The sequence below is a fragment of the Cloeon dipterum genome, chromosome 2, assembly GCF_949628265.1.
Source record: "Cloeon dipterum chromosome 2, ieCloDipt1.1, whole genome shotgun sequence".
In the NCBI taxonomy this organism is placed as follows: Eukaryota; Metazoa; Arthropoda; class Insecta; order Ephemeroptera; family Baetidae; genus Cloeon; species Cloeon dipterum.
The window spans coordinates 5,470,147-5,541,798 of NC_088787.1; the positions used below are offsets into that span (position 1 = coordinate 5,470,147).

The 71,652-nt window shown below is 37.5% G+C and overlaps 6 protein-coding genes across 6 annotated transcripts; 2 read left to right on the top strand and 4 right to left on the bottom strand.

Moving 5' to 3' along the window:
- The first annotated feature begins 3,370 nt into the window (after positions 1-3,370).
- Positions 3,371-7,147, top strand: LOC135937408 (putative ankyrin repeat protein RF_0381). The gene is made up of 2 exons (XM_065480559.1): positions 3,371-4,298; positions 6,201-7,147. The coding sequence occupies exons 1-2, from the start codon at positions 3,371-3,373 to the stop codon at positions 7,145-7,147; spliced, it is 1,875 nt and encodes a 624-aa protein (XP_065336631.1).
- Positions 7,148-13,245: 6,098 nt separating this feature from the next.
- Positions 13,246-16,584, bottom strand: LOC135937409 (putative ankyrin repeat protein RF_0381). Its single transcript, XM_065480560.1, has 3 exons — positions 15,618-16,584; positions 14,358-14,423; positions 13,246-14,291 (listed from the first exon to the last, which is right to left on the bottom strand). Exons 1-3 carry the CDS (start codon positions 16,582-16,584, stop codon positions 13,246-13,248), a joined length of 2,079 nt encoding a protein of 692 aa, XP_065336632.1.
- Positions 16,585-20,016: 3,432 nt separating this feature from the next.
- LOC135937410 (putative ankyrin repeat protein RF_0381) lies at positions 20,017-23,158 on the bottom strand. Its single transcript, XM_065480561.1, has 2 exons — positions 22,231-23,158; positions 20,017-20,963 (listed from the first exon to the last, which is right to left on the bottom strand). Exons 1-2 carry the CDS (start codon positions 23,156-23,158, stop codon positions 20,017-20,019), a joined length of 1,875 nt encoding a protein of 624 aa, XP_065336633.1.
- A 3,485-nt stretch (positions 23,159-26,643) lies between these two features.
- On the bottom strand, positions 26,644-27,413 carry LOC135937411 (putative ankyrin repeat protein RF_0381). The gene is made up of 2 exons (XM_065480562.1): positions 27,021-27,413; positions 26,644-26,697 (listed from the first exon to the last, which is right to left on the bottom strand). Exons 1-2 carry the CDS (start codon positions 27,411-27,413, stop codon positions 26,644-26,646), a joined length of 447 nt encoding a protein of 148 aa, XP_065336634.1.
- Positions 27,414-28,972: 1,559 nt separating this feature from the next.
- Positions 28,973-30,016, bottom strand: LOC135937412 (putative ankyrin repeat protein RF_0381). Its single transcript, XM_065480563.1, has one exon. The coding sequence runs from the start codon at positions 30,014-30,016 to the stop codon at positions 28,973-28,975; it is 1,044 nt and encodes a 347-aa protein (XP_065336635.1).
- Positions 30,017-32,561: 2,545 nt separating this feature from the next.
- On the top strand, positions 32,562-41,478 carry LOC135937413 (putative ankyrin repeat protein RF_0381). The gene is made up of 5 exons (XM_065480564.1): positions 32,562-33,448; positions 36,909-36,936; positions 36,999-37,941; positions 39,933-40,573; positions 41,371-41,478. Exons 1-5 carry the CDS (start codon positions 32,562-32,564, stop codon positions 41,476-41,478), a joined length of 2,607 nt encoding a protein of 868 aa, XP_065336636.1.
- Positions 41,479-71,652: the final 30,174 nt, after the last annotated feature.

Here is a 71,652-nt window from a genome sequence, read left to right on the forward strand (position 1 = left end):
AATTGAATGGTGCGTGTTATTTTTTAATTATGCAAATAGATATAATTGTATAACTTTTAAATATTAGGAGCAAAGATTAATGTTAAAATACGCAGGAGTTGGATTAAAATTAAATTTGCCATTTACTTTTAAATTTTAAAAAATGCGAAACTTTTAAGGTGCTTTGACCTCTAAAAATTTTGATAATGGAGACATTTGTATAGAATTTTTCCATCCTAAATTTTCTTTTGGAGAGAGATTTGCACAAAATTCTTTCCTATGAGTAATTTAATGAATTTTCCAGCTTTACTAAAGACGATAATTTGTCTCAAAAGACGCAAAAAGTGGTATTCTTATTCAATTTTTGTTATTTCAATTTGATACTTTCAGAAATTTCCAAAATGAAGAAATTCATGGGGGTAGAGCAGGATGAAAAAAGATTGACGAAGAAACTATCGGAAGGTGCAACACCACTGATGCTCGCAGCCAAAGAGTCGGATGTAAAAAGATGCAGGGAATTGTTAGAGAATGGCGCAAATCCAAATGAAGAAACGCCGCACCATCTGACGCTGATGCACTTCGCCGCCGTGAACAAGGAGCACGGCATGGACATCGTTGCCTATTTCAGATCCTCTTTCAGAACCCGAGACATAGGGAAAGGAAGACGAGGATGGCGAGGGACCCATCCACTACGCCGTGAGGAGGGACAACTACGACCTCGCCAATCAATTCCTCAGGTTAAAAAAATTAATTTCAACGCTCTTCAATTGCGATTTCAGACTCAATCCTGCTACTGTGCATTCTTCACTTAATTTGCTTTCTTTTGACGTGCTGAAAACCAAAATCAGTCCAGCCATTCGCCGTAGAAACGTTGGAAAACATTTTATATTTCAAGAAATAGTTTTTCAGTATTCTACAGCAATTGGCTTAACCAATTTTTGTTTTCAGAACGTCCAAAGAAAGAATATTAATTTAAGAATGCACAGTGAGAGGAATTGAGTCTGAAATCGCATCGGAATTACCTTAAAATTAAAATTATTACGAAAATATACGGTGGCACCGTCTGTTGACGGCTTCAAACACTAAGAGCTTATTCAATCTGACGAATTTATTTACTATATTGATTTCTCAACACCTGCAGGTTGATGAAATCTGATGCTAAAAACTTGCTGCACTTTTTCGTAACAAAAAACGACCTGAAGGTCTTAAAACTAGTGCACGAAAAGGACCCCACTCTGATCGAAACATCCGACTCGCACGGAAGAAGCGCTCTGCACTGCGCGGCCGAATTCAGCAATAGTCAAATGTGCAGTTGGCTCATTAAGGAAAACATCGAACTCGTCAGAAAACCTTTGGTGTTGACCAACAGGCATGTCACGCCGCTCCACTTAGCAATGAGGAACAAAGACAATGGCGCTGACCTTGTTTTTTTCTTTTCTACTTACCACTTGGCATTCGGTCTGGATGATACGAACAAGCGAGGAAAGACGCCGCTGCACTATGCGATTCGTCACCGACATTTCCAAGCAGCTCAGCAGCTGCTGCAATTGGGCGCCAGCACAAAGGTCAGGTACAAATCGAGGATGTGCAACTTGATGCATTGCTGCGCCAAGAGCGACAGCCTGGACGTCGCAAAAGTGTTGCACGCAGTTGACAAAAGTCTGATCCACGGAGTGTGCGTTGGAGGGCTCACTCCTCTCCACATCGCGGCGAGGAAGGGCTCTTTGGCCTTTTTGCAAGTGGCTCCTCGAGGCAGGCGCTGAAGTCGCAGCTTTGGACAACAAACACCGCACGGCGCTTGATTATGTCCATGGAAACAGCGAGGAACTGATGGCCCTTTTGTCTTTGTCCATGAAAGATTCTGATTCTTCAGTGTAAGATTTTGTATAGAATTTAAATCCACTCGCAATTGAAATAGTATAACTTTGAGATTTTCAAATAAAAAACTTGCTTAATAGTTTCATCTTGAATAAGGTAATTTTAGTCGATATTAACAATCCAAACACAAAGAGAAACCGAACTTTAAATACCCCGCCTTTGACGAAGTTTCTGAGCACACCAATCGATTCCTGAGGGTAGAATTAGGTAAAGTGGATATTTTTTCCTACCAAAAAGTCCAGTGCAACTTGCTAACTTTATTCCCGCCAATTAATATGGACCTGCGCATGCGTCAGAGCTGGTTTAGGCACTTGCAGAGAGACCGCCTGTACAAATGACTCTTTTGTCAGATCCAGCCAGCTCTGACGCATGCGCTTTTATCGCATATAATACGTTTATTCAATTTTAAACTGAACCCAAGTGTGGGGGAACATTGAAATCAGGAATTGCTTTGGCCACCCTGTTGACCAAACTTCAATCAGCAATATTGCATTCTTCTACATTATTAGCCTGGTAAAAGTACAAAACTCGCTTCAGTGACAAAAATTAATTTATTAGAAAGACAGATCCAATTTTACTAACAACAAACGTAGATCGATTTGCAGAAAAGAGAAGCAAATGATTTACATTTCAATTACTAGTTTTGATAAACATCAATAAATTTTTTTAGGGTCGCAATCGCCGAGGAAGCATCAGAGTTCATTTCAACCTGAACTTTGGAGAGAATATTAGTTTCTAGGCCAGTCAAATGCGGCAGAAAGGCGGATTTCCCTTCTTGACGACTTTGTAATAATAAAATTACTCTGTGTCATTTCCCTCCAGCTCGTTCACTTTTACTCTCAAAAAACTTTTAGACTGTTATAGACCGATGGAAATACCGAAAATAGCCATAAAATATACCGTATTTGAGGTATTTGAGTCTGCCCCTCCAAATAGCATAGATAATTAGAAATTCCTTTTAACATGGACAGTCGCTGTCACTCTTAAGCTCACCTGCCTAAGGTTTGATCGACATCAGTGTCGTTTTTATAACAACAAACGATAAATTCTCTGAAATTATTTTTCTGGCGGGAAAGAAGCTCAGATATTAAGGACTGCTACATATGCAATTTTTTTTGCATGTATAATAATAAGGTAGGTTTATTTTAAAACTTATTACGGCTTAATCAAAACGTTTTTAAATTATATTTCCACCAGACCAGTAAATTCATGAAATTGAAAGAAAATATTTCCATCAATCAAATCTTTGATCCTTTTTATCATTTTATATATTGCCAATTAGGGAAATAGTGCTTCAATTCCATGGCTCACCAACGCAGTTTTTTAATTTCCAAAACCAACAAATTTTTTATTTAATTTCCCTAATTTTGTACACAATAACCCAACTCTAAAGAAAAATTTCGACCGGTTATTCATGGTTAGCATTACAAAAACGCACCTATTTGATGACAGAAACGCTCGTCGGGCTGAAAATAATTTCAACTATCTCTTTTTCCAGACAAAATTTTAAAAAATGACGAGACATCCGTTTATGGGAGCACTCGACATTGATCACTTCATGAATAAATTACAAGAAGGCTCATCAAGCGCATTGCTGCTCGCAGCCAGGGATAAAGACCTGAAGAGCTGCTTGATGGCGCTGCAAACATGCGGCGAGGATCCGGAGGCCACCACCAAGTCCAAACTGACGCTGTTGCACTTCGCTGCAGTGAACCAGGAGCACGGCGTTGAAATCTTTAATCATTTCAAGAAAATCGTCCAGATGAAAGAGGACATTGACGGCGAGTGGCCCATCCACTACGCCCTGAGGAAGGGCGACTTCCACTTTGCCACGTTGATGCACAGGTCGGTCACCCAAGCTGCAGGAAGTGAAAACTTGGTACTTTTCTTCGTAACAAAAAATAGTCTGGATTTTGCCAAATTTGTGTGTCTGAGGGAAGAAAAACTGATTTATGCGATGGACTCGATAAAAAGAGCCTTTCACTACGCGGCTCGTTTTGCCGGAAGGGAAATGTGCGAGTGGCTCTGCGAACGGTTCCTCGACCCGAATTTTTTGACAAAGAACAAAGAATCGCCGCTCCACTTCGCCGCAATGAATAAAAAACACGGCGTAGAGCTCGTCAAGTTCTTCGCATCTCAAGGTTTAAATTTGGACCACAAAAACAATTTAGAGAGGGCGCCGCTTCACTTTGCTCTTGAAGCCGAAAACCTGGACGTAGCGACGCAATTGGTCGAATCGGGCGCCAGCATCACGATCAAAATCAGTGAGAGCAAAACCCTGATGCATTTTTGCGCCTACCAGGGCAGACTGGAAAGCGCCGAATGGCTCCACAGTAGGAACAGATTTCTGATCAACGAATTGTGCAAGGACAGGATGACCCCTTTACACGTCGCGGCCATGAAGGGTCACTTTAATTTCTGCAAGTGGCTCGTAGTGCAAGGTGTGAATGCCAAATCCCTGGCAAGTCGCGCTACGCATGGGATTATGTGACGAATAATCTGGCGCTGCGGAGATTTTTGTCTGATGCCACAAAATCGCGGTCAGGCTATCTCGTTCATTGATATTTTTAAAAGGTAACAAATATGGAATCTATTGAATAATAAAGCCTCTAATCATCAGAACAATGCAGAAACAATTTGATTTTTTATTAATTGAATATAAACTGTACCAGTGAGTTATTTAAAATAATTAATGTTGAGGGAAAGTATTGAATATTTCCAGGGAATTTTTAGATGCCAGTTCAATTTTTATAATATGCCAAGAATTATATCCTTCTCCCTGTGTAGTATTGTAATAAATTTCTGGAATTTTTCTCAAGCTTTAAAAATTTTCCATGCTTTATTCACTTTGGGCGAAAAATATGACATTTTAAATTATGTTAAATATTTTCGTAATAAACCGCAGTTACTTTAGCCCTTTTATAGTTCGAAGCCATCATCACTAGGCGGCAAATTTAAAGGTACTTCCGGTGCGGTTTCAGACTGCTGCTGTGCATTTTTAACTGAATATTCTTTTATTTTGACATGGTGAAACCAAAATCGGTTTAGCCAATCGCCGTAGAATAGTGAAAAGCTATTTTTTGAAATATATAGAATATTTCTGAACGTTTCTACGGTGATTGGCTGGAGTGAATTTTGGTTTTCAGCACGTCAAAAGAAACTATATTAAGTAAAGAATGCACAGTAGCAATATTGAGTCTGAAATCGCAGCTGAAGTGACTTAAAAATTAAATTTTTTACTGAAGTATACGGTGGCGCAATCTGTTGCCGGCTTCGAACACCAATGGCTTTTCTACAAGATTCATAAATATAGGAATTAAAATATGCATTTGAAGGTAATATTTCACGATTTTCGTCCAACCTGTTATTCCAACAATTGATTAAATGTTAAATATTTATTTGTGCAAAATTTCTCGCTCTTCTGAAGTTTTATATCCTGACTATAGATTATAGATCGTTGGCAGGAGCAAATTATTATTTTTCTAACGAGGGAAGATAGACCAAAAAGCCATCACTCCTCACTCCCCTGCCTCTTCCGATTTCTCCTCTTCAACACGAGTGCCGTCTCCGTGCGTTCATTCGTTGCCTTCTCTTGACCGGCGCTAGACAATCGACTTGAATCCGCAGCTCCACCAATTTTAAAAGACCACATTTTTTAATCGAAGACTGAGAGCAAAGAATTATTTTGCTATTTTTAAAGATCGTCCTCGATCTCAACAGAAAAACAGGTGAGTTTGTGATTTTTATTATTAATCTCTGATTGCGTAAATACAAGAAATTAGTTGCAAAATGCCGTAAACTTTATTTCAAGATCCCGTGAATTTAATAATAGTGATTCTAAAGATATATGTTTTTTAAATTATTTCTCAGTATGTATATTATTTAATTTTGAATGGAATCTATGGAATGACGAAAAGTAAAGAATTCAGCAATGTTAAAAATGCGTTGATAAATATTCTGTCTCTATCATTTGAGCAGTAAAAATAGCTTGCATGTTTAAGATGTTCGACAAATTTCTCTGGACAAGCCGGGCTAGAAAATATTTTCCTCTTTTATGCCTGACTGTAAATTTATTTGTAAGGCAAGTTGCATGATTATTTATTTTATTTTTTTCAGCCGCTTTTTCGCTGATCTTTTGGAAGGAAGGAAGGAAGGATCTTGCTTTTCCTTTTTTTATGTAAGTATTGGTCATCATTGGAAATTATTTATAATTTAAACTAATTAATTTTCTATTCTCTTTATAGAAAAAAAAACGAAAATGAGAACGTTTATGGGAACTGCGGACATATCCTATTTTATGCAAAAAAACAAAAATGAGGGGTTGACCTCCCTGATGGTCGCAGCCCGGGATAAAGATCTGAAGACCTGCACGAGGCTGGTGAACGAAGGCGCAGATCCAAAAGAAGTTTCAGATTGCGGCCTGACGCTGCTCCACTTCGCCGCAATAAACCAGGATCACGGAGTGGAAATCTACTCCTACTTCTACAACCTCATTCTTGACCGTGAGGACGTCGACGGCGAAGAACCCATCCACTACGCCCTGAGGAAGGGCGACTACAACTTCGCCGTAGAAATGCTCAGGTTGCGGAAAGCGGGAGCAGACAACTTGCTGCATTACTTCGTGATGCACAACAATCTGGACTTCGCCAAATTGGTGTTGGAGAGGGACCCCGATTTAATCCGCTTCGTCGATAATCGCAGCAAAACCCTGCTGCACTTCGCGGCCCAGTACGCCAACAGGTCGATGTGCGAGTGGCTCGTCGGGCAGAAGCTGGCCCCAGACGCCCAGAGCGACCGGGGATCCACGCCAATGCACTTCGCCATGAGAAACCGACAGCACGGCGCAGATCTCGCGTCATTCTTCGCCTCCAAGGTGCCGAAATGGAACAAGATGAACAAGCATGGTCTGACGCCTCTGCATTGGGCCCTCCAGTACGAGAACCTCGAGGCTGCCACGCGGCTGCTCGATTTGGGCTGCAGCATTCGGATCATAACGAAAGATATGAAGAACCTTTTGCACTTTTGCGCCGAGAAGAATAAACTGAAGAGTGCCAAACTGGTGCACCGCTGGGACGGAAATCTGATCGGGAAGACCTGCCTGGACGGGATGACCGCCCTCCACTTTGCGGCTAAAAATGGCGATTGGGAGTTCTGCGACTGGCTCATTGACTCGGGTGTCGACGTTGTCAAACTGGACATTCAAGGTCGCTCGGCATCCAATTACGTGAATAACGAGAACGAAGAACTGTATGATCTTTTAATGGAAGCAGAGAAGATACAACGATCTTAAACTGTACAAATTGAATATATCTGTAGATATGATTTTACAAAACTAATGAATTTTAGATCAAATACAATTTTTTAAAATTAGACGACTTGAAATAAAACAACCTTGCATGCAAAACTGAAGTATACGAGATCTGGAATTTTATTAATTTTATATATACGCACACTTCCTTTTCGTCTCTAATATAATTCCATTTTAGGAAATTTAACTGCAAAGAAGAATTAATTATTGGACTTATTTGATAAGGCCTGAAAAATCGTTTTAAAAACATATATATCTTTAATGCTTACGTCTGCTTAAACTATGGGTATAAAATGCTTTAAATTAGTTACAGAAATAGAAAATAAATTTCCAATTTCCAATTTTACTTTGTACTGAAACCCACACTATTTTGTAAGCAGATTTAATTAAATTTGCTTCTTTGTGGACTTTAAAATTTAGATTTGGGAAGATCTGGTAAAGTTGAAAATTTTCCATCTTGGTTCATGTGAACGTCTTTGAAAACTGTCCATTTTGGGGCAAACAGAAATTGATCAAAAGCATGTTATAAAAATTAGTTAATTAAGTTTTGAGGTAATAATGATGGTAAATATTTTCTCAGGATATATTCTCCTTTTCAAAGAGCTATAAATTGTTTTAAAATTATATCGTTGGTTTTTAAAAAAATATTTCGACAGGCGCTTACTTTCATGTACGACGCCTGCAACGCGAAAATTCTGCAACCCGCGTGATTTGCGTACCACGCGGATTGAAAACTTCATTATTTGCAGGCGCATATTTTTTTTCAGCGTCATGCTCATGGTGACTTTGTACTAATTAAAATTGCTGTTTTTAATGAGAATGCAGATGAATAACATATTTATGAATTCAATTTTAAATTGTTCAATCCAAATTTCTAAAGAATTCGCATAGTTTATTGATTGTTTGTAGATTTTATCCTCCAAATTTTTTAGTAAAAATGCGAAGTGTTAACTTGGCTGGTTCTTGATGTGCTTTTAATTGATGCCATCGCGTGACAGGCAACTTTTGCTGCATCAAAATTTAGTAAAAATGTGCTTCCTGCGTGTGTAACTTAGGGAATCCACCATTTCCAGAACGAATAGATTTTTTGAACACATTGAAATCCGCCATACCAAATAAAAGCTTCAGTCCAACATTGGAGGTCATATTTTGGGATGGCATTTATTTTCTTGAAGGAATAATGGCGCATGAAACAGAGAAAACTAACTTAAAACAGACATCGATCACAATCTAAATAAAATCTCCATCTCTGATGTAACCTTTTTGTTCTCTCCGTTCCATACAATTTTCTTATTGAAATAATTTATTGATACCATGTTCGCATAAATTTGTACCAAACAAGAGGAATGCCGATTAAAACACCAATTTGAGCGTTTTAACTATATCAAAGTTCCTAATAAGCTTCCTACTACACTACCTGGAAGCACATTTTTATTAAATCTAGATGCAGCAAAAGTTATCTGTCGGAAAACTATAGATGATAAAAAAACCCTTCAAGAGTATGCCGCAAATCGATTATTTGGAGCATAAATTCAAAAATTTAGAGAGTAAAATCAACAAAGAAACGATAATTATCCCGATTCTTAAGCAATGGATTGAACAATATATAATTAAAACTTAAAAAAATCATAGTACTTCTTCCTCTTATTAAAAATTAAACAATTTTAATTATTGATACTTACCACGGTAAAGAATCTTGACAAAAAAGGCACCTGCATAAAGTTCAAACCACACGGTATATGCAAATCAGGCAAAAAGCAGAATTTTTGCATTGCAGGCGTCGTACTTGAATGAACGCGCTTTTCAAAATATTTCTTTACTTCTCGAAGCCATAATACATTTTTTTTTAATATCATAAATTTCAAACAATTATTGATCATAAAAGGTAAGGATAAATTCTGATAGCATATTTACCATTCTTCCTTCCTCTATATTTAATTAACATATTTTTGTATCATAGATACTTGATCCATTTCCATAATATGTTTTTTATAATTCACAGAATATTTTATTATTCCTCATAAACCTCGCCCAGATATAAATAACATGACTGGGACTCATCAAAGCATTTGATTCGCGTCAGCCAGCCAAGAGACACTCATTTGGAGCAACAGACCAAGCTATTTTACCTCAAAAAACAGGGTAAATATATACGTTTTACACATTATGTATGTAAGTTTTAATGGGCTTGCAATACTTTCATATTGTAATTAGGACCTAAAATCTTCTGAATAGTACTCTGGTTGAACTCAACTCGTACGTGTGCTATTAATATAGTCTTGAAGGATTTCTAAAAAATAATCATGGCAAAAGAGATGTTCATAAAAATTATTACGCTCTCAAATTATCTACACTCGATTTGAAATTAAAAAAGTAAACCTTTTAAAGGACAGAGTTTAGCGCAAGTGGATCTCCTTCTCAAGAAATATTATTTGATATGCATATTTTATTTCCAGATAATACAATCCTAAAATCTATTTGAAATTGTAATTCTTCTATGGGAATTGATCTGTACACTCTGTCATCAAACGGGTCTTTCCAAGAATTAAGCGAATGAGAGTTAAAAAATTGTGAAATTCCTTATTTTTTGAATGCTTTAGTGTTATTAAATGACTTAACACAATAAACTTACGATTTTAATGTAAATGCTGCGTTTTAGTATTAAATTCTGCACTGTAATTGCGTTTCTTTTGATGAGCCGAAAGCAAAAATCCGAACATGCCAATCATCATACATAATTGTTTCTTGCAAATGCTTTTAAGCCAATTAATTTGACTGTACAGAATAAATGTTTTAGCAATAAGAAATAAATTAGAAAATTATAGAATTCACAGAGACGCAGGATTAAGTCTGAAATCGCAGCGGCATATTCCTTAAAAAAACCTGCATCCACTGGCAGCTTCAAATGAAGGGGTTTTTGCAGCTTGTTAAAATTGGGAACATTTTTTATAGACCGATGTGACCCAATCGTGAATTTCGGATTTATGTAGGCTATTATGTTCATTCTTGGAAAATCAACAACATACCAGCGAATAACATAATATTTTTCACTCTGTTACAGACAAATTCAGGACTTACAATGGTAAAGAGTTTGAGTAATCTTTCGGCTGAGACGATCATAAAGAACCTCAATAGATACGGCGATGAGATATATAAACAATTATGTGAGCCTTGCATAAACATGCACATTCCCATTTGAATGAAATCAATGCATGTAGATTGAAGTTTTATTGTTGTTTATTCCTTTTACATCCCCAAAGATCCAAGAAATTAAATATGCATTTTGTTTTAGCTCCACCCGGTCGAGATATGGTCCTGAATAGATTACTGACGCAATCTAAAAACTCTGGTGGCGAGAAATTTAGGAGTGTGTTGCCCAACCTGCACCGTTTGTTCAGCTATGCAACTTATTCAATTGACACAAGATCGCTGACAAACATTATCTCCGACCCACACGACCAAAGCTTGAAGCAGGTAAAGCCTGCTTTTTAATTTACCTCTACTCGATTCCCTTCTGATGGATTTTTTGCCAATCTTAATAAAGGCTCTGGAAATGATTGCCTCACATGCTACAGATCTAAGAGAGCTGAATGTTTCCAGTCCGAGCACGCCGTATTATCGTCTTCAGCCAAGTGAAGTCTCTTTGATTTGCAAATTGAAAAACTTGACACATCTTTCTTTTGGCATTTGGCCCATGCCTATTGAGATGAGTATGTTAGATTTGACGACAATCGTGCGAGAATGCCAAAACCTGCAATCCATCAATGCATATTGCTGTCCAAATGACGTTGCTTTCCTCAGCGAAAACATTTTTCCGTATCAAGTCATTGATTCTTGTAGTAATGCTTGTCATACTTTTCTTTATAATGTATGTTTTGTCGAATTCGCCAAACAATTGCCACAAAATCTGACCGGTCCTTACTTTTGCTGGGTGGCTCTACTGGAGTCTGAGAAAGATCTAAATTTCTTGGAAGATGCGCTGACTCAACATTCCAACGTAAGCATTAATTTCCTAGATTTAAACATCCGATCCAATTTCTGAAACTTGATCATTTTCACGTGTACATATTAATTGATCAGGTACTTCAAAAATTTAATCGGTTTATGTCTAGGATTAACGATTTCATTTTCCTTGGATGTGCGCGTCGACTAGTCGTCATTCAAGTTTTATTTTTCCAGATTTAAAAGTTCAATTACTACACATTTTTCGTTTTCAGACGAACATAAACAGTGATCAGGGGCTGAGAAAAGTTGATCAGGTCATGCCCAAGTTAAAAAGCGTAAAATTCATTTGTGAATATTACTCATCGCCACATTTGCTGCGCTTCTTGGAAGAAAACGGACAAAATTTAGACGAGCTGAGCATTCGACCACCATCACCTGCTAGAATACATGAAACAATCCCATCAAACATGTCGCTGACCCAAGTTTTGAACTGTTGTAGTAATTTGAGCATTTTTGAGATGCGTCGCTTGAAATTGACCAGCTTCGATGCGCCATCCACTGCCTTGGCAAGACTGCGAAAATTCACTTGGTCATGCAATAGGTGCGAAATTTCATGATCCACGCAATAACCGCAATTATATCATTTTACTTTTTTTTGTAGGGAAACGCAGGGATTTCCAATATCGAGCATTTTGTCAGCGCCACTGTTGGAGGAAGTGGAATTCGAAGACTTCCAACTTGATATCGGCCCCGATGATGATTTGTTGGATAGAATTAAGGAGAGAGAGATTTTGAAGAATTTGAAAAAGTTTTATTTCTTTGACTTGAGGGTTCCACCATTTCCAGAACGAGTTGATTTATTGCACACGTTGAAATCAACCATACCAAAAGCCTCAGTCAAACATTTTAGGTCACATAAGGGGAAGGCATATAAGTTGTTGAAGGAATATCGAAATTAAATAGATTGAATGTAATTTTAAATAAATTTCTCTGGTCTCAATCAAAATTATCTCCATCTGTGATAACCTTTTATAAATTATTTTATTCCCACCGTTCCTAACAATCTTATTGAAATCATTATGATACCATGTTCGCATATCGTCGAACCAAATATATGAGGAAAATCACTAAATATAAATAAAAGCCAATTAAATTTAAAGGATAAAATCATCAATAAACTATGCAAATTCTTAAGCCATATGGTTTGAACAATTTAAAATTGAAATAAATAAAAGTATAGCCTTTATTGTCAATTTCATTAAAAGTTAACAATTTTAACTAGTGATGATGAGTCACCATGAGTATGAAGCTGAAAGAATTAACTGCACACCTGTCGACTTTTCTGAACCTCCTCTAGATAGCCAATGGAATTTGGGGTAGGTTTTTTCAATTTAAGGCCGTTTTGAACAGTGAAGAATTTGCTAAAAGTGCAAATCGACGCGATTGATTTTTCTCTTTACATTAATAAACGGGTAGGAAGGGGGATTAGGGTTGATCCTCTTCAAAACATTTCTGTTATTTAGGGAAGGTTAAGACGAGATGAACGGTTTGCAATTCTAATGGTTAGAACCCGAGATTTGAAAGTTGCAAAAATAACGAAAATAAATATATTACTACTATTATTTCGTGTTTTTGGGTTCTTTGCACCTCCAAATCTCGGGTTATAACTATCCGAATTGCAAAAACAAACCACAGTTAGACTCTTCTTGACTTGCACTAACCAGCTAAGGTATTTAGAGGGTGCCTACCCCCATCCTCTTTCAACCCCATTGCAACCATTTTGGTAATAATAATAATTTCATCAAATATGCTTCCTTTGGATTTTTAAATGTTTAAATTCTTTCAAATTCCTTATATATCACCACCTCGTTCCATCTTGCAAACTAAAATATACAATTTATTTATTTTTACGAGGGTTACTCTTTTTACTGAGCTTTCAAGACTAATTTTGATTTATAGCCAATTATGTTTATTCCTCAGCAACTTATGGTTATGGATTATTCAGATTAATAGTTGAAAAAAATACCTTAATTTATGTTCATAAGGTTTATTTGAAAATCTAACAATTACATTTTCTTTTCATAGACAAAATGATGTTTGCGTGTATAGCCCTAAACCATAAATAGTTCAAAAATTTAATCAGTTTCTGTTCCTTTATTCATTGCTGCTGATAACAAGTTCTTCAATTTTGTATTATCTTTCACGTAATCGAGCGCTGAACGGTGTTGGTTGTCCAGCATTTGAACGTCGACGCCCGCCTCGATGAGCCACTCGCAGAACTCCACGTCGTCATTTTTGACCGCGAGGTGGAGGGCGGTCAACCCGTCGAGGAAGCTGTCCCCGATCAGATTTCCGTTCCAGCGGTGCAACAGTTTGGCACTCTCCAGTTTATTCTTCTCGGCGCAAAAGTGCATAAAATTCTGCATCCCTTTTACCCTGATCATTAAATTGGCGCCCAAATCGATCAACCGCCTGGCTGCTCCGATTTTCTGGTGCTGGAGGGCCCAGTGCAGTGGAGTCTGCCCTTTCTTGTTCCTGACGTCCCAATTTACGACCTTGCTGGTGAAGAAAAGGACAAGGTCCTCTGCGTGCCTTTTATTTCTCATGGCGAAATGCAGAGGCGTCGAACCCTTGTCGCTCTTGGAATCCGGAGAAAATTTCTTCCTGACGAGCCACTCGCACATCGCCCTGCTGCCATACTGGGCAGCGAAGTGCAGCAGGTTTTTCCCGTGATGACCATCATCGGAAATGTCTAACAGACTCGAGTCCCAGTTGTACAACAATTTGACGAACTCGAGATTATCGAGCACAACCATGTACAAAAGCAAGTTTCTCTGTTCGTCGTACCTCAAACTGAGCATTGCTTCTGCGAAGTCGAAGTTGGCCTTCCTCAGGGCGTAGTGGATGGGTTCCTCGCCGTCAACGTCTGCTCTGCCGTCCTTCACGATGTTGTAGAAGTAGGCGTAGATGTTCACGCCGTGATCCTCGTTTATTGCGGCGAAGTGGAGCAGCGTCAGGCCGTACGCGGTGTGTTGTTTTGGGTTTTCGCCTTCGTGCACGAGCTTCATGCACGTTTTCAGATTGTTATTCTTGGCCGCGACCATCAAGGGGGTCAACTCCGGGTCATTTATTTTCGCCATGAAATTGGCAGTGTCGGCAACTCCAAATAACTCCATTTCTTCTAGGAAAAAAGATAAATAAATATTAATTTATAATTTTACATCGAGGAATAATGTAAAATACTTACTTAAAATTTTTGGTATTTTCTTTCCTATGTAAGGGACAAATTTCCAGGATTTCAGCGCCAAAACAACTGAAAATAAAATTTCAATTAAATCTCAATATTTCAAAAAAAGGAAGGGATTTTTAATCAATGAAACGTTCTTACAGACAGATATTTTTACTTCACTTGCATGTCAAGCACTTTAACTATCTGAGGTATTTTCCATTACTTCGACTACAAACCGAAGATAAAGAATTTTCCACATTCTGACGAAATCGTTGATTGTTTTCTTACTTTTCGAGCAGCCTTCAGACTCAATACATATTTAATTTCAAATGATAGAAACAACGGAAAAAAACAGTACAATTTCTTAAATTATTACGTTAATATCATTTACTCAAACAATTCTAGTAAGTAAATAAATAAATTATTACAATTTTTATAAAATAAATCCTTGCTCTAGGAATTAATCAGCAATTTCAAATTTTGTAGGCTTCAAGTTGCATAAAAAATTAAATTAATTAAATAAAAAATGTTAATTACGCACCTGTTTTTGTTCAGATCAAGCAGAAAGCAAAATGATTTGCTTATATACTTCTTTTCGGGAGAGCGGATCCAAGTCGATCGTCGTGCGCTTGTTGGCGGTGATTGAGCGAGTGAGCAGTAACTGTACAATTTATTTTTCAATTCGAACAAGAGAGAAAGAAACGCGGCCGCATTGGTGGGGAGTGATTTATTAGCTTTTCTCAAATATCACTCTAAATTTTAATCAAGAAAGTGATATGCGGAAATGATCAATTTTACCGATGTTTTCCAAAAAAATATGCAAATCGCATTCTGGCACGACAGTTTTTCAATTAATTTGCAAATTTCGCCTTTACATTCAAGCCATCTTTTTTTAAATTAATTCCTGAGCTGCCTTAATAAACTGGCAAAATATATTTCTTAAAAATTAAATTTAGTTAGGGGAAGACGAACCCTCTGCCCTCTAGCCATCTTTTAGGAAAGGATTCCTTGTCTATTCTGAGGAAATAATAGGAAAAATAAAAAGTTAAATTTAATTCAATTTAAAGAAGCGCACATTTTATCCAAAGCGATTGACCATTATGCCGCAGGAATAATTTCTTTGTGTGCGTATAAATTTAATTAATAAAATGCCAGATCTCTTACTCTTCAGTTTTGCATGCAAGGTTGGTTTATTTCAACTCATCTAATTTTTAAAAAACTGTATTTTACCAAAAAATGGTTCATCAGTTTTGTAAAAACATTTCTATGGATAAATACAATTTGCACAGTAAGATTCTTGCACCTTCATTTCTTCTGCTAAACCCTCCTGCAGTTCTTCGTTGTCTTTATTCACGTAATCGAGTGCCGAGCGACCTTGATTGTCAAGTTTGAAAATGTCGACACCCGAGACAATGAGCCACTTGCAGAACTCCACGTCACCATTTCTGGCCGCGAAGTGGAGGGCGGTCATCCCGTCCAGGCAGCTGTTCCAGATCAGATTTCCGTTCCAGCGGTGCACCAGTTTGGCACTCTTCAGTTTATTCTTCGCGGCGCAAAAGTGCAAAAGGTTCATCATGTCTTTCGTTATGATCCGAATACTGCAGCCCAAATCGAGCAGCCGCGTGGCAGCTTCGAGGTTCTCGTACTGGAGGGCCCAATGCAGAGGCGTCAGACCATGCTTGTTCGTCTTGTTCCATTTCGGCACCTTGGAGGCGAAGAATGACGCGAGATCTGCGCCGTGCTGTCTGTTTCTCATGGCGAAGTGCATTGGCGTGGATCCCCGGTCGCTCTGGGCGTCTGGGGCCAGCTTCTGCCCGACGAGCCACTCGCACATCGACCTGTTGGCGTACTGGGCCGCGAAGTGCAGCAGGGTTTTCCTGCGATTGTCGACGAAGCGGATTAAATCGGGGTCCCTCTCCAACACCAATTTGGCGAAGTCCAGATTGTTGTGCATCACGAAGTAATGCAGCAAGTTGTCTGCTCCCGCTTTCCGCAACCTGAGCATTTCTACGGCGAAGTTGTAGTCGCCCTTCCTCAGGGCGTAGTGGATGGGTTCTTCGCCGTCGACGTCCTCACGGTCAAGAATGAGGTTGTAGAAGTAGGAGTAGATGTCCACTCCGTGATCCTGGTTTATTGCGGCGAAGTGAAGCAGCGTCAGGCCGCAATCTGAAACTTCTTTTGGATCTGCGCCTTCGTTCACCAGCCTCTTGCAGGTCTTCAGATCTTTATCCCGGGCTGCGACCATCAGGGAGGTCAAACCCTCATTTTTGGTTTTTTGCATAAAATAGGATATGTCCGCAGCTCCCATAAACGTACACATTTTCGTTTTTTTTTCTATAAAGAGAATAGAAAATTAATTAGTTAAAATTATAATAATTTCCAATGATGACCAATACTTACATAAAAAAAGGAAAAGCAAGATACTTCCTTCCTTCCTTCCTTTTAAAAGATCAGCGAAAAAGCGGCTGAAAAAATAATATGATAATAATCGTGCAACACCTCTCGTTTACAAATAAACCGTCAAGGATAAAAGAGGAAATATTTGACAGTCCGGCTTGTCCAGAGAAATGCGTGAAACATCTTAAATAATTATGCAAGTTATTTTAAACTGTTCAAACGAAAAAGACAGAATAATTACCAACGCATTCTTAACATTGCTGAGAATTCCTTACTTTTCGTCACTCCACAGATTCCATTCAAAATTAAATAAAATACATAATGAGAAATCATTTTAAAAAACAAATGTATATGCTTAATATCTTGAGATCAAATCTATATTTAAATTCAAATGGCATTTTGCAATTAATTTCTTGTTTTTACGCAATCAGAGATTAATCATAAAAATTACAAACTCACCTGTTTCTCGGTTGAGATCGAGGACAACCTTTAAAAATAGCAAAATAATTCTTTGCTCACGGTCTTCGATTAAAAATGTAGTCTTTTAAAATTTGGGAGAGCTGCGGATACAATTCGATCGTCTAGCGCTGGTCAAGAGAAGGCAACGAGTTAAGAGTGAACGTTGACGGCACACTCGTAATGAAGAGGAGAAAACGGCTGAGGGTGGGGAAGTGAGGAGTGATAGCTTTTTGGTCCATCTTCCCTCGTTAGAAAAATAATCGGCTCCTCCCGAGTGACTCCCAATGACCTTCAGTCAGGATACAACTTGAGGAAAGCGAGAAATTTTTCACAAATAAATATTTAACATTTAATAAATTTGAAAATTGTTTGATTGTCGGTTGGACCAGCATCATGAGAAGTTTTACCTTCAAATATTTGTTTCCTATATTTGACTATTTAGCAAATTACTAAAATGTTTTAGATTATCAAAAAATGTTTGCTCTGAAAAAGCAAAGTTATATCTCGGATATTTTAATACAATAGTTATTGAAGCTTGGAAGAAAGTTTTAAAGCAAAAGAAAAATATTCTTGGAACATTATGACAAAAAAAAATAAATAAAAAATTAGCATTTTACAATTTTATTCTTTCCCACGATCAACATTTTATTATTTAAAAAACTCGTTTGTAAAATTTATAAACTTACCTTTTTGATATAATTTCAATAAAAGTTTCGCATATAAGTAGTCCTTATCAATTCAGCTTCTTTCCCGCATCATGGAAAGAATTTCAGTATAAATTTCTTTTTTCTGTCAAATAACTACGCTGATATCGATTAAACCATGGCTTATGGCCAAGAGAGTCTGCAGGTGCTGAGACAACGACAGTTATTCTGTTCACGAGTAGACAAAGCCAACGGTGTGCGGAAAACATTTGTCCGCTCCATAGCGAAAAAGTTATTAAGCGGGCAAATTTGCCCATTTCCTCCCTGAGTACCTTTCGGCAGGTATATCTCCGGACCTGGGCAAAATAAAAATAAAAGCTCTCTAGAGGCGATGGAAAATTTATCTGCAAACATTTTAAGACCAAAATTGACTTGATCGAATGAAAAACCTGGGAGAAGATAGGTTTGGCGCGCGGCGCGGAAAGGTTTTTCGCCTCCCATAAGCTTAACATGGGAATTTCGAATTCGGATTTCGGGCGGAAAAAATTCTTTTCGGCCGCGAATGCAAAAATATACTTTTCCGCCCGGCGAACAGTCCCTGCAAACCGATTTTGGAGGAAATCCAACGCATAGGCGAATTACGGCGGAGCATTGAAAATCCGCGTTTTGCCGTGCACGCAAATGGCCAGGCTGAAAATACGCGCGGCGCCGCCGCGGAGCCGCCAGCAGCTGAATCTTTAATTTGACCATCGGACACACACGAGTGCGTGCGCGGGTGTCTGAAACCGAATTTTTAGCGGTCTAATTCTTCCCAAATTCATTTTATAAGGGATTTTCGGTTTTAGGTGTGCAAAACGTGTGCACGGCAGGAGGAGCGTGCGGCGCGGCACCGTGCCGCACACATTTATTTTTGCCAAAATTCGAGTATTCGCCGCAGGGTCGACCGCGACCCCTCTTTCGAAAGTGCCCGCCGAGTACTTCAACCTGGCGTGCCCAAACGACGTTCCTCAGGGTCCCCCGACCTGAGACCGATTCCCAGGCCGAATTTAATTGCGTTTTCGGCGTTTCTTTAGCAAGTTTGACGCTGCGTTGCGTCGACTAGCCGCACTTCGAACCATCAACCTTCCTCAGGACGCCCACCCTGAGCACTTTTACTGCGCGATTTTAGCGGTGGCAACGATTCATTTCGCTTCCTTCGTTATAATTAGAGTGCATAAAAGCGCGTTTTGAATTCGCGTTAGCGGTGCAGCGTGCACAACAGGCGCATTTTGCCCAGCGCAAAGACACATTGTAAATCATTTTTTTGCCGAAATTCGATTAATCGCCGCAGCGTTAACCGCGAGCCCTCATTCGAAAGTACCCGCCGCAACCGGCCGACCTTTCTCAGGTTCCCCCGACCTCAAACCCTCGAACGGAGCGCCTCGGTTTTTGCCATGCGACAACTGGACCGGCGGAACGATTTTCGCGCGCCTGTCGAAATATTTCTCTTAAGACATTATAATTTAATTTTGAAACTTCACAATTTTCAATCAATAATAGCTCTTGAAAAAGAGAAAATATCCTGAAAAAATATTTGCCATCATTAATGCCTCAAAATTTAATTAACTGATTCTTATAACATGCTTTTGATCAATTTCTGTTAGCCCCAAATTAGACAATTTTCAAAGGGGTTTCCATGAACAAAGATGAGGAAATTACAACTTTGCCAGATCCTCCCAAATCTAAATTTCCGTGATTTTGAAGAATTATATAGATAAATTTTAAAGTGCAAAAAACATGCAACATTAATTATTTCCGCTTAAAAATATTCTAAGAGTCATAGAACAAATTAATATAGGGAATTTTAATTTATTTTCTATTACTGTGAGTAAATTTAAGCATTTTATACCCCATTGTTTATGCAGACATTAGCATAAAAAAAAGAATTTTCAGGCCTTAATAAATAGGTCCAATAATTAATTCCTCTCGGCAGTTAAATTTTCAAAAACAGATTTATATTATTGATGAAGTGGAAGTGTGCGTATATATTAAATTAATAAAATGCCAGATCTCTTATTCTTCAGTTTTGCATGCAAGGTTGTTTTATTTCAAGTCGTCTAATTTTAAAAAATTGTATTTGATCTAAAATTCATTAGTTTTGTAAAATCATATCTACAGATATATTCAATTTATACAGTTTAAGATCGTTGTGTCTTCTCTGCTTCGAATAACAGCTCCTGCAGTTCTTCGATTTCTATATTCGCGTAATCGAGTGCCGAGCAACCTTGACTGTCCAGTGTGACAACGTCCACACCCGAGTCAATGAGCCACTCGCAGAACTCCACGTCGCCATTTTTAGCCGCCAAGTGGAGGGCGGTCATCCCGTCCAGGCAGGTCTTCCCGATCAGATTTCCGTCCCAGCGGTGCACCAGTTTGGCACTCTTCAGTTTATTCTTCGCGGCGCAAAAGTGCAAAAGGTTCATCATGTCTTTCGTTATGATCCGAATGCTGCAGCCCAAATCGAGCAGCTGCGTGGCAGCCTCGAGGTTCTCGTACTGGAGGGCCCAATGCAGAGGCGTCAGACCTAACTTGTTCATCTTGTTCCATTTCGGCACCTTGGAGGCGAAGAATGACGCGAGATCTGCGCCGTGCTGTCTGTTTCTCATGGCGAAGTGCATTGGCGTGGATCCCCGGTCGCTCTGGGCGTCTGGGGCCAGGTTCTGCCCGACGAGCCACTCGCACATCGACCTGTTGGCGTACTGGGCCGCGAAGTGCAGCAGGGTTTTCCTGCGATTGTCGACGAAGCGGATTAAATCGGGGTCCCTCTCGAACACCAATTTGGCGAAGTCCAGATTGTTGTGCATCACGAAGTAATGCAGCAAGTTGTCTGCTCCCGCTTTCCGCAACCTGAGCATTTCTACGGCGAAGTTGTAGTCGCCCTTCCTCAGGGCGTAGTGGATGGGTTCTTCGCCGTCGACGTCCTCACGGTCAAGAATGAGGTTGTAGAAGTAGGAGTAGATGACCACTCCGTGATCCTGGTTTATTGCGGCGAAGTGGAGCAGCGTCAGGCCGCAATCTGAAACTTCTTTTGGATCTGCGCCTTCGTTCACCAGCCTCGTGCAGGTCTTCAGATCTTTATCCCGGGCTGCGACCATCAGGGAGGTCAAACCCTCATTTTTGGTTTTTTGCATAAAATAGGATATGTCCGCAGCTCCCATAAACGTACACATTTTCGTTTTTTTTTCTATAAAGAGAATAGAAAATTAATTAGTTTAAATTATAAATAATTTCCAATGATGACCAATACTTACATAAAAAAAGGAAAAGCCAGATACTTCCTTCCTTCCTTCCAAAAGATCAGCGAAAAAGCGGCTGAAAAAATAAAATGAATAATCATGCAACCTGCCTTACAAATAAATTTACAGTCAGGAATAAAGGAGGAAAATATTTTCTAGCCCGGCTTGTCCAGAGAAATTTGTAAAACATCTTAAACATGCAAGCTATTTTTACTGCTCAAATGATAGAGACAGAATATTTATCAACGCATTTTTAACATTGCTGAATTCCTTACTTTTCGTCGATCATTCCATAGATTCCATTCAAAATTAAATAATATACATAATGAGAAATAATTTAAAAAACATATAACTTTAGAATCACTATTATTAAATTCAATTAATTTCTTGTATTTACGCAATCAGAGATTAATAATAAAAATCACTAACTCACCTGTTTTTCTGATGAGATCGAGGGCGATATTTCAAAATAGCAAAATAATTCTTTGCTCTCAGTCTTCGATTAAAAAATGTGGTCTTTTAAAATTTGAGGAGCTGCGGATCCAGGTCGATCGTCTATCGCTGGTCAAGAGAAGGCAACGAATGAACGCACAGTGACGGCACTCGTGTTGAAGAGGAGAAAACGGCAGAGGCAGGGAGTGAGGAGTGATAGCTTTTTCATCCATCTTCCCTCGTTAAATAAATCGGCTCCTCCCAACGATCTACAGTCAGGATACAACTTGAGGAGAGCGAGAAATTTTTCACAAATAAATATTTAACATTTAATAAATTGTTGGAATATCAGGTTGGACGACAATCGTGAAATTTTACCTTCAAATGCATATATTCTAAAACTTCTCTGGAATGTTAAAATTCTTTCCCTCAACATTAATTATTTTAAATAACTCACTGGTACAGTTTATATTCAATTAATAAAAAATCAAATTGTTTCTGCATTGTTCTGATGATTAGAGGCTTTATTATTCAATAGATTTGTTACCTTTTAAAAATATCAATGAACGAGATAGCCTGACCGGGGTTTTGCGGCATCAGACAAAAATCTCCGCAGCGCCAGATTATTCGTCACATAGTCCCATGCGTATCGCGACTTAGAATCCAGGGATTTGGCATTCACACCTTGCCCTACGAGCCACTTGCAGAAATTAAAGTGACCCTTCATGGCCGCGACGTGTAAAGGGGTCATCCTGTCCTTGCACAATTCGTTGATCAGAAATCTGTTCCTACTGTGGAGCCATTCGGCGCTTTCCAGTCTGCCCTGGTAGGCGCAAAAATGCATCAGGGTCTTGCTCTCACTGATTTTGATCGTGACGCTGGCACCCGATTCGACCAATTGCGTCGCTACGTCCAGGTTTTCGGCTTCAAGAGCAAAGTGAAGCGGCGCCCTCTCTAAATTGTTTTTGTGGTCCAAATTTAAACCTTGAGATGCGAAGAACTTGACGAGCTCTACGCCGTGTTTTTTATTCATTGCGGCGAAGTGGAGCGGCGATTCTTTGTTCTTTGTCAAAAAATTCGGGTCGAGGAACCGTTCGCAGAGCCACTCGCACATTTCCCTTCCGGCAAAACGAGCCGCGTAGTGAAAGGCGCTTTTTATCGAGTCCATCGCATAAATCAGTTCTTCTTCCCTCAGACACACAAATTTGGCAAAATCCAGACTATTTTTTGTCACGAAGTAAAGTACCAAGTTTTCACTTCCTGCAGCTTGGGTGACCGACCTGTGCATCAACGTGGCAAAGTGGAAGTCGCCCTTCCTCAGGGCGTAGTGGATGGGCCACTCGCCGTCAATGTCCTCTTTCATCTGGACGATTTTCTTGAAACGATTAAAGATTTCAACGCCGTGCTCCTGGTTCACTGCAGCGAAGTGCAACAGCGTCAGTTTGGACTTGGTGGTGGCCTCCGGATCTTCGCCGCATGTTTTCAGCGCCATCAAGCAGCTCTTCAGGTCTTTATCCCTGGCTGCGAGCAGCAGTGCGCTTGATGAGCCTTCTTGTAATTTATTCATAAAGTGATCAATGTCGAGTGCTCCCATAAACGGATGTCTCGTCATTTTTTAAAATTTTGTCTGGGAAAAGAAATAGTTGAAATTATTTTCAGCCCGACGAGCGTTTCCGTCTTCAAACATGTGCATTTTTGTAATGCTAACTAACATGAATAACCAGTCGAAATTATTCTTTAGAGTTGGGTTATTGTGTAAAAATTAGGGAAATTAAAAAGAAATTTGTCATTTTTGTAAATTAAAAAACTGCGTTGTGGAGCAATGGAATCAATATTTCCTCAAAAGCAATATAAAATTATAAAAAAGATCAATGATTTGCGTGATGGAATATTTTTATAAAATATTTTCTTTCAATTTCATGAACATTAACTGGTCTGGTGGGAATAAAAATTATTATTATTTTATTAGACACCAACGGTGTACAACACAGAGTACATTATATAACGATATTTAGATGCACTTTCTTATATTTAGCAGCTTGAAATAAGGTAGTTGTATTATTTTTACAATTGAGGAAATGATACATGTCTATACAGACTTCATCGCAGAATTGGCATACACAATTAGCAGAAACACCTAGATGAAAACGTTTGTCTTTACATAACAGAAAATGATAACCATGGAAAGAGTATCTCGTAAAAACATATCGATCTTTACAATGATTGAAGTATGGTCAACAGCAAGGAATTGTATAATGAAATGATAAATAAAGAGAGAGTTTCCTAACAAGCATGTTTATTTTTAATGAACATTAAAACAGCTAGAATTCTTTGTTTATCATTTGCTTCAATTAATTTCCATTTAAATTTTTGAAAGGCTTCATCTAAATTATTAATTAATTTACTTAAATGCATGATTAGTCCTTGATCGTCTTTTGTCTAAAAAATGAAATTGAATAATTAATTAAAATTGTAGAAGTTTATCGCAATGACAACTAAATAATGTTTTTGGGGTTTTTGGTTTAATTAAAGATCAAAGAAAATTAAAATGCGTTTGTATAACTTGTCAGCATCTAAATTCCAAAATTCCAGAAAAATTTACAATGTCTCATGAGGAATTAATTATTTAACAAATTCAGAATACGAGGCCAGATCACAATAGACGTAGGAAGCGTTTTTTTTTCTGAAAAATCCGAAAAATCTCATGACTCCACTCTGCTGTTCGTTTCTTAGCCTCATTCCTACCTCACTCTCGACACGCAACGGATTGAAATTTTGTAGGTGAGAAATTTTAATTTGAATTAGATGAGCGATAATTTCATTATCTTTAATCATTTTTAAAAGTTATTCGCTAACATTCTCGATTACAATTTCCGATGTTAATAATTCCTTGGATTTTTTGTTACCTTTAAATCTTGAATCGTCCAAATAAAATTATAGAATGTGAAACAACAATATGGCCGACAAGAATGAGGACGAGAAGAAGCAGGTGAAGCAGACGAAGGAGAACAAGAAAAAAAGTGAATTCGCTAAAAAGGGTGAAACGTTATTGGTTGTCAACGGCGAGCTGCCCGGCTCGACGGTGTTCTACTTCCGAACCTTCCGCTTCGTCATGTGGCCGACGTCGACATCCGTGCGGCAGACGTACATTTGCGTGCAAAAAGGGTGCGAGGCTCGCATTGAGCGCTACAAGGAGCAGCCCTCGGACGACAAGTTCAAGATCAGGCTGGACAAGTGGCCGCACACGCACAATCCCGACTTGAAGAAATTACACGACACTTTCGCGAGGAGAATGAAACCCATGCCCACTCTGCCCACAGCGGAAAAGGTCGAGCTGCTGAAAGAATCATTTTATGTCCATTGAGAAACTGGATATAGAGAGCTGATTTTAAACTTCGTTTTTAGCTCTAAAAATAAATCATTAAGCATTTTGAATAATTTGTTTTATTCGTATTTAACATTAATGGCGTAATTAAGCTGAAAGTGTAGTTTGTTAATTTTTATATCAACATATTTTCGCTGGAATTTAACAGTAATAAAATAACAAATCCATTACGCTGGACTCTGAAATTCCATTGTCTGCAAAACTAGAATTTCAAGGATAATTTCCAACTGCTGTTAAATTTCACTCTGCCTGGCGTTTTGTTGATTGAAATTAGTAAATTAAATTAAAAATTGAGACAACACTAAGTACATACAATTATGCCAAAATTGTGGCAATGGGGTTGAAAGGGGATGGGGGTAGACACCCCCTTTATACTTTAGCTTGTTAGTGCAAGTCAAGGCGAGTCTAACAGTGGTTTGTTTTTGCAATTCTGATGGTTATAACCCGAGATTTGGAGGTGCAAAGAACCCAAAAACTCGAAATAATAACGGATTTTTTTGTATTTTTCCTTATTTTTGCAACTCCAAATCTTAAGTTCTAACCTTCAGAAATGCAGACAATGCATACCGTTCAACTCGCGTTAACCTTCCCTAGATAGCGGAAGTGTTTTGAGGGTGTTCAACCATCATCCCCCTACCACCCCGTGTATTAAAGTAACGAAAAAAATCGTGTCGTGCTTTTATAGCTCTGGATTTTGTATAATTTTCATTTTTTTATTAATATTTGTTTAGTTCGGTTTCAAAGAAGGGATGGGGTGGTAATTTAGAAGGATTTTTATACAATTTGAAATATTTTTAAGCCCAGAGGAAACATGCTAAAAATTTATTATCGAAATTTTAGCAATGGGGGGATGAAAGGGGGTGAGGCTAAGCACCCCTAAACCCTTTAGCTGGTTAAGGGAGGTTGAGAAAAGTCCAACGGTGGGTAGTTTTTGCAATTCTGAAGGTTAAAATCTGATATTTGCGGTTGAAAAATTAACAAAATGTGAATTTTTTTCTATTTTTTCGAGTTTTTTCTATTCTTTGCACCGCCAAATCTCCGGCTATAACCATCAGAATGGCAAAAACTACCCACCATTAAACTCGTCTTACTCTCCACTAACCAAATAAAGTATTTAGAGGGTGCCTATCTCCATCCCCTTTCATCCCCCATTGCTGCAAATTTGAGTAAAAGCAACCGCCTTTCCTCTGCGACCGCTCTTTATTGCATCTTTCAAGATGTAAGGCACCTTAGGGGTGGAGGTCAAGAACTCTTCAACCCTTTAGCTGCTTAGAGGAGATTAAGACGAGTCCAACGGTGGGTGGTTTTTGCGATTACTAATGTTAGAACCTGAGATTTGGAGGTATACAAAAGCTGAGAAAATCGACAATTTTCACTTTTTTTATAAAAAAATAGAATTAAAATTAAAAACATTTTGTGTGATGTTATTGACAACAATAAAATAATGCATGTTTTTGAGTAAAGTTTTATTCTGCGAGCTAACATGATACCAGAATGTTATCGTTCATTTGCTTAAAAAATTGTAAAAGTACGATCTAAAAATCGTGTATCATTTTGCGTGTTTGTGTAAAAACCTCCATAGTGCGTAGCAACTATCATCGTTTTCGCACTGCAAGAAGGTCTCACCGACGATATTGTGCGCAGTGCGATTCCGGCTGTCCAAGGCTTTCGGATCAACGCCATTATCGACAAGCCACCGACAAAACTCTAAATCACAATTTGAAGCCGCGAGGTGCAGAGCGGTCAACTTTCCGACGCACAATCCTCTGATCAAATTATTGTTTTTACTGTGCACGAATTTAGCGCATTCGAAATTTCCCTGGCTGACGCAAAACAGTAACAGATTCATTCTTTTTTTGTTTCTGGCCCAAATATTGGCGCCTTTTTCCAAAAGAAAATCCGCAATCGGAATCAACTCGTTTCTCAGGGCCCAGAAGAGCGGCGACTCGCCAAACTTGTCCGACTCATTCAGCAAATGCCGATTCTTAGAGATGAAAAAATCGATATTCTCCATGCAGTGCGAGGAATTTCTGTTTTTTATAGTCAAGTGAACCATCGTAGCTCCTCTATTTGTCGTCTTGGCACTGACGTCAAGGCCCTTTTCAACCAGCCACTCGCACATTTCCCTTCCTGCGTATTGCGCCGCGTAGTGCAGAAACGTTTTCCGTTTTGAATTCACGGCATTAATACCGCCAAACTTGGCGTATACCTTTTTGGCCAATTCCAGATTGTTCTGCATCACAAAGAAGTGGAGCAAGTTTTTCGCCATTGGTTGTCTAAAAAGGAGTGCGTACTCAGCGAAATCGTAATTTTCCACTCTGACAGCAAAGTGTATAGGCTCCTCTCCGTCGACGTCTTTCGCCGAAAAATCTGTTCGCGGTAAGCGGTACATGATGGAAAGGCCGTGCTCCTTATTGACGGCGGCGAAGTGCATAATCGTGAGGCCGGAGCGGGTCGTCGAGTCGATATCTGCGTCATTCATACGTATCTCATAGATAACGCTTTTTTCGTCTCCTTTATGGGCTGCGAACAAGACTGGAATGTCCTCGCCCTCCTTTAGTTTAATCTCAAATCGCCTTGCATCTTCAGTTCCCATAAACGGATGCATTTTTTTAATTGCTTCTCAGAAAATTACCGTTTTCTGCAAGGAAATGAAATATCGATTAATTAAATTAAATAAATATTTAATTAAATAAAATAAATACTTATTATTCTGACTTTCTTTCAGACGTGAAGAGTCGCAGAGGACACAGATCAGATTTACTTTTTTCTCATATCGGCATAAAAACTGAAAAATAAATAATTCATGACGAATTAAGAATTAAAATAATCTAGCAAGGATCCCCATTTTGTAAAAGAATATAGTTTTCTGCAGGTTTGGAAGACACAATGTAAATGTGAAAAGAAACAAAAATATCTCAAGCATTTCTCATTAAGCTCCATCTGAATTTGCTCGATACATTTTTTTCTTTCTTGTATAATTGAAAAATTTGATGGAAATTCTTAAAATTTTGAACTATGGCTCTAATAAAGGTTGCATTTTTACAAGATATATCTGAGAGAATTATTTTAAATTAAAAACAAAATGCCGATATGAAGGAAACAATGACTCACTCGATCAGGGTGTTATTTCAGCATGACAAAATTTTCCGGATAAGAACTCTCTTAAAAGAGAGTGAACTGAGCTGAATCCAAGTCGTCGTGCGTCTTTGCTTGAAGGTGAGAGGGATAATTGAGAGGGTGAGTGGCTACAAAGGTTAGAAATCTAGGGCGGAGCATATTCTGATCTTGAAGGCCACCTCAAAAGAACCGTTCTAAATAAGGCTATCCGCGGCCAAGCATGCAGAAGCGAACAAGACCATGGAATGCCCTCGTCCTTTTTTATTTATCCTCAAAATCTTCTATTTTTTGTTGAATTTGGAGGTCGAGTTAGGTAAAGTGAGTTTTTTTCCGACCAGAAAGTCCAGCGCGACGTGCAAACTTTTTTCCCGCCAAAACAATATGAACGCATATGAGAGAACTGCGCATGCGTGAGAGTTGGCTGGATCTGACAAAGAAGTCATTCGTACAGGCGGTCTCTCTGCAAGGGCTCAAACCAGCTCTCACGCATGCGCAGTTCTCGCATATATGTTTTGGCGGGAAAAAAAGTTCGCACGTTGCTCTGGACTTTTTGGTCGGAAAAATATCCATTGTACCAAATGCGACCCTCAAGAATCGATTGGTGTGCTCAGGAACTTCGTCAAAGACGGTCTTTAAGATTTTATTTCCTGTACACTGCAATAAAATACACAATTATACGTTTAAGTAGTGATGCATTTATTTCCGCAATTTATTTATATTTTTATATAAATTTACTTTATCTCAAACGGATATACAGCATATCTTTTGTATTCAAATAATTTAAAATCAGTTTTAAATAGCATAGAAACATCAACGGTCATTGAAAGTGTATACATTCTTCCACAAATTCTGCGCCGTGTGATCCTTTTGCTAATCAAAACTGTAGACAGGGTCTAGGAATAAATTACTTATAACTTATTATCATTCATCATATATGGCTTCATTCAAGAAGCCCCACAGTCTATGTATATCATCGCTGTCTACGGCGTTCAGTTGAAGATAATGTAGCGCCGAGCGATTCTTTGTGTCCAAGGCTTTCGGGTCGACGCCATTTTTAACGAGCCACTCGCAAAACCTTTCGTCTCGGTTTCTCGCCGCGATGTGCAGGGCAGTCATTCCGTCGTCGCACACTTCTTTGATCAACTGATTGTTCATGCCGTGCACGAATTTAGCACTTTCGAATTTCCTCTTTTGGACGCAGAAATACAGCAGATTCTTATTTCTTTTCCATTTAATCCAAATGCAGGCGCCCTTGTCCAGCAAAAAGGTAGCAAGAGGAATGTCTTGGTGGTAAAGTGCCCGGTGGAGTGGTGTTTGATCAAATGCGTCGCGATAATTGAGTAAGCTCGGATTTTTAGCGATGAAGAAAGCCGCATTTGCGTTGGCCAAAGATGTTCTGTTGTTGAGTACGGTAAAGTGAAGGACCGAATACTTTCTTGCATAAGTCTTGGCCTCGACGTTCAGGCCCTTTTCGACGAGCCACTCACACATTTCCCTTCCAGCGTACTGCGCTGCGTAGTGCAGAATCGTTTTACCTTTTTCAGTCACAAAATGGATATCGCCAATCTCGTCGTTCACTACTTTGGCGAATTTCAGATCGTTTTGCATGATAAAAAATTGCAGCAAATTATGTGCCATCGGATCTCTCATGTTGAGCACCAAAAGTGCGAAATTGTAGTTTTTCACTCTGACTGCGTAGTGGATGGGCTCCTCTCCGTCAACATCTTTCCGCGATAAATCTGGATCGTCTAACCAGTTGACGATGTCAAACCCGTGCATTTTGTTCATGGCGGCGAAGTGCAGAATCGTGAGGCCGGAAGGAGTAGTGATTTTTAGATCACCGCCATGCATCACCGCTTTAGTAATTAGGCTGTCCAAGTCTTTTTTCTTCGCAACCTGCAAGATTGGAAAGTGCCTGCCCTCTTCGAGTTTCTTATCAAAACGATAACGGCCAATTGGTCCCATGATGAAGCGACGCATTTTTTTCAATTCTTATCAGTAACGGTTTCTGCCAGGAAATAAAATTGAATAAATTTTGGTATAGCAATTAAAGACCGTCTTTGACAAAGTTTCTGAGTACGCCAATCGATTCTTCAGGGTCGAATTAGGTAAATTTTCCCGACCAAAAACGTGCGAACCTTTTTTCCCGCCAAAACAATACGAACGTAAATGCGAGAACTGCGCATGCGTCAGAGCTGGTTTGAGCACTTGCAGAGAGACCACCTGTACGAATGACTTCTTTGTCAGATCCAGCCAGCTCTGACGCATGCGCGGGTTCTAATTGTTTTGGCGGGAATAAAGTTCGCACGTTGCGCTGCACTTTTTGGTCGGGAAAAATATGCACTTTACATAATTCTATCCTCAAGAATCGATTGGCGAGCTCAGAAACTTTGTCAAAGATGGTCTTTAATAAAAACAAACTCACGTTATTATCGTTATTATTAATCCTTTCTTCCGTAACGTCTCAGGAGACTCAGACATACTCTGTAATATAAATCAATGCATAAAATGAAAGCTAAAATATTTCAAGGAATTCAACAGTATATAGTAGAAATTTTACGACCTCTCAATCCTTAATTCATTTATTGTTCTATTGAGCGAAAGTGGAAAATTCCTTGTGCAGTCTTGGAATATATATGAAGAAGACAAAATTTCTAGAACTTTTTGAGAGCAACAAAAATGTCTGGGGAATTTCTTTGATTATTTCAGGTGAATATGCATTTCAAAAGAATGTCATAAGGATTTCCAAAAAGGATTAGAAAAGTTTAATTTTTTAGAAAGTAAACGCAGCGTTGGAAATTAAATCATGCAGTCTGCAATAAAATGTAAAATACGTAAAATTAAGGTTTCTTTATGCGCCTCACCGTTTTATATCAGAAGAAAAACACAAAATTCAGTGCTGGAGGAAAAATAAAGATTTTTCCATGGCTGAAAAGAAGAGCAAGAAGTCTGTCGTCTCTAGTCAGAGGACATTGTATAAATGAGAATAAGACGCTTGAAGGTTAGAATTTAGGAATCAAAAGAACCAACCATGGGCGGAGCCTGCCTTGTTCATTTTATTCAAAACTAACACCTCTCGCAATGAAATATATTCCAGGTCCAGGATTGAAAATGCAATGTTTTTAATCTTAAATTATTGCGGGGTGTAAGAGGGAATCCAACCTGATCGTTGAGAAATTTATTTAAAATCTGTCTAGCATTTTATTTCGATCGAAAAATGTTTTGTGACTTGCCTCTGACGTCACAGCCATGCTATGTGCTTGCCATTGACAGCTGAGAGAGCTGTGACGTCAGAGGGGTGACGCTTGCGCAGTCGCGACCAAAAGGTTCAAACGTTGCGCGCGCCAAAGCATTCAACGCAACGTGCGCCTCTACTCGCACGTCGCAAAAAAATTGTCGGTCGAAAGAATAATTTACGCCACCTATTTCGAGCCTCAGGAATCGATTTGAATACATCCTAAAATTTGGTTTCAGTAGGTCATCTTTAAAGTTAATCGATGCTTATTTTCAATATAAAAGAATTCTATTGATCGATGGAGTACAAACAGCTTTCAAATTATTAAGTCTATAAAAAATACAGAACTTAATGGCTGAATAAATCAAGTAAAAATTTTTAAGAAAATACATGTTAGAAAATAATTTGCCTTGCCTTTGCATACAAATTTTATGAATTTTTGCTTCAGAAATTTCGGCCTGATATAAATTCGTTGTAGAATTTGGAAAATTTGAAGAATCATTGCGGCTTTACCTGCTTACAACCAAAGTTTTAGAATGTGAAGTATTTGACATTGAGTGGATTCAGGGTCGAAAAGCAACTGTAAAAGACCATCAGAGGCCATGCAAAAAGCACGCACGGTAGGGATTTTCCCTGATTTATTTATCAGAGATTAACAACTTTTGTTTGATGTGATTCAGCCTTGATATATTATTATTTTCTTTTTTATTTAGCGATGTTTGAGGACAGCAGGTAAACTTTACTTTACATCTGAAATGCAAAAAGGTTAGTAATGTGATGTATCTTTATTTTAAGTTTATTCAATATTTTTATTTAATCGTCGCAGTAAGTTTGGGAAATTCTACGTACTTTTACGTAAATTTAGGATGATAATTGTTACTTTTACATTTTGTACCAAAGAAAAGGTGATCATGTTTAATTCATTTTCTTGTGTCAAATATTAACAAATAAAAAACCCTTATAGAGATTTTGAATAATTGGCCATCGTAATAAGCAGTGTTTTAACTATAAAATTAAAATTCTATATTGCAGTTTTTGTGCTGAATTCTCCAGAATTATTCAGTTCCCCGGCGTGAGACACGTGATGACAAAAAGGAAATCAGGCAAATTAATTTTTTCTTCGTTAAATATATTAATATTTTAAATTTGCATATTTAATTTCAGATTCTTCCCTGAGTCCCGTGTTTTAAAAGTGACCAAATACATCAATTAATGGGGACAATTGACCGTAAAAATTTCGGAATTAAACTAAAGGAGAGCAGGGGCAATCCACTCATGGTCGCAGCCAAGAAAAAAGACCTGGAAAGCTTCACGAAGGTGGTATCGAACGGCGGAGATATTAATGCAACCACGAATTCCCGGCTCACGGTTCTGCACTTCGCCGCTGTGAACGAGATTTACGGACTTGACATCATCGCCTCGTTAGCGGAACCAAAATTAACAGCGAAAGATGTTGACGGCGAGGAGCCGATCCACTACGCCGTCAGAGCGAAGAACTTCAAGATCGCTCAATATCTTCTCGACAGGATAGACCCAAGTTCGAAAAATTTGCTGCATTTCTTCGTGTTGCGAAACGAACTGAATTTCGCCAAATTAATTCACTCGGAATTTGGAAATAAATGTTTCGATGTTTGCAGAAGGAAAGGCATTCTGCACATCGCGGCGGAACACTCTGGATGGAAAATGTGCAAATGGCTCGTCGAAAAAGGGAATGACATCAACGCCAAGTCGAAAGGGAGAAAAATTACGGTGCTTCACTACGCCGTGAAGAACAAAAATGCCATAAACAGCATGGCCAATGTCGATTTTTTCGTCTCACTGAATCGGCGCTTGCTCAATGAAAAAGACGTTTTCGGCGAGACTCCGCTCCACTGGGCACTAAAAGTCGAGGACATTCCTCTTGCGGAGAAACTTCTGGACATGGACACCTACATTTTCGTCAAAAACCGAGAAAAAATGAATCTGTTGCTTTTTTGCGTGAGTAAAAACAAACTAAAAAGCGCTAAACTCGTGCACAGCAAAAACAAGACCATGATCAGAGGAGTGTGCACGCATAATTGGACCGCCCTCCACATCGCAGCTCTGAAAAAAAACTACCAGATGTGCAAGTGGCTCATCAAGAATGGTGTCGACACCTCAGCTGTGGAAAGCAAGGACAATCGGTCAGCACTGAAAATGTTTAAAATGCACATGCGTAGTGATGAGAACAGCAGCAGAGATCTTAAGCTGCTGGAATTGCTTTCTTCAAACTAATTTTAGGTCGGCAATTCGAACAAATGTTTAGAAAAACTAAATTAGTTTTAAGTTTTGATTGAATCTTACAGTTAGAATGAAATTTTAAACGATAGTGTGTTAACAATTTTTGTTTTATTTTTTACAATCTGGCAAATTCGATCTATAGAATGAAAAATATGCCTTTACAGTTAGCGTTAATAGGCGAGCTCTTTTTCTAGGAATTTAAGATAATTTCAAGGATAAGAAACAAGTTCGGAAATGAATGAATAAATTGAATACCAAATTTTCTGAATATTCCTGCTTTTTTTACACTCAATATACCATCAAGAATATTTTAATTTTAAGTCTCTAATTGCTGTAAAACCTTTAACTTTGAATTTAAAAATAAGCTCAGGTTCTTTTTTAAAAGAGATTTCCTGACAGACACGTATTTTTTATAAGGCGTGGTCCTGCTGCTTTACAGGCGACCAAAAAGGAGTTGGAATAATAAACAGTAATATTGCAAAAGCTGTTACATTTTTTTCACAGTAACAATTATTCTGCTATATTAAACGAAACACTCCTATGCAAGTTTGGGGAACTTTCCGGATGATTCCGAGCCCTCCCAGCCAGAGATCCATAAGCCCTTAGTGTTCAAAGCCGCTAACAGATGGCGCCACCATATATTTTCGTATAAAATTCAATTTTAAGACACTTCCACTGCGATTTCAGACTCAATCGTGTGCATTCTTCACTTAAAATGTTTTCTTTTGGCGTGCTGAAAACCAAAATCAGCCAGCCATTTGCCGTAGAAACGTTGGAAATGATTTTATATATTTAAAAAAGTTGCTTTTTTTCCTCTTTTTATCCCTGTCCGAGGACCGGAGGAACGGGAAGGGCTTTTCACGATTCTGCGGCGTTTGGCTGGATTGATTTTAGTTTTCTGCACGTCAAAATAAAACATAATGAGTGAAGAAAGCACAGCAGCAGGAATGAGTCTGCCTTAAAATTATAAATTTATTTCGAAAGTATACGGTGGCGCCATCTGGTCGGCATGAGTTGAAGGCACGCGGTTTTTCCTCCAATACCTCTCATTCCGGCCATTATTCTTACAACTCTTTTGTGCGCTATTAGGACATGTTTTAAATAAGGCGACCCTCCCAAAATAATTTTTGAGTACTTTAATCTGACTCTGAACACGAGCAAAATACACTTGTCTTAACACGCTTAAGGACACTTTGTCTCGCAGGATAGTGAGCATTTATGCCACACTTCTCAATTTATTAATTACATTCTCGCACTGAAATATCCACTCCAGGTCCAGGATTAAAAATGCAATGTTGTTAATCTTTAATAATTGCGGGATGTAATAAGGAATAAAACCTGACCGTTGAGAAATTTATTTAATCTATCTAACATTCCGATCGAAAAATGTTTTGTGTGACGTGTCAGGGTTTTACCTGACGATCGCTTTAATAATTGTCGAGCACTGATATACAATGACGTGAATTTTCGGGCGAAGGGATAGCGGAGATGAGCGGAGGGAGAATCTCAGGTGTATCAATAAAGGCGACGCAGGTGTGTGTGCTCTCGCACCCACACATTCGATCTCCTGACGGCATGCGAGCAAGAGGTTATTCTCTTGCTCCATCCCCCGCTCGTCCATCTGGGCAGCCACGCTGTACCGTCGCCGCTATCAACAATTAACTGGTAAAGTAACTAGGAATTTTCCCTTTACTTCCCTTCCACTTTGCACCCTTTAAACTCCATAATGGCTAGAAGAACACAGGCTCCGACCTCGTGAAGGAGAGAAGGCGCGCCGGCAGGGCCGATTGCACCCGTTCGGCGGCACCTGCCCGCGTCGCTGTCACTTCACAGCCAAACTTTGTGCTTGGCATTTGCAGCTGATTGTGAGAGAGATGTGACGTGAGAGGGGTATCGCTTAGCGACTAAAAGGTTCAATCGTTGCGCGCGTCAAAGCATTCAAAGTAAAGTGCGCCTCTGCTCGCACGCCACAAAGAAAAATTTTGACCGAAAGAATAATTTACCCCACCTATTTCGAGCCTCAGGAATCGATTTGAATATATTCGTAAATTTGTTTTCAGTATTAAATGTTCAAAATAAAAGAATTCAATTGATCGATGGAATAAAAATACCCCTTCAAATTATTAAAAGTCTATAACAAAATTATAAAAGCTTACTGGCTTAATTAATAATGCAATGAAAACAATGTTTAAAATAAAATGATGTAAATTAGCTTTGCCTTGCCTTCGCATACAAATTTTCTGCATTTTTGCGTTTGGTTGAAAATAAGCGGCATACAGAAATTTATGCCCGTTGTAAATATTTTGTAGAATTCGGAAAATTTAAAGAATTGTAGTGACTTTCCCTGTTTGCAACCAAAGTTTTAGAATGTGAAGGATTTGATATTGGGAGGATTCAGGGTCGAAGTAACAGAAAAATATAATAAGAGGCATGCAAAAAACACGCACGCGGTAGGGAGTTTCCTGATTTATTTATAATTCGATCAGAGATTAATAACTTTTATTGGATTTAATTCGGTTCACTAATATCCTTTATTTTCCTTTTTTTGTTTAGCGATTTTTGAGGACAGCAGATAAACTGAACTTATTTACTTCTGATATAATAAAGGTTAGTACTAGTGATGTATATCTTTATTTCGATTTGATTTAGAGACCGTTTTTGACGAAGTTTCAGCGCACACCAATCGATTCTTGAGGGTCGAATTAAGTACAATGGATATTTTTTCGGACCAAAAGTGCATCGCAACGTGCGCACTTTTCTCCGCCAAAACAATATATGAATGCGAGAACTGCGCATGCATGCGTCAGAGCTGGTTTGAGCACTTGCAGAGAGACAGCCTCTACTAAGGACTTCTTAGTCAGATTCAGCCGGCTCTGACGCATGCGCAGTTCTCGCATTCATATTGTTTTGGCGGGAAAATAGTTTTATTTGTGACACGCACGTCGTGCTGGGCGTTTTGGTCGGAAAAAGATCCATTTTACCTAATTTGACCCTCAAGAATCGATTGGTGCGCTCTGAAACTTCAAAGACAGTCCTCAATTATAGGTTAGTTTTGGAAATTCATCTACGTATCTATATGACAATGGACTAAATTTTGGTTTTTAATTAATATCTTTACATTTCAAACCAAACAAAGAAAGATCATGTTTACAATTTTCTTGTGTCCTAGAGATTTTGAATTGCTTATAAAAAGCAGTGCATTTAACTATACAATTAAAATTCTTTATTGCAGTTTTTGTGCTGAATTCTCCAGAATTATTCGGTTCCCCGGCGTGAGAAACGTTACGACAAAAAGGAAATCAGGCAATTTAAATTTTTTTTCTTAGTTATATTATTATTCTAAATTTGTATATTTCATTTCAGTTTCTTCCTTGAGTTCCGTGTTCTAAAAGTGACCAAATGCCTCCATTAATGGGAAAAATTGACCGTAAAAATTTCGAAAATAAACTAAAGGAGAGCAGGGGCAATCCACTCATGGTCGCAGCCAAGAAAAAAGACCTGGCAAGCTTCACGAATGTGGTCTCGAACGGCGGAGATGTTTATGCAACCACAAATTCCGGGCTCACGGTTCTGCACTTCGCCGCTGTGAACGAAATTTACGGCCTTAACATCATCGCCTCGTTAGCGGAACCAAAATTAACAGCGAAGGATGTTGACGGCGAGGAGCCGATCCACTATGCCGTCAGAGCGAAGAACTTCAAGATCGCTCAATATCTTCTCGACAGGATAGACCCAAGTTCGAAAAATTTGCTACATTTCTTCGTGTTGCGAAACGAACTGAATTTCGCCAAATTAATTCACTCGGAGTTTGGAAATAAATGTTTCGATGTTTGCAGAAGGAAAGGAATTCTGCACATCGCGGCGGAACACTCTGGATGGAAAATGTGCAAATGGCTCGTCGAAAAAGGGAATGACATCAACGCCAAGTCGATAGGAAGGAAAATTACGGTGCTTCACTACGCCGTGAAGAACAAAAATGCCATAAACAGCATGGCCAATGTCGATTTCTTCGTCTCACTGAATCGGCGCTTGCTCAATGAAAAAGACGTTTTCGGCGAGACTCCGCTCCACTGGGCGCTAAAATTCGAAGACATTCCTCTTGCAAAGAAACTTCTGGACATGGGCACCAACATTTTCGTCAGAAACAGAGAAAAAATGAATCTGTTGTTCTTTTGCGTGAGTAAAAACAAACTAAAAAGCGCTAAACTCGTGCACAGCAAAAACAAGACCATGATCAGAGGAGTGTGGACGGATGGCTGGACCGCCCTCCACATCGCAGCTCTAAAAAATAACTACCAGATATGCAAGTGGCTCATCAAGAATGGTGTCGACACCTCAGCTGTGGAAAGCAGGAACAATCGGTCGGCACTGAAAATGTTTAAAATGCACATGCATAGTAATGAGAACAGCAGCAGAGATCTTAAGCTTCTGGAGTTGCTTTCTTCAAACTAATTTTATGGGTCGGCTATTTGAATAAAAAATTTTAGCAAAGCTAAATTAGTTTTTGTTGATTGGATCTTGGAATGACATTTTAAACATTAGTGTGTTAGCAATTTTTGTTTTATTTTTGACAATTAGACTAGTGGTCTAAAGAATGAAAAAAAATGCAGGTAGCGTGACGAGGCGAGCTTTTGAAGAATTTAAGATAATTCCAAATGTAGGAAACTAGTTCGGAAATGAATTAATTAAATCGAATACCAATTTTTAAGAATATAATTCCTGCTTTTGATACACTCAATGTTCCATCAAGAATATTTTAATTTTGACTCTCTTAAATGGCTATACAAAACCTTTAATTATGAATTAAAAGCTATTATCAGGAGATTTAAAATATAAGCTCTGGTTTACATTCGTAAAAGTATTTTTTAAAGAGATTTCCTGAAAGACACGCATTTTTAAACTTTGTTGTTCTACATAGGGGACCAAAAAGGAGTTGGAATAATAAAATTTTATGTTTCGAAAGCTATTAAATTTTTTTCACAGATAATTGTTCTACTAAAATAAACCACTCAAAACACTGCATTTGCATTTTGGAAAAGTTCCGGAAGATTCCGAGTTCTGCCAGCCAGAGATCCATAAGTGTTCGAATCCGCCAACAGGCAGCGCCACCGCATACTTTCGTAATAAATTTAATTTTAAGGCACTTCCGCTGCGATTTCAGACTATATCCTTCCACTGTGAATTTTTCACTTAATTTGCATTCTTTTTACGTGCTGAAACCCAAAATCAGTCCGGCCATTCGCCGTAGAAACGTTTGAAAAGATTTTATATTTCAAAAAATAGTTTTTCATGATTCTAATGCGATTGGCTTAACCGATTTTGGATTTCAGAACGTCAAAAGAAGGCATATTAAGGGAAGAATGCACTGTGAAAGGATTGAGTCTGAAAGTCGCAGCGGAAGTGCTAAAAAGCATACGGTGGTGGCATCTGTTGGTGGGTTCGATCACCAAGGGTTTACTCAACTGGTGAATTGGTCCATCCTCTCCGTATTTTCCCCATATTTCTACTTTAAACAAACCCCTTAAGGAATTTTTGCCGTTGCTCCGCCCATACGGTCTCTCTAACCTTTGAACGCCGCTCACTTTACCTATTTTTACTCACAGACCTTCCGTCCAGAAACGAGTGTCTCCTTTGAAGCTCTGCCTTTTTACAACAATTCTTTTTACTTCCGTCTCAGCAGAGATTTTATTTTCCAAAAATCACCCTCTAAAACATAAAAAGGTGAGAGTATAATTAATATTGTTTTTATATTCCTTATCTTACACTTTTAAAAGAATTTTCTTTTGTAAAACATAAATCTAACTTTAAAACAGCGTGTTTTTAGTAAGGATTTCCAAGCATTTCCCTTTCTTGTTAGCCAGTGCATGATCGGAATGTGAGAAATGGCTCTGCCATTTTTCCTCTGGCACTGAATATTTGTAGCTTTCAGGAAATTTTATCTTCTTTTAATAAAATTCGAGCAATGAATTTTAAGTAATATTTCTAATGATTTCTATTTCAGTTTTTGTGTGAGTCAACCTGCTGGCACACGTCGCAGCAGAAAGAAAATCAGTCGTGTAAGAACTTAAAATACGTGAGTTAAATTAAATTTTAATTAGCTTTTAATTCCAAAATGATTTTGTTCAATTTTCAGAATAATCAGTGAAAATATGCATCCTTTTAGGGGACCAGAAGATTTGAAACGTTTTAAAAGTAAAATTAAAGAGGGTGAGAACATTCCAATCATGATTGCGGCCCAAAAAGAAGATCAGGAAGGCTTCTTATGAACGGCCGAAGAAACTGGCGGGAATCTTAAGTCGACCACAAAGTCCGGCCTCACGATTCTGCACTTCGCCGCCTTGAATGAAGATTATGGTCTGGATAACATCGCCTGTTTAAACAATCTAGATTTCTCGAAGGAGGATATTGACGGAGAGGAGCCCATCCACTACGCAGTCAGAGTGAAAAACTACGATTTCGCTAATTCGGTGCTCAACATGAGAGACCCTATAGCATTTAATTTGCTGCACTTTTTTATCATGGAAAATGATCTGAAATTCGCCAAAGTAGTGAACGACGAGGATGGTGGTATTTTTATCGAGAATATAAAAGGTAAAACGCTTCTGCACTACGCAGCGCAGTTCGCTGGAAGAGAAATGTGTGAGTGGCTCGTCGAAAAGGGCCTGGACGTCGCGGCCAAGACTAGAAGAAAATATTCAGTCCTTAACTTCGCCTTACTTAACGACAAAATGTCTTGGGCTATGGAAAATGCGGATTTCTTCATCACTAAAAATCCGAGCTTGCTTAATTATCGAAATGTATTTGATCAAACGCCACTCCACCGTGCACTTTACCGCCAAGACATTCCTCTTGCTACCTTTTTGCTGGAAAAGGGCGCCTCCATTTCGATCAAATGGACAAGAAACAAGAATCTGCTGCATTTCTGCGTCCAAAAGAGGAAATTCGAAAGTGCTAAATTCGTGCACGGCATGAACAATCAGTTGATCAAAGAAGTGTGCGACGGCGGAATAACTGCCCTGCACATCGCGGTGAGAAACCAAGACGAAAGGTTTTGCGAGTGGCTCGTTAAAAATGGCGTCGACCCGAAAGCCTTGGACACAAAGAATCGCTTGGCGCTATATTATCTCTTGAATTGGTGGACGGAGATAATTAATATGCACTTATAATGTGTAGCTATATCAAAAATAAAATGCGCGCCCTCTACTGGCAGAGATTGCAAAAATAATTTGTTGCTTTTTCTTTACTTAAAAACCGTCTTTGAAGAAGTTTCAGAGCACACCAATCGATTCTTGAGGGTCGAATTAGGTAAAGTGCATATTTTTTCGGCCAAAAAGTCAAGCGCGACGTGCGAACTTTTTTCCCGCCAAAACATTAAGAATGTGATAACTGCGCATGCGTCAGGGCTGGTTTGAGCACTTGCAGAGAGACCGCCCATGTACGAATGACTTCTTTGTCAGATCCAGCCAGCTCTGACGCATGCGCAGCTCTCGCAAATTAGGTTCTTATTTCGTTTTGGCGGGAAAAAAAGGTTCGCACGTCGTGCTGTAATTTTTGGTCGGAAAAATATTTATTTTACCTAATTCGATCATCAAGAATCGATTAGTGTGCTCAGAAAATTCATTAAGAATTTTATAAAAACATTTTACATGCGAATTAAAATCTTATTTTTAGGTATTTCTCTCGATCAGGATTAGAATTGAACTTATATATTATAACAAGCAATAATTTTATTTTTTGTTGCGGGAAAAATCATTTATATATATTCTAATAACTCACAAATAAAATGTGACGAAGCAAATTTAAAATTAAAAAAGTTAATTTGCAGTCAATAACCAGTCCAAAAAAGGAAAGATCAACCCCTCAAGCACTACTCAGCTTGAACAACCCTTCTCATCCCGCATCCCTCGTGAGGGTGTCGTCGTACGAATTTTAGCAGCTACGCATCAAATAGAGACAAGAAGAAAGTAGTATATGTCAAACATTTCAAAGTGCAGAGACACAAAATGAATAATTTTATTATGATACGATTGATTTTAAATATTATATGATGTGCTTTCCTGCTTTCCAATTGTGATTATTTCTCTTTAGTTTCAAGAGAAAATCTTTTAATATTAAAACTTTTTAAAATTTGGTCATGCGCGCGGTATTAGCAGATTCTTTTACAATTAAATACTAAACTTAGTTAAAAATTATTCTGTGGGTCGGATCTCAAATCACTTACGAATTATTAGGTGTCGACTATTATTAGTTAAATGATAAGGGGTGAGGTGAAACGCGCTGTCTCACCAGTACCCCGTCCAAATATTTCACCATTAGCGGTGGTGTATTTTAGTGTGACATGATGTGTAGCAAAAACCCAATAGAGCGAGCTGGCACCAATGTCTGCCACATCGAACCACATTAATTCGGCCCCAGTTCAAAATCAACAATTTGAATAAAATTAAATTGAGAAATGTTTATGACTCATATTGAGAGTTGATTTTCCCCTTGAATATCGACTTCAGATATTTAATCCGTTTTCTAAAAGCAACTCAAAACCAAAGTGAATGCGAGGCGACATCTATATGTGGGAACCTATATTTGTTAAACAAGTAGTCGTAGAACTCAAATATTGACACTGCAGCCGAATTTTCAACTTTTTAAAGATGCATAATTATATATTTCGAAATCTTTTTCATGTCAGTTTTGCAATTATTCAAACGCAGAGGAACGATTCGCAGTCGTTTATTGCAATTAACGAGTGGGCTTCGCCCTCTTTCTATTTTTTTTTCTCCCGGGAAAATTATAAAATAATCACGTTCAACCTCCGCCGAGATGCATCCAGGACCGAGCCGTTTGATTGCTGAAATTTTGTAAAATGACTTTTTGCAGAGGTCGCTGTTGATTAATTGCAAAGAAGCCGAGCAGGCTGCATACCTCGCCAAACTGCAGGCGCTGCCTCTCTGTTGGATTTGTGTGAAAGTTCCACTGGTTTTTCTGGTTTTTCTGCATTCCTCATTTATGTCTCTGACTGATTGAATGGTATGCCTTGAAGAAGATGACAAATTTGATGTAATTTAATAATAAAAAACGTGGAATTATCGTTGAACATGCTTGGAATCATGAATTGATTGGTAAAAATTTGAAAATATGGAAAAGTCCATGATTGCGCCTTTTTAATTAATTTATTTCGAACATTCTGAACTGCACATTCCTTCCCTCTTGGTCTTGGGATTATTTCAAAATTGCGTCAGAAGAAAAAAAAACACCGGTCAAACGCAGAATGACGGCGAATCGTTCATCTGCGTTTAAATAATTGCAAAGTGAATTAAAAAGTAAAATTTGGCAATTTTTGTTGTGACGACTACTTGCACAATAAACTGATTTTTATTGACGCATCCCTCAAATAGATGTCGCCTCGAATCACCTTGGCTTCGAGCTGCTTTGAACGGATTAAAATATCTCAAGACACAATTTGAAGGAAAATCAGCTCTGAAATGAATCTGATACATTTCCCAAGCCAATTTTACTCGAATGATGATTCATAATTTCCTCGCCGAAGCTACTTTTATTCATGGTTGTTCACTAAAATATTTTTTTTCTTAAGGGCATAAATATCCAGCCAAGAAAACGATTTTTCGCTTTGGAAAGGTTAAATTACTATTCAAAATTTAAAGCCTTGTCCGTTTTGTTTGCGTGCAACAAGTATTAAAAAAAAACAGGCTAATAATCTTTTAATAAAAAAATGTATTTGATTTAATTTTATTATAAATAGCGGGGATCTTATTTAATTTAAATTTTGCAAATACTCAATTTTATTTTTTAACCCTGCATTTGATGCAACAATCGGAATAAAATGAGATTTTTGAGTGTTTTGAGCGTGAAATGAACTTCAATTAAATATCCTATCAATAGGAAATTGTTCCTGAAGCTGGAGTTTGTGGGATGAGGGCTGTTATTAACTTATTTTGTGGAGGTAAGATGCAACACCGACCGCGCGCGATTGTTACATCTACACCCCATCCAAAAATTGGTTTACCCTTAGTATAAAAAATACTAGAGCAGGGATTTGATACAACCTTAACTGTTGTTGCAAAAACCCAATGGAGAGAGCCGTAGGCCGCAATGTTTGTCGTCTATTGCTTGCCAAATCGAACCACATTAATTCATCTCCAGTTCGAAATCAACAATTTGAATAAAATTTGCTTGGGAAATATATCAGACTCATTTTGAGAGTTGATTTTTCCCTTCAAATTGTGTCTTCAGATATTTAAATCCGTTTCAAGCAGCTCGAAATCAAGGTGAATGCGAGGCGACATCTAAATGTGGGAACATATATTTGTTGCACAAGTAGTCGTAGAGCTCAAATATTGACAATGCAGCCGAATTGTCATGACTTTAAGAAGCATAATTATTTCGTACTCTTTTTCATATCAGTTTTGCAATTATTTAAACGCAGATGAACCATCCGCAGTTTTTTTTTTTTGCAATTTACGAGTGGGCTTAACTTTCAATTTTTTTCTCCCGGGAATATTATAAAATAATCTCGTTCAATTTCCGACGAGATGCATCCAGGACCGAGCCGTTTGATTGCTGAAATTTGCAAAAAGATTTTTTGCACTGCTGATAGAGGTCGCTGTTGATCAATTGCAAAGAAGCCGAGCAGGTTGCATACCTCGCCAATCTGCAGGCGCTGCCTCTCCGTTGGATTTGTGTGAGAGTCAGGGACAGCATGCGGACCAATCACATAGGCTTCTATTTCCCGCTCGTCTCGACGCACGCCGCCTCACATCACTATACATTTCAAGGTCTGCTGCTTCTCTTTCATTCCTCGTTCACGTCTCTGAGTCTCTGACTGAATAATTGGCGCCCTGAGGAATACAATAAATTTGCAAAATTTAATTAAAAAAAAACTTGGAATTGCCATTTACCTTCCTCGTATTTATGAATAAAAAAACGTTAATTTTTAAAAATATTGTGATCAAAATGGGGGTGTCTAATTATTTTTTTTTAGCAAATTTTGGCATTTATTATAAATCTTTGCTCCGCGCATTCTTTTTATGGCTTGGGCTATAGGAATTATTTCAAATTTCGTATGCAGAATTTCCCTCGATCCCGCCGCTTTCTAATAAGTCGTCTCCCTAATATGAGAGAGGGTGACGCCGAACGAATTAGCAGCTCCCAACACATCAAATAAAGTATTAGAGTAAAGTCTTTAAATATTAAAATGTATTAAAATTTGGTCTGGGAAGTACATTTTCCACTGGACATAAAAAGATAAATTGTACAAGGGAAATTAGCTACTCTGGAAATATTGGGAGCTTGGGAGTGGGCTATTATTGAATTAGAATTTTAGGGGAGAGGTGTAGCGCGAACGCTGTCTCCCCGTCCAAAAATTACACCTGTAAAGCCGGTGTGATGTCTTCAAATAATTTTTCGGATGACAATTTGTGTAGCAAAACCCCAAGAGAGCGAGCTGGCACCAATTTCTGCCGCCTATTCTCTGCCGAATCGAACCACATTAATTCGGCTCCTGTTCAAAACCAACAATTCTAAAAATGAGGCTTGAGAAATGTATAATGCTAATTTCGGGGGTTGAATTTTTCCTTTTAATTGCATCTTCAGATTTTTAATCCGTGTTCAAAATAACTCGAAACCACAGTGAATGCGAAGCGACATCTATCTAACAATAAGTGAGATGCGTTGCAGCGGCCAAATGTATTCCCCGCCTGATGTATTTGCTTACTCCTCGACGCTCACGACAGCGAGAGGGGTGACTTGTCTCCGTGAGCGTCGATGGGTAAGCAAATACATCAGGTGGGGAATACATTTTTGGCCGCTGCAGCGTCGATATATTAGAAAAGCAAGAGCTCAGAGCTGACAATTTTGTGCGAGTTTCGGGACGCACTTTGCACTTTTGCAGGGCAAAGGCGGTGTACTGATTGTGATTTTTCCTCTGAGCCAAAAATTTAGAGAATCCGTCCAGCTCTGGACCAAATCCTTTCCTTATTTGTTCTCATCGTGTAATAAAATCGGCAAAGTTGCGCATTTCGGCGCAAAACACGAGCATTCGACGTGCGTTTTTCATGGCGGGGAGGCGTATTTTTAAGTCAGAATCTCAATCGAGCGCGCAGGGGCATTGAAAAAAAATTAAACACATTTTAGGGGTGAAAAAATACACAGAATTTTACGACTAGCATTTTTTTTAATCTGGAGCCGAATTGTAAATTTTAGAAACCTGAAATTTGACATTTCAAACTTTTAGATTTTTCATTTTTTGGCCAAAAGTTATTTTTATGCGAAAGTCATTTTGAATTGCTTTATTAGACAAACACTTTGTCAGTTTTTATTAGTTTGAAGCAAAAATGCAGCTAATTGTGTAAGAAAATGATGCGATGAATATTCTTTTGAAAAGTTTAATGACTCAAAATTCTTTATAAAACAGAAAAACTATAAGCAATTAAATTTTTAAAAAATCTTTGATAAAATATTGCAGTGTTTTAACTCTAATTTACGTTCAACTGTTTGAATGAACTCTTTAATTTGTGTCAAATAACAATATTGGAATGTCAAGATGAGGTTTTGTGATCAGAAATTAATTATCCTCCATTTGGATAATAATTCTGGAGCTGTATTTGCTGGGGTGTGGGCTATTATTGATTTATTTAGAGGGTGTGTGGTGGAACGTCAAATACATCGCCACACTACCCGCATTCCAAAAATTTGTTAAATTTTTTTAGATATAGGTTTCATATTTCATGAGATCTCTATTGAGCGTTTTAAGACTCGACAGAGAGAGCTGGCTTTGAATTCTGTCACACTTGCTGCGTTCAATCAAAGACCTCAAATTAATTTTTTATCTGAGATTAAAATATAGTATAAACCTGGCTGCGGGATAGTGTAAAATTAATTTTGAAATGTGATTTTGCACTTGAAACTGAATCTCTTGGTATTTAATTTCGTTCTTTGCGTCTCGAAACCAAGGAGAGTGTGAGGCGACATCTATCATGGAGAAAAATGATGATTTGGTGGTAGATAAAAGTGTGTGCGAGCGTCTTTTACGATGTATTATCTCGAGCGGAAGGCGATTGCCGCATTGGAAATCAGTTTCCTTGATGATCGCGACATATTTGATCAAAAAAACACTCTGCTGGGTTCTAAAATACCAAGACATTGCTATTCGGGCATGATGTGTACGCTGTTTCCAATTTAAAAAAATAAAAGTCCTTCAAAAAATATTTCCAAAAATTAGAACAAAAATCCTACTTTTCGTTGGCAAATATATTTTAAAAAAATTAGAAATTTATCTTTTAAAACTATTTAAAAATATATATCTATTTAGAGTTTTTCTAATTAAAAATATGATGTATTTTGCAGTTTTTAGAGAAAAATTTAAGCAATTTTAGGTTCAAATTATTAATTTAATAGTGCATTCCATTCGAAATCTTAAATGACATCTAAATTTCAACTAAACTGAATAGATAATAATAATAATGTGTAATTTAGGTTCAACTGTTTGAAAAACATGATTTTATTTATTATAAAAACACAATTAAAATATCAAGATCAATATTTAAATCCTCTACCATGCGGAAAATATGGCTATCAAAGATGGAGAATATTTTGATTTTGACCAAGATATAAGTTTCAATCTATTTAATATCAATATTCCTTCGAAAACCTATAAGCCTTCCCAAAATATGACATCCAATGTTGGACCGACGCTTTTGGCATGGTGGATTTCAACGTTTCCAATAAATCTATTCGTTCTAGCAATGGCGGATCCCCCAAGTCAAAGAAAACAAATCTTTTCAAATTCTGCAGAATCTCTCGCCTCTTAATTCTATCCAACAAATCGTCATTGGGGTCGATATCAAGTTGGAAGTCTTCGAATTCCACTTCCTCCAACAGTGGCGCCGACAAAATGCTCGTTAATTGTAATCCCTGCGTTTCTCTGCAATATAGAGTTAAAATTTAAAACTGCGATTTGTTGATTATAAAATTTCGTACTCATTGCATGACCAAGTGAATTTTCGCAGTCTTGTCAAGGCAGCGGATGGCACATCGAAGCTGGTAAATTTCAAGCTACGCATCTCAAATATGCTCAAATTGCTACACCAGTTGAAAACTTGGGCCAGCGACACGTTTGATGATATTGTCTCTTCTTCTGTAGATGGTATTGGTTGAATGCTCAGCTCGTCCAAATTTTGTCCGTTTTCTTTCAAGAAGGACATCAAAATTGGCCATGTCTCTTCCTCGCAAACAAATTTGGTGCTTTTAATCTTAGACATTAACTGACCAATATTTCTCGGCACCTGATCACTGTTTATGTCCATCTGAAAATTTTAAAGTTGTAGAAATTGGACTCTCCAAACTATAAAATGAATGCTTTTACGTTTGAATGACGAGTCAGCGCATCTTTCAAGAAATCTAAACCGTTTTCAATCCTCGTCAGTCGAGCCGCCCAGCAAAAATAGGGGCCGGTTAGATTGCATGGCAATATTTTGGCGAAAGTGACAGATTTTACGTTATAAAAAGGATGAAATGCAGAATAATGAGAAAGAACATCATTAATGGCTTGATACGGAAAAATTTGTTCGCTGAGGAAAGCAACGTCCTTTTTGTAGGTATACGCTTTGATGGATTGCAGGTTTTGGCATTCTCGCACGATTGTCGTCAAATCTTCCATTTTCATCTTAACAGGCATGGATGGAATACCGAAAGAAAGATGTGTCAAGTTTTTCAATTTGCAAATCAAAGAGACATCACTTGGTTGAAGATAATAACACTTCGTACTCGGACTGGAAACATTCAGCTCTCTTAGATCTGGAGCATGTGACGCAATCATTTCCAGTGCCTAAAATTGGCAAAGTAGATGAGTGAAATGAAAACTAAAAATGGCTTTACCAGCTTCACAGTGTGAAAGTTTCGATTGTAAATAAAGCAATCATCAGGGCCGCAGATGATGTTTGTCAGCGATCTCGTGTCGATTGATTTAGTTGCCGAGCTGAACAAACGGTGCAGGTAGGGCCACACACTCCTAAATTTCCTCCCTTCAGAGCTTATGGATTGCGTCAGTATTCTATTCAGGACCATATCTCGACCGGGTGGAGCTAAAACAAAATGTATTTAATTTATTTAAATTATCTTGGATCTGTTTGAGTTTGTACAAGAAAAACGACAGTTTTTTCAATCATTATTCTCATATAAAAAGCGTCTCATCCGTATTTTATTCAAGTAAAAGTGTGTGCAAGGCTCACATAATTGTTTGGATATCTCATCGCCGTATCCATTGAGGTTCTTTATGATCGTGTCAGCCGAAAGATCACTCAAACTCATTACCATTGTAAGTCCTAAATTTGTCTGTAACAGAGTGAAAAATATTATGTTATTCGCCGGAATGCTGTTTTTTTTTCCAGGAATGAACCTAGCAGCTCACATAAATCTGAAAATCACGAATGGGTAACTTCTATTTATTTGCTAAAGCTTTGATTCGGTACCAGTCAAATTGCCATAAAAACGATAGCAAAAACATTTCAATGGCGATTGTCATGAACGGATTTTTGTTTTCGGCTCGTCAAAAGAAATGCACAGTGTAAGATTGAATATTAAAAGCACAAATTTACGGTGGTGTCATCTACTGACGTCTTCGAACACTAAAGAAATTCGTAATTTTTTAACTCACTTTTCGATTAATTCATGGAAAGGCCCGTTTAATGTCAACAAATAACTTTATTGTAGAAAAAATTACACACTCGAATAATTTTTAAGAATGTATTAACTGGTAATTTACCATGCATGTCAAATAGTTTTTCATAAGAAGGCTTGCGCTGTCTTTTCGTGCGTTTGTAATTTGAAAGGGAAAAAATATTTAAGGATATCTTTTATCGTGATTATTTTTGGTATCCTGTAAGGTTTTTCATTCTGATTGTGAGTACTTTTTAAAGGATTTAAGTCCGCAATTACTATATAAAACCTTTGTTCAAACGTACACATATTTCATAAAACGCATATATTTACCCTGTTTTTTGAGGTAAAAATCTCTGTGGCTCCAAATGAATGTCTCTTGGCTGGCTGATCCAATGCTCTAATGAGTCCAAGTCAAGCTATTTATTTTTGGGCGAGGTTTTTGAAGAATCATAATATATTATTGTATGACTTACAAACAAATTATGAAAATGGTTCAAGTGTTCTATGAGCTATATAGAAAAACATGTTTGTAAAATCTTGAGGAAAGAAGAATGGAAAACAAATTATCAGGATATATTTCCTCCTTCTTTTTGCGCTATTATTGTTTGAAAATTGGGAAATTTTAAAATTATTTTTAGCTTAAAAGAAAAGAAACATTTTGAGAAGAGCGCACTTTCATGTACGACAGCTGCAATGCGAAAATTCTGCCTCCTACTTGGACAGGGATAAAAAAGCAAAAAAGGATGGTACTGATTATGCGTCACTAAAAAGCATTTATAATAATGCGATGAGTTTTAGAGCTGGGGTATTGACCATGCAGCCAGCCAATTTTCAACTTTTTAACACGTCTATTTATTTCGCACTATTTTTCCTGTCAGTTTTGCAATTATTTAAAGAGATGAGAATGATTCACGGTCGTTCTGCTTCACCTAACATCAATTTGCTAATGACAAAATTATGAAATAATCTCGATCGAATTCCGTGTCAAGTTACATCCATGCGACAGAGTATTTGATTGCTGAAATAATATGCAGAAAGCGAGCTCATCTCCTTATTCTTGCATCGCATGGCAGCGTGTGAGCGCAATTAATTTTTAATCAGCTGTATAGAGATAGAGATGCCATGCAGTTGTCGAGGGAAAGCATTTAAATCTTATGGAATTAGTGTTCTCCTATATATTTCAGTCCGCAGGAACAAATGATTTGAAAAGATTGACCTACATAAACGTCTTCTCATTATTTTTTAATGGAATGCTGCAAATTCGTTTGGGGACATCCACATCACTTCCATAGCAAGCCAAAGAGGTATAAAAAAGTGTATCACTTGCTCAAGAAATCTGTATCCAAAATCTATTTTCAGTTAAAATTCATTACTTGAGAAATTTCGATATTTACTTTGAATTTCCTATAGGAATGTACTCCATCGGTGTCATTAAACTCAATTATTTCCGCGTCATCAAATGCATCCAACCCAAAATTGGCCAGTACGTGATCCTTCAGTAGTAGAAATGGAGTAATAATCACTTCCAGGTTTATCAGATCTTTTAGTACGCAGCAACGTTTCTCCAACTTTCTCCGGTTCAGCTGTAATAAATATAAGTCGTTTACATAAACACGTGTTTTTAGGTCGCTGAAAATTTTATGGCTGTGATAGACATTTTTCCTCGGCTGATTGTGGTATTGAAGTGGTCAGCAGATAAAAAGTGGAAATGTTTTGATTGGAAAATTAAATGCATGCCGCAAAAATTAACGTACTTGCACTTATTTCCAACTATTTAAATAGAGATCTATTGCTAAAATAATAGCGATACTATCTAATATAGTTCTTTCCCAGATGTCTGCTGCAGCAAACGCAATCCCCAATTTTAATTAAGGTTCAGGAAGAGTGATTTTATTTATGACAAAACATTAAATATTTTCTCAATACATAAAAAAGAAAACTTTAAGTTTATATTGCAGCTGTTATGTAATAAGCATGATTGATAGTTGTTTTACTCATGTTTTTATTATTTGTTCATGTTGTTGTGTTGTTATTGTTGTGTTTTTGGATTATTTTTTAAATGATTCAATAATAACAACAAATTATGATTTTCTATTGGAGCGTCAGATAAAGCGAGAGGGTTGTATTGTTTGGAGAGCCGCAGAATTGGTGAGACCACAGAGAGTATTGCGAATAAATACAACCTCGAGTGGTCGCCAATTTCTAAACCTATCAGAGAGTCCCAATAAATAAGAGTGCAAATAAATGAGTATGTATTTGAATTAATGCCGCGATTGAAACCACGTGGTCAAATTCTGATTAATTCCGTAACGCAATTCTCCACCTGGCAGTTGCGGAGAATCGAGGACACGCGACTACCCTGACTGCCCATTCGGCTAGAGGCTCACAATCAGAGAGTCGCAAATAGACAGGAAACCGAAACGGGAAACCAGAATCCGGTCCATTTCCGGCTTTTCACACCATACTCTGAAAATATTTTTCAACGGGGATTTTAAATATGCTAAAATATTATTCCGGTTTTTCCTTTTTCAAAAAAATCTAAATAATTAGGTTTTGCAGCAAAAAATTTGGATGAAAATACCTTCAATTTCGTGGTGGTATTTTTTTTTGTTTTCGAGAAAAGATTTCTCTTGGGATTTTGCACTTTCAAATCTCGGGTTCTGACCATCAGAATTGAAAAAACCACCCACCGTTAGACTCGTCTTGACTTCTATTAACCAGCTAGAGTATTAAGGGGGTGCTTTTCGCCATCCCCTTTCAACCCCATTGCTAAAATTTTGATAAAAAGCGACCCCTTTCACCTACCACCGCTCTTTTGCATTGTTCAAACTGTTAATGCAACTTAGGGGTTGCAAGCAAGCACCCCTAAACCCTTCAGCTGCTCAGAGGAGGTCAAGATGAGACCAATGGTGGGCAATTTTTGCAATTCTGAAGGTCCAAACTCCAGATTTGAAGTTGAAAAAATAGCGAATTTTGAAAATTTGCTATTTTTCATCATCTTTTCGGAGTAGTTGAAAGAAGAAACTGGAACATTGTTTCCGAAACTGGATTAACAGTCTTTGACGGGTGGGGCATGCGTAAAATAAAGCATATTTACGAAATCGTTGGGAAATAATAAACACAACTGGCAGTTTAATCAAAACAATACCGCTGCAATCTAAATTATTTTATTGCACAGTGTAATTGGAGCATTTTTATTTCATCATTTTCCTTTAGACATGTTTCGAAAACAAGGCCTAATTTTATTTGGAATTCGGAGTATTTTACGCAACTGCTTACCCCATCCACGGATTAAAATTGGTTATTTAATAGTTTTAATTTTCACGGGGGTAATTTTTCCATTTAGTAATAAAACTTACAATTGCATAGATTCAAGCTGTTTTATCTACTTAAATTAGAAAAATAAATAACAAAGTCATGCAGTCATGCAGCGCAGCTTCGGAAATATGCGTTTTACTTTGAATTTTTCAAATGAGTTATTTTTATCTGAGCTCCCAACGTCCCAACCGTCTATAACACTCTCTGGTTTTAATTTTCTAGTGAATTTTTTAATGCCAAAAGCTTTTTTATAGGTTTAACCACTAAGTGGGAATTTAACCGAGACGAAGGATTTTCGAGTGGTCCGTTAAAAATGGCTTCTACACAATCGCTCGTTGTTTTATTTATATCTCTTTAATCGATGGACGGCGACAATTAATGCGAACCTATTTACATAAAGCTCTCTCTGCTGGATTACCAAATTTATTCGTCCTTTTAATTATATAAATATTTTGCATGCCATTTATCAGAATAAAAATTGTTATCTGAACATGCTATAGATGTATCAAAGGGTGAATCATTTTTTAAAATTTCAAATTAACTCAAAATTTCTCAAAAATTAACAGGTCAATTTTAGCTTTAACTTGCGTCAGCAGGGATACTTTTCTGCATTGGCAACAAGAATTTTCCCGGATTTTGCAGCAGTCTTTAAGCAACAGGTAGAGGAATTCTCTTTCACAATTAGACCAGGTGTCTTTTAATTAAAAATGTTGCAACTGTCTCATAAATATTTAATTTCGAAAGAAATGTGTAAATTTATGGATTACTCAATTTCTTTAATTTTATTCATTAAAATTTTATCTGACAAAGGATATTTTGCAGAAAAAAAATCGAGAGTTAAACCCCATATAGGGCCACCCCTTCATCAGCATTCTGCTCATGCCGCTCGATTCCGTCGCTTTCCGAACATCACCTTAACGAGAGAGTCGTCGAACAAATTTACTGCTCTCCAACAAATAAATATATTATAACGAAATTTGTTGAAATTCAGGTCATTTAATAGAGTAGATTCATATGACATCGTGGAAAGAAATTAATCAGCGGGAAAATATCTGCTCAGGAGTTATTGGGAGAGGTCTATTATTAATTAATTATAAAGGAGTAGGGTGCAACGCGCGAACGCTGTCTCACCAGTACCCCCATCCAAAAATTGGTTACGGTGGTAGTAAACGCAACCACCACAGATCTAAACTAAAAACACAATTTAACCATTGCTGCTGTTGCAACCCAACGGAGAGAGCAGGCCGCAATGTTTGTCGTCTATTGCCTGCCAAATCGAACCACATTAATTTATCTCCAGTTCGAAATCAACAATTTGAATAAAATTAAATTGAGAAATGTTTATGACTCATATTGAGAGTTGATTTTCCCCTTGAATATCGACTTCAGATATTTAATCCGTTTTCTAAAAGCAACTCAAAACCAAAGTGAATGCGAGGCGACATCTATGTGGGAACCTATATTTGTTAAACAAGTAGTCGTAGAACTCAAATATTGAAAATGCAGCCGAATTGTCATGACTTTAAGACGCATAATTATTTCGTACTCTTTTTCATGTCAGTTTTGCAATTATTCAAACGCAGATGAACGATTCGCAGTCTTTTTTGCAATTTACGAGTGGGCTTTACTTTCAATTTTTTTCTCCCGGGAAAATTATAAAATAATTTCGTTCAACTTCCATCGAGATGCATCCAGGACCGAGCCGTTTGATTGCTGAAATTTTGCAAAAGATTTTTTGCACTGGTGATAGAGGTCGCTGTTGATTAATTGCAAAGAAGCCGAGCAGGTTGCATACCTCGCCAAACTGCAGGCGCTGCCTCTCTGTTGGATTTGTGTGAAAGTTCCACTGGTTTTTCTGGTTTTTCTGCATTCCTCATTTATGTCTCTGACTGATTGAATGGTATGCCTTGAAGAAGATGACAAATTTGATGTAATTTAATAATAAAAAACGTGGAATTATCGTTGAACATGCTTGGAATCATGAATTGATTGGTAAAAATTTGAAAATATGGAAAAGTCCATGATTGCGCCTTTTTAATTAATTTATTTCGAACATTCTGAACTGCACATTCCTTCCCTCTTGGTCTTGGGATTATTTCAAAATTGCGTCAGAAGAAAAAAAACACCGGTCAAACGCAGAATGACGGCGAATCGTTCATCTGCGTTTAAATAATTGCAAAGTGAATGAAAAAGTAAAATTTGGCAATTTTTGTTGTGACGACTACTTGCACAATAAACTGATTTTTATTGACGCTTCCCTCAAATAGATGTCGCCTCGAATTCACCTTGGCTTCGAGCTCCTTTGAACGGATTAAAATATCTTAAGACACAATTTGAAGGGAAAATCAGCTCTGAAATGAATCTGATACATTTTCCAAGCCAATTTTATTCGAAATAATATTAATACCAGCCCGTTGGCTCGCATTGTTAAGGCACTCTCAGGAGTGTCAAAGCAATGGGAGGTATTTGAGCAGTTCGGAGATCTAATGCAGGCTACCCAATTTCAGAGATGGCAATAAGTGGTTAGTTTAGTGACTCGAAATGCTCAAATTGCTCAACGGGCTGGTTTGCACCTTTCCAGCATGCGTGATTTGGCTTCACGGGACAAATGTCTAGCGTTTCAATGCAGTCCTCGGTGCGGATGCAAGTGGCCCTTGAGTGGGCGGGGTCCCTGTGCGGCCTGGTGCGCCCATGTTATCCGTTCGCGGTGTTATTGGGACCCGGGTTTCAGCATTCGTGCTAGTGCAGTGCGCGCCCTTCCCGGTCCTCGGACGAACAAGGATAAAAAGAGCAAAAAAAAAAAAAATGATGATTTATAATTTCCTCGCTGAAGCTATTTTTATTCATGGTTGTTCACTAAAATAAATTTGTTTTTTCTTTAGGGCATAAATATCCAGCCAGGAAAACGATTTTTCGCTTTGGAAAGGTTAAATTATTAATTAAAATTAAAAGCCTTGTCCGTTTCGTTTGCGTGCAACGAGTATTACAAAAAAAAACAGGCTAATAATCTTTTAATAAAAAAATGCATTTGATTTAATTTTGTTATAAAAAGCGGGATCTTATTTAATTGAAATTTTGCAATTACTCAATTTAATTTTTTAACCGTGCATTTAATGCGACAATCGGAATAAAATGAGATTCTTGAGTGTTTTGAGGGCTCAGGGTGAAATGAACTTCAATTAAATATCCTATCAATTGGAAATTGTTCCTGAAGCTGGAGTTTGTGGGGTGAGGGCTATTATTAACTTATTTTGTGGAGGTAAGATGCAACACCGACCGCGCGCGATTGTTACATCTATACCCCGTCCAAAAATTCGTAGGGACATAGCATTAAAATACTACGTTTGTGTCATTATAGAGCCTTAGCTGTCGTTGTAAAAACCCAATGGAGAGAGCAGGCCGCAATGTTTGTCGTCTATTTCCTGCCAAATCGAACCACATTAATTCATCTCCAGTTCGAAATCAACAATTTGAATAATATTTGCTTGGGAAATATATCAGACTCATTTTGACAGTTGATTTTTCCCTTCAAATTGTGTCTTGAGATATTTAAATCCGTTTCAAGCAGCTCGAAAACAAGGTGAATGCCAGGCGACATCTATCTATGTGAGATGCGTTGCAGCGGCCAAATTTATTCCCCACTTGATGTATTTGCTCCTTCAGAGCTTACCCCTCGACGCTCAAGACAGCGAGAGGGGTGACTTGTCTCCGTGAGCGTCGACGGGTAAGCAAATACATCAGGTGGGGAATGCATTTGGCCGCTGCAGCGTCGATATATGAGTAAAGCAAGAGCTGTCAATTTTGTGCGAGTTTCGGGACGCACTTTGCACTATTGCAGGGCAAAGGCGGTGTACTGATTGTGAGTTTTCCTCTGAGCCAAAAATTTAGAGAATCCGTCCAACTCTGGACCAAATCCTTTCCTTATTTGTTCTCATCGTGTAATAAAATCGGCAAAGTTGCGCATCTCGGCGCAAAACACGAGCAATCGACGTGCGTTTTTCATGGCGGGGAGGCGTATTTTTAAGTCAGAATCTCAATCGAGCGCGCAGGGGCATTGAAAAAAATTAAACACATTTTAGGGGGTGGAAAAACACACAGAATTTTACATTTTTTTTTAATCTGGAGCCGAATTGTAAATTTTAGAAACCTGAAATTTGGTATTTCAAACTTTTAGATTTTTCATTTTTGTGGCCAAAAGTTATTTTTTATGCAAAAGTCATTTTGAATTGCTTTATTAGACAAACACTTTGTCAGTTTTTATTACTTTGAAACAAAAATGCAGCTAATTGTGTAACAAAATGATGCGATGAATATTCTTTTGAAAAGTTAAATGACTCAAAAATCTTAATAAAACAGAAAAAACTACTAGCAATAAAATTTTTAAAAAATCTTTGATAAAATAATGCAGTGTCTTAACTCTAATACGTTCAACTGTTTGAATGAACTCTTTAATTTGTGTCAAATAACAATATTGGAATGTCAAGATGAGGTTGTGGTCAGAAATTAATTATCCTCCATTTGGATAAAAATTCTGGAGCTGTATTTGATGGGGTGTGGGCTATTATTAATTTATTCAGGGGGTGTGTGGTGGAACGTCAAACACAGCACCACACTACCCGCACTTCAAAAATTATGTAAAATCTTAATATATCAATTTTTCATTAGATCTCGACTGAGTGTTTTGAGACCCGACAGAGAGAGCTGGCTTTGAATTCTGTCACACTTGCTGCGTTCAACCAAAGACCCCAAATTAATTTTTCATCTGAGATTAAAATATAGTATAAACCTGGCTGCGGGATAGTGTAAAATTAATTTTGAAATGTCAAATATCAAGATCAATATTTAAATCCTCTACCATGTGGAAGATATGGTTATCAGAGATGGAGATTATATTGATTTTGACCAAGATATTAAGACATTTACATAAAAACGTGTTTTTAGGTCGCTGTAAATTTTATGGCTGTGATAGACATTTTTCCTCGGCAGATTGTGGTATTGAAGTGGCCAGCAGATAAAAAATGGAAATGTTGTTATTTTTGATTGGAAAATTAAATGCATGCCGCAAAAATTAACGTACTTGCACTTATATCCAACTATTTATATAGAGATCTATTGCTAAAATAATACCGATACTATCTTATATAGTTCTTTCCCAGATGTCTGCTGCAGCAAACGCAATCCCCAATTTTAGTTAAGGTTCAGGAAGGGTGATTTTATTTATAACAAAACATTAAATATCTTTCTCAATACATAAAAAAGAAAACATTAAGTTAATATTGCAGCTATTATGTATTAAGCGTAATAAGCATGATTGATAGTTGTTTTACTCATGTTTTTATTATTTGGTCATGTTGTTGTGTTGTTATTGTTGTGTTTTTGGATTATTTTTTAAATGATTCAATAATAACAACAAATTATTATGTTCTATTTGAGCGTCAGATTAAGCGAGAGGGTTGTATTGTTTGGAGAGCCGCAGAATTGGTGAGACCATAGAGAGTATTGGCAATAAATACAACCTCGAGTGGTCGCAAATTTCTAAACCTATCAGAGAGTCCCAATAAATAAGATGAAGTGCAAATATAAATGAGTATGTATTTGAATTAATGCGCCGCGATTGAAACCACGTAGTCAAATTCTGATTAATTCTCCACCTGGCAGTTGCGGAGAATCGAGGACACGCGACTACCCTGACTGCCCATTCGGCTAGAGGCTCACAATCAGAGAGTCGCAAATAGACAGGAAACCGAAGCGGGAAACCAGAATCCGGTCCTTTTCCGGCTTTTTACACTATACTCTGAAAAACATTTTTCAACGGGGATTTTAAAAATGCTAAAATTAATTTTGAAACTAAAATTTGGCAATTTTTATCTGCAGTGTCAATATTGGTTGTGACGACTACTTGCCCAATAAAATGATTTTTACTGACGCATCCCTCAAATAGATGTCGCCTCGAATTCACCTAGGTTTCGAGCTGCTTTGAACGGATTAAAATATCTCAAGACACAATTTGAAGGGAAAATCAGCTCTGAAATGAGTCTGATACATTTTCCAAGCCAATTTTATTCGAAATGACGATTTATAATTTCCTCGCCGAAGCTATATTTTTATTCATGGCTGTTCAATAAAATAAATTTGCGGTTTCTTTAGGGCATAAATATCCAGCCAAGAAAACAATTTTTCGCTTTGGAAAGGTTAAATTATTAATTAAAATTTAAAGCCTTGTCCGTTTTGTTTGCGTGCAATAAGTATTACAAAAAAACAGGCTAATAATCTTTTAATGTGATAAAAAATTGCTCTTGGTTTAATTAAAAAAGGGAGATCTTTAATTGAAATCTTGCAAATATTCAATTTAATTTTTTTACCGTGCATTCGATGCGATAATCTTTATAAAGTGAGATTCTTGAGTGTTTTGAGGGCTCAGGGTGAAATGACCTTCAATTAAATATCCCATCATTTGGAAAATAATTCTGAAGCTTGTTGGGTGAGGGCTATTATTAATTTATTTTGTAGAGTAAGACGCAACACCGACCGCGTGCGATTGTTACATCCTATACCCCATTCAAATTTTTTTTTTACTAATAACACTAATTGACTGTTTAGTCCCGAGATTCGACAGAGAGAGCTGACATAGATTTTGTCACACTTTTTTAGTTCAATCCAAGCCTTTTAATTAATTTTTCTTCCAAGATTAAAAGTTAGTAATTAACCTGGCTGCGGAAAGCGTAAAATTAATTTTGAAATGTGGCATTGGACTTGAAATTGAACCTTTGTATTTTTAAATTATTTCTTTGCGTCTCGAAACAGAGAGAGTGCGAGGTGACATCTATGAAGGATGGATGTTTACCTGCCGCCTGCAGCGACTACCTTGTCCCCCACTTTCACCTTTACAAGGCGACCCCTCTGCGCGCAAGCGAGCGGGGAGGAGGTGACGGTTGGCTAGGCCGTCGCAGGCGGCGGTCGTCAATTTCTGATAATAAATACTAATTGTTGTGTTACACCACAAAATTGTAAAAATCATTCGATGACCAATGTTAACAATTTTAATTAACCACACCATTTTTAGATCATGCTAAAGTTGCAGCCTCATTTTTCAAAAATTAAAAGGTCAATTTTAGCTTTAACTTGCATCAGCAGGGATAATTTTCTGAATTGGCAACAAGGATTTTCCCGGATTTTTCAGTATTCTCTAAGCAACAGGTAGGAATTCTCTTTCACAATTAGACCAGGTGTCGTTTAAATGCAAATGTAATGTTGCAACTCTCTCACAAATATTTAATTTTGAAAGAAATGTGTAAATTTATGGATTAATCAATTTCTTTAATTTTATGCTCCACTTATTTTCGGATAACCAACTATATTTTTTAAACACTCGTCATAAATTTCTCTCCATCCATGTTTAGTAAAAAATAGGACACGCTCGAATGGAATGAGGTGAGTTAATTGCGACAGCATTTTTATGATTCTATCTGTCCATTTTTTTCGTCATGTGCTCCTTCACAAAAGTCGCGGTAACACGATTTTGGTTGTTCTTTAGCATATTATTAAAATAAACTGTTAGAATTTGGCTGATTCCGATTTTCTTTTGCATTTCTGTTAAGTGTTCAACACGTAATTTCTGCATCAATTACAACCACTCGCACATTTTATTTATCTTTCAACACATAAAATATTCAAAATAATGTATTTACTCTGTAACTAGTGTTATTTTGTTGTTTTAATCAGTAAATTACAAACAAATAGGAAGATGTTCAATCGATAATAATATTAAAAATATATTATATTACGAAAACAGATAGTCTTTTCAATAAAAACTGGATTAAATTTATTGTTCGATGTGTACCTCTGCAGTTAATAATAATTTGAATTCTATATACCAACAAACAATACAAGTTCGAGGTTTAAAAAAAATTTACAGTTATATTTTTCATTTAATTAATACGCGTATAAACAAAGAATGATAAAAAAAACGTCAAATGATGCAGTCCAAATTAAATTTATTTTAAAAATCATGTTTAGTTTAGCTAATGTCAAAAAAAATATGAAGAAATTGGAAAAATACAACACTTTTTATACAAATAAAACAATAGAACTTGATTTGATCACAAAAGCCTCTTGAAATTTAATCAGACTATAAACCAATCAAACGTAAAATCCTGTCAAACCACGATGAATCCGATTTTTCAGTTTTTTCCGTATTTTTACCAGGACTCGAATCAATATCTTCCACCAAGGTTTTGTTGCACTGCATTTTATCCCACAGATTATCGCTGCCAGTCAGGCCAACAGCGCATTTTTGCTCGCGGGGATACCAACCACACTAGAAATATGCGGTTAATTTAATATTTCTCAATAACATTTGATTCATTTATACTCACGATAGGTTTGTCCGGAGAGTAATTATTCAGACTAACGCATGTTTCGCACCCTTCGTTTGCAGAGCAACCGTTCTTTGGCATGAGAACGATGATGGAGTCGTTGGAAATTGAATATTTAGTGTCCAAATTGATCTCCTGCTCCATTGTAATTTGATCATTACCTTAAACACACAAGGGTTCAAATAAATATTACACTTAATTTCAAGCATACTTCCTAAGTGAGTCCGGAAAACTTTGTATTTGATGCCGGCGAAGCAATTATTTTGTGGACGGGTGCCAAAATTCATTTGCTTTAAAACTGATTGGCTTGGAAGTTCTTTGTATTTGAAAATGATCGCTCCAGCTTTCGTTAGGGTAGCTTCAAAGGAAAATTTTTCTTCGATTATGGTGTCACGAGTTTTGTTGAATATTTTCAGTTCCATGTTGTTCCACTGCACTTTTAAAGATGATTCTATAGTGAAAAAGAATAATTGAGTAAATTACATATGTTTATGGAGCTGCCGACAGATGGTGCCACCGATCATTTGCACTTTTCGGGTTTATTGCATTTGCATTGCAATTTGAGATTCAATCTTGCTACTTGTGCATTTTTTGCATCAAAACATTTTCTGTAAATCTAAAAAGAAACACTTTTTTTGCATTGAAAATTTGTTGGGAGTATTTTACGCAACTTTTTGGCCCATCTTCTTCTTTGACAAAGTTTCAGAGCACTTCAATCGCTTCTTGAGGGTCGAATTAGGTAATGTGAATATCTTTCCAACTAAAAAGTGAAGCGCGACGTGCGAACCTTTTTCCCGCCAAAACAAAATGAACCTATTTATGCCAGAACTGCGCATGCGTGAGAGCCGGCTGGATCTGACAAATAATTCATTCGTTCAGGCGATCTCTCTGCAAGTGCTCGAATCAGCACTGACGCATGCGCAGTCCTTGCATTCAAATTGTTTTGGCGGGAAAAAAAGTTCGCACGGCGCGCTAGACGTTTTGGTCGGCAGAAATATCCATTTTACCTAATTCGACCCTCAGGAATCGATTGGTGTGCTCAAATAATTCGTCAAAGATGGTATTTAACGGTGAAAAAATGTGACAATAAATACCAGTATTGATGTATTTCACGGAGCTCATCGTGCCGTTGATCGGATTGAATTGTGCCATGAACGGCGCGACAAACTGACTGTCCTTATTCCACTCTTGAGGCGAGCGTTCAAAGTTTATAAAACCTTCCTCCATGATCAAAACTTCCTCGATTCCCGTGTCGTAGAATGGAAAACCGCGTAAACCGAATAAAAGCTTTACCCTCTAAAAACAATAAACACAATTTAAATTTAATGGTAACCAATTATAGGCAATTATACTTTAAACTTGCGGGTTCCATTAATGTCATCCTCGTCAAATTCTACTGGCTTGACGTTTTTGAAATTGGCCCACGAATATTCAACGTCAAAATTATCGATCTTGTGTGTGGTGTCGAAGATCCAGTGGTCATAGCATCCCTGAGGTTTCCAAACCATGGCATTCACATCTTCACCTGTATTTTAAGATTGAAAAATAAAATGTACAGCCATGTAAAATTATTACAATCGCCTAATATATAACTTCTTCCTCAGATGAAATGTAAGAAATCGACAGTAAAATTATGTAAATGGGAGCGTATAACATTTTTCTGCGATTAATTTGAAGTGGAGAGGCTTCAACTTTGGAATGAGACTGATCAGTCTGTATATATGTATCCAACAGTGTGTTTACAAACCGTAAATAAAACGTCGGCTGCTAATACACTGTTTGTGTTACTCAAATACATAAAGCGGGACATCAGAGAAACATGGATTTGTTGATTTTGGAAATTTTCTTTTGATTTACAGATTATGTTAACAAGAAAATTATTTCACCACAATAACTAGTTAACTTCTGAGACATTAGATATTTTTTATTTCTTCAGTTCCGCCGCACTGCACCCAACACCGACCATTTAATAGAAAAAATTAAAGTATTTTCCGCTACCATTCGTAAAAGATGACAATTTCCGATATTTTTGAATTGTTAAATCCAATTCTTTATAATTTAAAAGTATGTATATAGTTTATTAAAATTTTATATTTGGAATTTAAACCGAAAATGGAATTAAAATATACTGCGCGTATTTAAATATTGTAAAACTAGAACACGGTGAGTTCCGTCAATTGACAACAGTGGTTTAAGAGCAATAATAATAAAATCAACAAAACCATCTTACATGTGGGGAAATCGTCTATGTATTGATTACAATAATTGAACTTCTGAGTAAATTATCGCTAAAATATGTTTATGCTCTATCCATTTAAAAAATATCAAATAGCTTTAAATCAGCACATGATTTGTGTTCATTTTACAAAAAAAATCTAAACTGCCCAGCTTTAATAGTGTTAAGCAGTTGAAAGCCAAAAATTGAATAAACGAAATGTGCAATTATTTACCTGATTCACCGGGGGCCGCGAGTCCAGAATGATGAAGCGTTGGAATGGCAGAGATGGTTTTGAAAATTAAAATGGCAAGAAAACAAACTAACACGCCACTATTCATTTTCAAGGTAGATTGAGTTCCTTTCTGCGTAAATTGTAAAATTGAACTGACAAACAGAGCAAGCACACGGCAGCAGCGATGCTTCAAAAGTGATTATTAACCCGGAGAGGAGGTGATATAAATAGGTTCACCGGCGGTGTCTTTACGACGGGTGGGGCATGCATAAAATGTAAAACATATTTATGAAATCGTTGGGAAATAATAAACACAACTGGCAGTTTAATTCAAATAATACCTCTGCAATCTAAATAATTTCATTGCACAATTTAATAATTGACGTATTTTGAAATATAGGCCTAATTTTATTTGGAATTTGGAGCGTTTTACGCAACTCTTACACCATCCACGGATTAAAACTGGTTCTTTAATAATTTTAATTTCACTTGGAAGATTTTTCCATTTGGTTATAAAACATATACTCACTCAGATAAATTCTTAGCTAATCATTTTTTTCCAGAATTAAAAATTAATAAATGACAGAGTCACAATTGCTCTGAATTTTTCGAATAAATTATATTTATCTTTCAATGAGCTCCCAAACCGTCTAAAGCTATCAGGTGGATTTTTCGTGCCAAAAAAACTCGTAAAAATCACAAAAGTGTGAGAGAATACCTAAGCAGCACGAGGGTAAATCCAGCAGTGCAGCTGTGACCTCAATGCCATTGCTTCCAACTCCAAGAAGGTCATCAAGGGTGACAAAGGTTCCCAAGAAGTTGGAAGATTTTGTGCTTAAGTAAGTGCCTGTTTAGTTGATTTTCCTTTTCATATCTCTGTCAAAGTGAATTTAATTTCAAAAGTAAAAGTAAAATTGTCGTATTCAAGCAAACCTCAAGTTTATTAAATTGTCAATTAATTATAAATGTGCAGCAAGAGAAACCTCAAGTGCAAACAAGAGATGTGTATTTAATTATGTCTAATTATTTTGTGCCCTCCCAGTTGTCAGCGGCGGCTTCTCGAAATCCAAAGATTTACATGTTAAATTTGCGTAATAAACTTGCAGAGCAGATTCGGGGTGAGCAGCAGTTAGACGAATACGAAAAGCAGTTAAAGATTTTTGTTTATGCCAACAAATTTTATACTTGTATAGGAAGGAATTAGGATGCGCAGTGGTTTCCTATATTATGAATTTTATTAAAGCTGTAGTTGTGGGCTGCGTGTGTGGACTGCGACTTGTGGAAATGGGACGACATCGGAAAAGTGTAGACTGGGCTGCGTGGCTGAATATATGTGAATTGTGAGGCTCGGAGAATGGGACGGAATAAAGACTCGGGACGCGTCCGAGTGGGTCTGTCAGGGACTTCGGTGAAGCGGGGTGCAGCATCCGAAGTGTGGTACCGCTTAAGCCCAGGCATGCGATCAACAACATCGGGGACGGAAGCTACATCGTCCTGCTGCGATGGCGATCTTTACGTCTTACAGGGTCCTCGTCCAGTTTGTCCTCACAATCAGGGTTGGTCCGGTCGTCTAGGCTGCTGCAGGAATTCTCTCTCTTTGAATTGAGTCGCGTCGGTTTATATATGCTCGTCAAACAATGTGATTAGTCTGTTGTGTGAATTTGTGTGTTGCAGAATGGTCATTGTTTGACGGAATGTAGGTACCCTACACTTGTGATGAATAACTCAATTTCAGAGCAACAAATGTAGCAAAACACGCACACTCGCTTTTGCGACACAAATATAACGAAATGTTTACACTATGTTTCTTCTATTTATTGTTATTAATATTTTGTTGTTTGAGACTCATTTGTAAATGCGCGGACAGAAATGGAGAAGCTTCGACTTTTGTACCGCTGTGTAATACAAATAAAGGAAATTAAAAAGCAAGAAACAGCAAGACTAATAATTGTGATTAACTGAACGTGATCTCCTCCAAAGTACAATTTTCCAAATAAATTAATGTTAATCTTAGAGGGGAGGAACTGAGATATAGCTGGAACATGCTGCCACCTTTCAAAATAAAGATAAACAGAAGTCTGAGTAATGGAGTAAGTATACGCGTGTGCGTGTATAATTTCAACGCTCTCCCAGTAAGGCTCAGTTCACAATGAAAATAGACAGCACCCTTCTGTAGAAGGGTCGATAAGGGACGAGGTACGTCCCCGGGACAACCTTCATAGCACAAGGCGTGCCTCTCCCCCGCTAAAACACACCTGTACAATTGTGTTGCCTCGCAATCAGAATGCGTTGATATTCTTAATTAATAATTAATGACCAAGCATGTGACGCATTATATATGTTAATGCTAGATTTGATAAATATTTTTTTGTAATAAATCCAGCCCGATGGCTCGTATTGTTAAGGCATTCTCAGTATTGTCATCGCAATGTGAGGTATTTGAGCTGTTGGGAGATCTAATACTGGCTACCCAATGTCAGAAATGGCAAAAAGTGGTTAGTTTAGTGACTCGAAATGCTCAAATTGCTCAACGGGCTGGGAGGCGCACCGGCGCCGACTCGCTACTTGCTGGTTTGCACCTTTCCAGCATGCGTGATTTGGCTTCACACGGGACAAATGTCTAGCGTTTCAATGCAGTGCTCGGTGCGGAGGCAAGTGGCCCTTGAGTGGGCTGGGTCCCTGAAATGTGCGGCCTGGTGCTCCCATTCAATCCGTTCGCGGTGTTATTCGCACTCGGAATTCAGCATTCGTGCCAGTGCAGTGCGCGCCCTTCCCGCTCCGAGAGGACAGGCATAAAAAGAGCAAAAAGAATAATAATTGTCTTTAAAATAATTTGAGCTTGTTTAAATTCTTTTCAGGTTATTTCTCTGCTATGAATCTCTGAGGAATGGGATAAGTTCCTATTAATTGTTATTTAATTTTTTATCTAAAATTTTGCATCATGGGTTCTTCCGTTCGGGTCTCATGGAGGAAATGCGAATATCTCTCCCTACTTTCAAGGGAAACTGTATTTCAAATTAAAAAAAGACTCAGCGGAACTATTTTGAGCGGAACGTCTGCTGAAATTAACTGCCGTAAAATATTATTTCACGTATACAATGAACAATAAATTTAATCCGGTAAATATCAATTGTTATTGAAAAGATTACTTGTTTTCGTAACATATTTTATATTGAATAACTTCCTATTTATTGGTAATTTTCTGATTAAAACAACACCAATGTATTTAATCCATAATTCCTTACAATTGCGAATATCTGAAACACAGACATAGGGCGGAAAATTTCGTGAAATTGTGAACAGAGCGGATGTTACATTATGGTTCTTGTTTCGCGAGTGGTAGCCGTGGATCTGCTGGCGCGCATTGGGACAGATCGAGATCAGGCCGAAGAATTTCGCGACAGACAGTTTAACAATTTTACCAATCCCCATACACTGTATGAATGTCAATTTCAATCAATTTTTAGCGTAAAAAATAGAAAAGTCTTGAAACGGCGAGAGACAAATATCATATGTGTTTTAAATTTCGTTTAAAATGATAAATGATTCCTTTATGATTTAATTTACCGGTAAAAGATATTTCCACTTTGTCAAAATTTCTTTCAAAATTGTTGATAAAATAATAATCAAAAATTCTCCATTCAATTTAAAAAAGAAAAATCAGTGGATTATTGGTGCAGGGTAACAATTGAAAATGATTAAAATCATTCGATGACCAATGTTAACAATTTTAATTAACATCACCATTTTTAGATCATGCTAAAGTTGCAGCCTCATTTTTCAAAAATTAAAAGGTCAATTTTAGCTTTAACTTGCGTCAGCAAGGATAGTTTTCTGCATTGGCAACAAGGGTTTTCCCGGATTTTTCAGTATAATTCTTTAAGCAAGAGGCAGAGGAATTCTCTTTCACAATTAGACCAGGTGTCGATTAAATGCAAATGTAATGTTGCAACTCTCTCACAAATATTTAATTTCGAAAGAAATGTGTAAATTTATGGATGAATCAATTTCTTTAATTTTCTGATCCACTTATTTTCGGATAGCCAACTATATTTTTTAAACACTCGTCATAAATTTCTCTCCTTCCATGTTTAGTAAAAAATAGGACACGCTCGTGTGGAATGAGGTGAGTTAATTGCGACAGCATTTTTATGATTCTATTTGTCCATTTTTTTCGTCATGTGCTCCTTCACAAAAGTCGCGGTAACATGATTTGGATTGTTCTTTAGCATATTATTAAAATAAACTGTTAGAATTTGGCTGATTCCGATTTTCTTTTGCATTTCTGTTAAGTGGTCAATCACATTTCTGCATCAATCACAACCACACGCATATTTTATTTATCTTTCAACACATAAAATATTCAAAATAATATATTTACACTGTAACTGGTGTTATTTTGTTGTTTTAATCAGTAAATTACAAACAAATAGGAAGATGTTCAATCAATAATAATATTAAAAATATATTATATTACGAAAACAGATAGTCTTTTCAATAAAAACTGGATTAAATTTATTGTTCGATGTGTACCTCTGCAGTTAATAATAATTTTAATTCTATATAATAATAAACAATACAAGTTCGAGAATTTAATTCCAAAAGATAATTTACAGTTTTATTTTTCATTTAATTATAATAAATAATTATTAATAAAACTTTAATAGTTTTAATTTTAACGTGGTTGATTTTTGTAGTAGGTATAATAAAACTTTCACTTGCATAGATTCAAGCTATTTTATTTACCTAAATTAGAAAAATAAATAACAAAGTCATGCAGCGCTGCTTCGGAAATATGCGTTTTACTTTGAATTTTTCAAACGAATTATTTTTATCTGAGCTAACAACGTCCCAACCGTCTAACACTCTGGTTTTAATTTACTGGTGAATTTTTTAGCATTTTTCAGTTTTAACCACTAAGTGGGAATTTAACCGAGACGAAGGATTTTCGAGTGGCCCGTTAAAAATGGCTTCTACACAATCGCTCGTTATTTTATTTATATCTCTTTAATCGATGGACGGCGACAATTAATGCGAACCTATTTACATAAAGCTCTCTCTGCTGGATTACCAAAATTATTCATCGTTTTAATTATATAAATATTTTGCATGCCATTTATCAGAATAAAAATTGTTATCTGAACATGCTATAGACGTATCAAAGGGTGAATCATTTTTCAAAATTTCAATTAACTCAAAATTTCTCAAAAATTAACAGGTCAATTTTAGCTTTAACTTGCGTCAGCAGGGATACTTTTCTGCATTGACAACAAGGATTTTCCCGGATTTTGCAGCACTCTTTAAGCAACAGGTAGAGGAATTCTCTTTCACAATTAGACCAGGTGTCTTTAACTGAAAATGTTGCAACTGTCTCATAAATATTTAATTTCGAAAAAAATGTGTAAATTTATGGATTACTCAATTTCTTTAATTTTCTGATCCACTTATTTTCGGATAACCAACTATATTTTTTAAACACTCGTCATAAATATATCGTCATCTAATACTGGCTACCGAATGTCAGAAATGGCAAAAAGTGGTTAGTTTAGTGACTCGAATTGCTCAAATTGCTCAACGGGCTGGGAGGCGCACCGGCGCCGACTCGCTACTTGCTGGTTTGCACCTTTCCAGCATGCGTGACTTGGCTTGACGGGACGAATGTCTAGCGTTTCAATGCAGTCCTCGGTGCGGAGGCAAGTGGCCCTTCAGTGGTCTGGGTCCCTGTGCGGCCTGGTGCGCCCATGTTATCCGTTCGCGGTGTTATTGGGACCCGGGTTTCAGCATTCGTGCTAGTGCAGTGCGCGCCCTTCCCGGTCCTCCGGTCCTCGGACAGGGATAAAAAAGGCAAAAAAAAAAAAAAAAAAAAAATTTCTCTCCATCCATGTTTAGTAAAAAATAGGACACGCTCGTGTGGAATGAGGTGAGTTATTTCACCAGTTGCATAAACCCTAAATGTTCGAAGCCGTCAACAGATGTCGCCACCGTAGACTTTCGCTTTTAAGGCACTTCCGCTGTGATTTCAGACTCAAACTAGCTGCATTCTTCACTTAATATGCTTTTTTTGACGTCTGAAAACCAAAATCGGTTCAGCCACCACCGTAGAATCGTGAAAAACTATTTTTTTTGAAATAAAAGAATATTTTCCAACGTTACTACGGCGAATGGCTGAACCGATTTTGGTTTTCAGCACGTCAAAAAAGGCAAATTAATTGAAGAATGCACAGTAGCTAGATTGAGTCTGAAATCGCAGCGGAAATGCCTTAAAAGCGAAAGTCTACGCTGGCGCCATCTGTTGGTGGCTTCGAACACTAAGGGTTTATGCAACTGGTCAATTAATACGCGTACAAACTAATAATGATAACAAAATCGCCAAATGATACAAACCAAATTAAAACCATTTTAACTATTATGTTTAATTTATTTAATTACAAAAAGATGCATCACTTTTATACAAATAAAACAACATAACCTTATTTGATCACAAAAGCCTCTTGAAATTTAATCAGACTTTTAACCAAACAAACGTAAAAACCAGTCAAACCACGATGAATCCGATTTTTCAGTTTTTTCCGTATTTTCATCAGGACACGAATCAAAATCTTCCGCCATGGATTTGTTGCACTGCATTTTATCCCTCACGAGATTGCTGCCAGCCAGGCCGACAGCGCATTTTTGCTGGCGGGGACACCAACCACACTAGAAATATAAATAAATATTTTGTCAATAACATTTGATTCATTTATACTCACGAAATATTTGTCCGGAGAGTAATTATTCAGACTAACGCAAGTTTCGCACCCTTCATTTGCAGAGCAACCGTTCTTTGGCATGAGAACGATGATGGAGCCGTTGGAAATTGAATAATATAAGTCCAAATTGATCGGTTGGTCCATTTTAACTATATCAGTATCACCTTAAACACACAAGGGTTCAAATAAATATTACACTTAATTTCAAGCATACTTATTTTTGAGTAAGCTACCACGGCAACTTTGTTTACGATGCCGGCGAAGCAATTATTTTGTGGCGAGGTGCCACAATTCATTTGCTTTAAAACTGATTGGCTTGGAAGTTCTTTGTATTTGAAAATGATCGCTCCAGCTTTCGTTAGGGTAGCTTCAAAGGAAAATTTTTCTTCGATTATGGTGTGACGAGTTTTGTCGAATATTTTCAGTTCCATGTTGTTCCACTGCACTTTTAAAGATGATTCTATAGTGAAAAAGAATAATTGAGTAAATTACATATGTTTATGGAGCTGCCGACAGATGGTGCCACCGATCATTTGCACTTTTCGGGTTTATTGCATTTGCATTGCAATTTGAGATTCAATCTTGCTACTTGTGCGTTTCTTGTATTAAAACATTTCAGTAGATTAAAAATTAAAAAGTTTGTAGGAGTATTTTACGCAACTTTTTACTCCATCTTTGGATTAAAGACCGTCTTTGACGAAGTTTCTGAGCACACCAATCGATTCCTAAGGATCGAATTAGTCTAAATGGATATTTTTTCCGACCAAACCGTCCAGCGCGACGAGCGAACCTTTCCCCGCCAAAACAATTCGAATGCAAGAAGTGCGCATGCGTCAGAACTGGCCAAAGAATTCATTCGTTCAGGCGATCTCTCTGCAAGTGCTCGAACCAGCACTGACGCATGCGCAATTCTCGCATTCAAATTGTTTTGGCGGAAAAAAGTTCGCTCGTCGCGCTGGACGTTTTGGTCGGCAGAAATATCCATTTTACCTAATTCGACCCTCAGGAATCGATTGGTGTGCTCAAATAATTCGTCAAAGATGGTATTTAACGGTGAAAAAATGTGACAATAAATACCAGTATTGATGTATTTCACGGAGCTCATCGTGCCGTTGATCGGATTGAATTGTGCCATGAACGGCGCGACAAACGTAATGTCCTCATTCCACTCTTTAGTAGGCGAGCGTCCAAATCCAAAGTTAATAAGACCTTCCTCCATGATCAGAACATCCCTGATTGCCATGCGGTAAAATGGAAAACCGCGAAAACCGAATAAAAGCTTTACTCTCTAAAAACAATAACACAATTTAAATTTAATTGTAACCAATTCTAGGCAATTATACTTTAAAATTGCGGGCTCGTGATCCATAAATGACATGCTCGTCAAATTCTACTGTCTTGACGTTTTCGAAATTGGCCCACGAATATTCAACGTCCAAATTATCGATCTTGTGTGTGGTGGTGACGATCCACTGGTCGGCTTCCCAAGGTTTCCTAACCATGGCCTTCACATCTTCATCTGTATTTTAAGATAGAGAAATAAAAT

Coding starts and splice junctions, on each gene's coding strand:
- LOC135937408 (XM_065480559.1), top strand. CDS start 3,371: ATGACGAGACATCCGTTTATGGGAGCACTCGACATTGATCACTTCATG. Junction 4,299..6,200: donor CAAGTGGCTCGTAGTGCAAG/GTGTGAATGCCA, acceptor TGATGGTCGCAG/CCCGGGATAAAGATCTGAAG.
- LOC135937409 (XM_065480560.1), bottom strand. CDS start 16,584: ATGGTCGCAGCCCGGGATAAAGATCTGAAGACCTGCAAGAGGCTGGTG. Junction 14,424..15,617: donor AGAATCTTACTGTGCAAATT/GTATTTATCCAT, acceptor TTTTATTTTCAG/TTGTTTTGGCGCTGAAATCC. Junction 14,292..14,357: donor GAAAATACCAAAAATTTTAA/GTAAGTATTTTA, acceptor CTTTTTTCCTAG/AAGAAATGGAGTTATTTGGA.
- LOC135937410 (XM_065480561.1), bottom strand. CDS start 23,158: ATGACGAGACATCCGTTTATGGGAGCACTCGACATTGATCACTTTATG. Junction 20,964..22,230: donor CAAGTGGCTCGTAGGGCAAG/GTGTGAATGCCA, acceptor TGATGGTCGCAG/CCCGGGATAAAGATCTGAAG.
- LOC135937411 (XM_065480562.1), bottom strand. CDS start 27,413: ATGAATGACGCAGATATCGACTCGACGACCCGCTCCGGCCTCACGATT. Junction 26,698..27,020: donor TGGTTGAAAAGGGCCTTGAC/GTCAGTGCCAAG, acceptor TAATTTGATCAG/AGGATTGTGCGTCGGAAAGT.
- LOC135937412 (XM_065480563.1), bottom strand. CDS start 30,016: ATGGGACCAATTGGCCGTTATCGTTTTGATAAGAAACTCGAAGAGGGC.
- LOC135937413 (XM_065480564.1), top strand. CDS start 32,562: ATGGTCGCAGCCAAGAAAAAAGACCTGGAAAGCTTCACGAAGGTGGTA. Junction 36,937..36,998: donor TTGAGTTCCGTGTTCTAAAA/GTGACCAAATGC, acceptor AATAAACTAAAG/GAGAGCAGGGGCAATCCACT. Junction 37,942..39,932: donor GTTTAAAATGCACATGCATA/GTAATGAGAACA, acceptor TAAACAATCTAG/ATTTCTCGAAGGAGGATATT.